Source organism: Lactuca serriola, chromosome 2 (assembly GCF_051521515.1).
Source record: "Lactuca serriola cultivar US96UC23 chromosome 2, Lser_US96UC23_V15, whole genome shotgun sequence".
Lineage (NCBI taxonomy): Eukaryota > Viridiplantae > Streptophyta > Magnoliopsida > Asterales > Asteraceae > Lactuca > Lactuca serriola.
The window spans coordinates 49,478,842-49,550,930 of NC_136409.1; the positions used below are offsets into that span (position 1 = coordinate 49,478,842).

The following is a 72,089-nucleotide window of genomic DNA, read 5'->3' on the forward strand; positions in this document are numbered from 1 at the left end:
CCGTTTGTGGGCGGGATGCATACCATCTTGATGGAGGAGGCGTACAGATCGAAGTTCTCGATCCACCCTGGGGCCACTAAGATGTATTTGGACCTGAAGAAGGAGTATTGGTGCCCTGTATGAAAAAGGATGTTGCATGGTTTGTAGAAAGGTGCTTGACCTGTCGCAAGGTTAAGGCCGAGCACCAGCGCCCGCATGGTAAGTTACAGCCGTTAGAGATTCCCGAGTGGAAGTGGGAACAGATCACCATGGATTTTATCACCAAATTGTCGAGGACTGCCAGGGGTGTCGATGCGATTTGGGTGATACCGGTTGACGAAGAGCGGGCACTTTGTTGCTATCAGTAAGAGCTCTTCTGCTGAGAGGTTGGCAGAGTTGTACGTGAGGGAGGTTGAATCGCGGCATGGAGTTCCGATCTTGATTGTTTCAGACCGAGATGTGCGTTTTACTTCCAAATTTTGGAAGAAATTTCACGAGGAGGTGGGTATGAGGCTGCATTTCAGTACCGCATACCACCCACAGACCGACGGGCAGAGCGAGTGGACGATTCAGACGCTCGAGGACATGCTTCGGGCATGTGTATTGGATTTCGGCGGGAGTTGGGACACGTATTTGCCCTTGGCTGAGTTTTCCTATAACAACAGTCATCACTCGAGCATTGGTATGCCACCTTTTGAGCTGTTGTATGGAAGGAGGTGTCGTACCCCCATTTATTGGGGCGAGGTAGGGCAGCGTGTGATGGGTAGTACAGAGATAGTGCTTCAGACAACAGAGCAGATACGGCAGGTCAGGCAGAGGTTATTAACCGCTCAGAGTCGCTAGAAGAGTTACGCGGATAGGCGACAATCCGAACTCGAATTTCAGGTTGGTGATTTCGTGCTCCTGAAGGTATCTCCTTGGAAATGAGTGATCTGATTCAGGAAGAGAGGCAAGCTGGGACCCCGGTTATTGGGCCGTTTAAGGTGATCGCGAGGGTGGGAAGGGTAGTGTATCGCTTGGAGCTACCTACGGAGTTGGACCAGATTCATGATACCTTCCACGTGTCGCAGCTGAGGAAGTGTATTGTCGATGAGTCGGCAGTGGTACCATTAGAGGATATCCAGGTGGACGCAGGTCTGAATTATGCTGAGAAGCCGATCGCAATCTTGGATCGGAGGATCAAGGTTCTGAGGAACAAGGAAGTGCCCCTGGTTCAGGTCCAGTGGCAACATCGGAGAGGGTCCGAGCTGACCTGGGAGCCAGAGTCGGAGATGCGGGAGCAGCATCCGGAGTTGTTCATAGCATGAGACTTCGAGGGCGAAGTCTGGTTCTAGTGGGGGAGATTTGTAACAGCCCAAAATCCAGGTTAGCTTTATAACCCTTCTATTTTGGAGATTTGGCAAATTAGTCCCTTAAAGTTGAAAAGTGGATTGGTGAGTACGTTGGGCGTACTGGGGTGTACGCCGCGTGTACTCATGTGCTTAATTTATAAGCGAGTCATCCGGGTACGCTGGGCGTACCCAAGGTTACGCCGGGCGTAACCGGCCCAGATGCAAAACCCTAATTTCTGGCATTGGACTATAAAAGGAACATGTAGTCCTTTGCCCTAGCCACCATACACCCTTGAGTGAGTCCTTGAAGAGCTGAGATTCGTGCTTTAGCTTGTGTGTGTGTTTTTGAGCTTGAAGTTATATTTTCAAGGTGAAGAAGGAGAAGAAGGAGCCATTGTTGGAGCTAGAAGTTGAAGAACAAGTGTAGATTCGAGTTCTATAGTGGTTAGAGATCCTTTCTAAGGTAAAAAGCTCAAAGCTTTCCTTTTTCTTCATAAGTTTTGCTTGTTGGACCATTTTTAGGGTTTTTTGGCTCAAAGTTGGAGACTTTATGTGCAAAGAGTCTCCATAAGCTTAGATCTGACCTTTTCTAGTGTAATATGTGTTGAGGAGTCATAAAAATCAAGTCTTGGACATGGATCTTGTGTCATGCATGAGTTATAGTCTCATTATGGAAAGAGAAAAGATGTTTTGAGCACAAAGTGACCTTTACAGCCATGCAAAGGCTTAAAGGTTTCAACTTTATGGATTAAGGCATATTAGAGGAGTCAGATCTAAAGTTTGGATGCAAGTCTTAACCGTTTAAGACCTGAATGTGTTGAGTAAAGAAACTGGGCATTACGCTGGGCGTAATCCCAGTACGCGTCACGTAGGGGGTCGCGTACCCCGTTTTTGGAGTGCAAGAGTACGCCCCGCGTACTGCTTGCTGTTGACTTTTGTTGACTTTTAGGGTTTTAGTGAGCATGTGGACTTTTGGGTCAGGGAGGGGTAAAATGGTCTTTTACCCTTCTGTGGAATTTTAGAAAGGAATATAGTATAGCCTTGAGAGCCATTAATGATTTAGAATGATTATTTGATGTGATTAGGCGAGGCTAGGTTGAGGTTACGAGATTTAGAGATATCGAGCACGTGAGACTTTAGACATCATACGAGGTGAGTGTGACAACCGTCAAATTCTAGTCAAGTCAAAGTCAACTAAAGTCAACAAGTCAAACCGATCGACTCAACTAACCCTTGTATAGTAGGGCTTATGTTAGGTAATTACTATACAACTCGCTATGCTAATAAGAAATCATCAATAAAAAAAGTTCGTACATCTAGATTCCCTTAACCTAAAACTGTGGTAAGTAACGAACCAAACCGATAAAACAATGTTGCATACTCATCGGGAGTGTATAAGGTCCTTGAACATGACTTAACGGGGCTTACGGACCTTGCGTTGCAGAGCCAAACACTCACAAATGTCACACACAAAACCTCTCTCAATCGTTTTCACTCTATCTCTCTTTATCTGAAATCTCTCCCAAATCTCTCTCCATATGAGAAATCTCTCCAAGTATGTGAAATCTCTCCCAAATCTCTCCAAGTATGTGAAATCTCTCCCAAATCTCTCCACGTATGTCAAATCTCTCCCAAATCTCTCTCCATATGAGAAATCTCTCCAAGTATTTGAAATCTCTCCCAAATCTCTCCAAGTATGTGAAATCTCTCCCAAATCTCTCCAAGTATGTCAAATCTCTCCCAAATCTCTCCAAGTATGTGAAATCTCTCCTAAATCTCTCTCCGTATGAGAAATCTCTCCAATTATGTCAAATCTCTCCACGTATGTCAAATCTCTCCCAAATCTCTCTCAAAAGTTCCTTAAACTTTTTGTAGTCTTTCGGGCCATCCCGACCCTTAACCAGGTCAAAACCACTTAAAACGGGGCCAAAACGGATAAAAAAGACTTAAGGATCCGAAACCCCTCTTAAGGAGCCGAACCCTCTTAAAGACCCGAAACCCCTCTTAGGAACCGAACTTGTTAGAAGCGAACTTGTCAGAAGCGAAGGCACATCTCGGACCGAACCCTAAAGGAACCGAAGATACCTTCGGTCCATTTCGCCTCCTACCCCTTTCGCTCCATTTCACCTTCGGCCTAGCAGCAGAAGGGACCGAACCTCGGCCTAGGACCGAGAGGCCTCGCAGGGAGCTCTTTTTCACCCGGTTTTCGACTAGTTTTGCGTTTTAGTCCCGTTTTTAATTGTTTTAACGCGGGATTTTCACCCAAAACTTTATTTTAACATATAAGGCCCCATATCTCTTAATTAATCACGTTTTAGGGATAAGCCTTATCCAAGAAGAGTGGGTGAAGTACAAGAGGTGGAGTGTTGACTTTTCCTTAGTGTATTACACAAGCAACCACCATACCCACTCCATGACTAACCCACACTCCTCCCCACCATCCGTAGTCACTTCCTTGTACCTTTCCATCAATCATCAGCCATTTTCCACGTTCTTAGAGATGGAACATTCATCCTCTCTCCTCACACTTCATGCATTCTCTCATTTTCAACCAAAAGATCAAACACTTTTCTCTCAAACTTTTTATCTCTATTTCGAGACTCCAAGGCTTATAATCAAGCTTTATTATACTCTTGGTAAGTATAATTCATCCTCCTTGTGATTATTACACTTCATTCTACTCAAATCATTGATTGCTTACTCAAACTCCATCACTTTGATGTTAGATTCTCGAAAATCTTCAAGGCATCTTCAAGTGTTCTTGAGTTGAACACTTCCTTTCTCCAACATTCGTCTACCGAAATCACATAAGGTGAGTTCATACCCTTGTATTTTCATGTTTTCTTAAGTTTTAAGGGGGGGGGGGGGAATACAAGTTAAAACACCAAGAACATAACTAAACTTTTCTAACAGCCTTCATCAGAAAAGTTGCACTCCATTCACGGACTGTTTTGGACAACCTAAACATTTTAGTTTTCAAAAATGTTTTAGATCCACGTAGCTCCAGTTCTTAGCTTTAAAATTACTACTTGCACATCTCCATACGATTTTTCTACAATTTATTGTGATTTTTACAAAACTGCCTATCATTTCAAACATCAATCCGGACCAGTCTGTGATTATGGACTTTTTCACACAAGTTGGAGGTCATTAAAATTCATAATAAAAATTATGAACAAACTAGACTCATTTCCAAAACTCTCAGAATTTATGGATTCTGATTTGGACCTTTGATGATTTTTCTATAAATTTTCTAAGAACAGTAAATGAAAATATTAACAACAGAAAAATGCTATCAATTTCATTTCACCTTATAACATGTTGATCAAGGTGTATATCTTTATGTGAAAATATGTTCTTACAAATTGATGACATTTTGACTTAGTATATAGTCATACATCAGAAAACAAATGGATTTTTACCTAGAAAAGTGTGGTAATTAATTTGTTGTTATAATGCATGTTGCCTCACTTTAGTAAAAAAAAATACATATACATGTCCGTAAACAAAAGGGTTTTTACCTTCACAAAAACAGTAGTTAACCATGATAAACAAAGTCATAACTATTACATTTAAATGTTTTGATAAACTATAATAGGTATGGTTTATGTTTCCATTAACACATCAAACACATTTCGGAAGGTTTTATTCCCACAGAAAAAGGTTTTACACTCACGCACACCACACGTAAACTTGATCACTTAAATTGTGAGAATTCTCTTCCCGTACGTCCGAGTGCGGGATCCAAATTCCCGGTAGTTATATCCAGAGTCTCTTGTAGGGAGAACGTGATAGTTGTGTATAGATCTATATTGGGTTAGACACCCCACACCTGAGCTGTATGCAACAGCTAGACCGCCAGGTCTGTGGTGACAAATGTCATATCAGTTTCGCGACGCCTGAGAAACGTCGTGGCAGGTTCATTCAGTCATAGTATGGTTATTGCGACTCACATAAGAAGTTAACAACTCATAAAGTTTACGGGAATTTTCATAATCAAAAGGGGTTTTATGTCAATTTAAAATCACTTTCTACCTCAATACGTACGGATATTACTGTACACTTTCGGTCTTGGTGTTTAAGACTACATGTCATTCATTATGGGATTTTCCCTCAAATCAAAAAGGGTTTTATGCCGATTTAAAACCATGGTTAGATCATTAAGTATGGAAAATACTTGCACTACAAGAAAAATACCCTTTTACGACGTGCAAACCACGACACTCATTGATTGATGTTACGCAAAAGAGAGTGACAATAAAAAGTGTCTCTCTTCAAAAAAAATTTAAAGATTTATGTCACGCATTATTGTGTGCCCTTAAATTAGCGTCTAAAAAAAACACGGAGGGCACCTATAATAAAATATGTGTCGTTTAAGGCCGTCGCTTTATAAAATTTAATGGAACGCGCGTTCCATTCTTTAATAGCAGGGGGAAATGAAATCCTTAAAAAGTTAAAAACCCCACGTTTCATCCATCTTTTAGGGTTTCCATGTAAACCCTAGACCTCATTTGCAGGTTTCGTTCTTTGTCAAGTTGTTGCTGTTCGGGAAGGAATAACGAATTCATCCTCTCCACCAGCCGACAATCTTTACTCTCTCCTTCTCTTTTTCTCTATAAACCCTAATCCGCCTCCACCACTACTGAATCCCTTTTGTTTATCCTAAAGGAATAACGCAACCAAGCTTGTATCTCAGATCAAGTACTCCGATGTGGAGTTGAGAATTGAGGGCCCGCTTCAGCTCACATCCTCGCTGACGTGCATCACGTAATATTCCAGACCACTGAGGTTTCATCGACTTGAGGCTAAGCGGAGTGGAGCTCGCCACCAACCTCGCTAGGCTCACTAGCGAGCTTGAAATACCGTCCCCTAGCACTCGCTAGGGGGGTTGCTAAATCAAAATCGCTAATTGCTTGGCGAGAGGAGAAAAGGAAGTTTGTTGGATTGTGAGTGGCTACATTCTCATTCAATGGATCCAACCCAATTTCATTTGAACAATCAAACCATTCAGAACTGGGTTCCAATCGATATCGCCTTCAAAATCGCCTCATTTCTTTAGGTCTGTTGATTTCTTTCGCTAATCTTCTTCCAATCGATTTTTCAATATTTTGAGAAATTACGAATTAAGAATTGCTTTCCTATTTTGGAAAATTTCTATGAATTCAATTTGGCATTCTGAAGGAATTGGAATCGGTTTTCAACTCCTCCCCCACATTCTCACATTCGATCGTGAATCGATTTTCAGGTTCTTCCAAGATTCAGCCAACCACGATACGAAGGTGGAGGTAGGTTCCGATTTCGTATCAAAAGACTTCACCTTCAGGCGAAACAAAAGCCTAGGGCTCAGTTCGATTAATCAGTAGAAAAAGTCAGACGTAATCTCAAAAGTTGGCATGGAAAGAGTCTCGGAATCCACTTCAGGTAAGTTATTCAACATGGATTGTCTATCTCCTATTTCTTCTCTCAAATTAATAGCAGTCGACACAAGAACTTTGAGAATGTTATCTGGTGCTTTCTTGATTTTCACCCAAATTCTGTTTTCTTCTTATGATATGGCAGGTTTGTTCATTAAGTTGCTACCCCAATCGACACACAATTATATTAGTACCGGCCAAATGTGCTACAAGCCTACTCCATTGTTAAGGATACTGAAGATGACCAATCTGACCTTGAAGACTGTGGTAGCGTTGATGATAATCCCAATGATTCATCCTGGAGAAATGTGGTTATCTGGACTGATGGAAGGTGAATATTCAGATTTAAATATTAAAGAGAAATTGAATGCTCTTTTGGCTCTGATTGATCTATAAAAAGCAGGTTCCAGTATAAGAACAGAGGTAAATTAAATAATATAATTTCTTTCATAGTATTTTGCAAATTTACTGCATCATAATTCACATAATTTTTTAGGAACCTGTATGATCATCATCATCATTGGGTGCTCAGTGTGTTCCTCCCAATGTTTATCATATTGGTTATGGAGCAAAAATAAAGAGATCAAAATCAAAGCAACTTGAGAACGAGTTCAACCAGCCGATTCATAGTGAGAAAGATGAAATGCAAGATATGCAAGTTGATTCATCAACAATTATCTCATTGATCGTAGGTATAATCGATACTGGCTTTTCGTGGGCCCGTGTACCACATGTGATCCATGCCACAAATGGATTTACTTTGAATCATCTGAAGATTGAGGGATTAAGGTTTAAAAATTTAAAGTCTTTTTTCCATTTTTACCTGCTACAAGAAACTGTTTTACCCTTGCTCTAAGCAAGGTTGATTATCACTTCACTTGTATATATTCTTATAAATTCTTACTTGTATTCACTTAATAAACATCCAATATTTTTCATTTCAATGGTAATACAGGGTCCAAACAAAAGGATACTTAGCTAATTATCAATGCTTGAAAGACGAATGGCTCAAGGCAAGAAACAGTTCTTGTTTTTTCCTGTGTGGTTGTTGTTTATGATATATATATATATATATATATATATATATATATATATATATATATATATATATATATAGTATTTTTTGAATCTAAACATTTTTTTTATAAATCTTTAGGTGCTAATAATCAAGAGGAAATTGTCGTTGAAAGCATAAAACACGCAAAGGAAGCTATTGCTTTAGATGTCAAGGATGGGAATTCATGGTGTAAGTTTATTGCATAATTTATCATCAATACATAAGAATTTATGTGTATTGATGATTTTACCCTTTCTGTTCTTCCAACAGACAACTTGGGGAATGCTTGTTTGACATGTTTCTTTGTCACGGGGGCATGGGATCACAGCAAATTACATCAGTCTTTAAAAGCATACCAAAATGTTGTATGTTGGAAATCTACTTTGTAGATTTGACTTGAAAAAGTCAACTTTTATCTGATATTGTTTCTTTCATGATGTAACAGGAGAAAGATGAAAGCATGAAGTCAAACCCAAACTTATATTTCAATTCTGCTACTGTGAATACATATCTGGAAAATTACGAAAGGGCCCTCAGTGGATTTGAAGCAGCTGCATCAAAAAATCCTTGTCTTAATGCCACCAAGGAAGTTCAAAAAATGGTCAATCTTTTTAACAAGCTAGACACTTTGTTGAAGGCAAGTTTCTGTCTTTGTTATTACCTTTTTCTTTTTAAATTTCAAGAAAGTTGTATCTTAAATATTAAGATAAATAAAAGTCGAAATCAAGATTGGTTTTCTTGGATGAGAGCTCGAGTCTTTGATGTGAACTAACTATTTGTTTTACAGGGACAAATCAAGGCCAAAAGGCTAGCTTCTTAATTAATTCTCATAAAAGGTGGTTAACTCTCTTATCAACATGTATCCTAGCTTCTACTAATTATCAATGTTTATGTGTTCAGGTTTGTCCAATCTGCTGTTGCTTTTACTATCTTTTGAGAAGGCAACAAGGAAAAAACCACTGGGGATCATATTCTACAGGTATATATAAATATAATTTCAAGTGGTACAATTAAAGAAAAAAAACTAAATCTTCACGTTGTTTTTTATTTTCAGGGATGATGTAAGTGATGGGCAACTAATGAGCCGAAAGCAACTTCTTTAATACAAGAGTGGGGACACTGCTGTCTGTTGGTGCATGTTGTCTTTATATGATTGCTTGCTTTCTCATATGGTCCGGGTCTCTTCTTGCCTTAGGAGGAAACTATATTTTTTTTGTTGTTTTAAAGGGAAGACCCAATCTATTTTCCACCTACCTTTATATCTCATCGGCATATATGATGTTAAAAGTGCTACAATCATAACCCCCTCATTAATGTATGTCACTCATTTTCATTCTTTGCATAATGCATAATAATTAATAAATAACTTATCATATCCTATCAATATAACATATACCTCATCCTGATCATTGAAAGAGCTTTTTTTTTGAATTTATTGATGCAGTGGGTTCATCAGAGGGCCTGGAGAGGACCTGAAGCCTTTCATTCCATGAAAAGTACAAACAGAGCCCCTGTTATCGGTTGTAATTTGCACTTTCAAGAGTGGGCCACCTACTCATAGAGTTTTGCAGTCGTTGGGCTGCATTATATGACAATGTTTCGATCAATTGTCCAAGTAGGCGTCTGAATTCCAATGTCTATAGTCTAGAATATCAACAGTATAAAAAAATTTAATTTAATGAATTTAGGTTTGATGAATACTTATTAATGCAGGAATGGGGCTTTGAACTTCCAATAGGGAATATTTTAGATCGTGCAATGATCAAATATATAGATTTCTTGCTGGCAACAACATCTGGAAAAGCAATAGCAGAGAGATTCCATGGTAAGCTCGCAGCTCCATTTGAGAAAACTAAGCTTTCTGCTTATGCCCTTGCTGCCATGGTCGAGAGTGCTGTCCTTTCAGAGGTAAAAAATAGTAAAACCCTTTTCTTTATTTGGGAAAAATACTTAATTACCCTTTTCTTTAACAGGAATTAATGTAAGGTTTTGATCAAGAGACTACTGCTATAGTAGTAGCTAGATTAACTTCTTATAAAATGGAAATGGAGGTGAATTTGCACTTTCCTTTCTAGTACTTTTTGCACAAATCAAATATATAAATTTTATTTACAGAATCACCCTTTTCAGGAATCATTTGATGCAACAAGGTGGATAGATAGAAACCTAATTCGTCTATGTTCCAAATTTGGGGACTATAGAAAAGATGACCCTTCTTCATTTTCTTTAAACCCTAGTTTCTCATTGTTCCCTCAATTCATGTTCAATCTTCGAAGATCACAGTTTGTTCAAGTAAAAAGTTGTTAATTTACCGAATTGCCCTTTTGTTATATGTTCTTAATTTTATGAAATGTTGGCAGGTGTTTAATGATAGTCCAGATGAAACTGCTTATTTTCGAATGATGTTAAACAGAGAAAGCATAACAAATGCAACTATGATGATTCAGCCTTCATTAATTTCATATTCATTTAACTCTCTTCCTTCTCCAACATTGCTTGATGTGGCATCAATTTTAGCTGATAGAATCTTGTTGTTAGATTCTTATTTTAGTGTAGGTTTTTTTCATGGCATGACAATTGCTCAATGGAGAAACAATGGCTACCAACATTAGCCTGAACATCAAGTACTTTTTCCTCATTTCACTTTTCCTTTTTATAATTAAAAAAAACATCCGATTAATATTTTTTTTTATTTTGTAGGCATTTGCTCAGTTGTTACAAGCTCCACATGATGATGCATAACTGATAGTACGTGAGAGGCTTCCTGTCCCACGATTGGTGGTGTGTGATCAACATGGTTCTCAGGTAAATGACCATTTTACCCTCGCATTCGAAATAACAAATTTCACAATATTGATTAGTAGTGGGAGATACACCAAATGACTTAAATTTCTGCTCTAAATGGTGGTTACTATAATTTTATTGCTTAATATTTAGGTTTTTGTTTAGTTATTTCCAACAAAAATGTTTCCATGATGAGTCTTTTGGTAGAGACAATGTATAAGAATTAGTTCATTGAGCTAATTATGATGCGATCCTTTGTTTATTTGTTTTTAGAGGTCAAGTAATGCTATCAAGCAATTAAAATTTCGTTCACCAATGACGTAATTAAGGTATCAATATCATCACTCTTACTTATTTGTCTATATCATTTTCATGAAAATGTTTATGTTGCGTATTATATATTCATGTCCAGTTGTGCTTTCTATATAGCAAATGTTAACCTTGGTCTTTGCGGTTTTTGTTCATAGATTACAAACTGTTGGGTTGAAGATTCGCTTAAGGATTGCGTCATTGGGCTCGGCTGTTAGTCCAATTGTTTTGTGCTCCGGTTTGGGCCTGTCCAACCGTGAGCTTGTTAGGTTTACTACATAAGTATATGCTTGCATGCATATTAGGTTAACGCTTCAGAGAATAACGATAGCTTTACGGATTTCTTTATCGTTCTTGTAAACCTCCAACCCTCTACAGTTGATGTTCTTAATCGAGCTCTTCTGAGGGTTATTTTATAATCATTCGAAACGTTTGATTCACTATTGAGTTGTTCTTTATTTTGCGTTCGTTCTTGCTGTTTAATATTTATTTACCTGTTTAAGATCTAATCGATCTTCTAGATTAAGTTTTAATCTCATCAATTGGTATCAGAGCGGGAGGCTGTGTAATCGATACACTTCTTTTATGTGAAAAGGTTTCAATTAGGGTTTTTCCGCAATTACTGATATTTATTGAGCCGTCATCTCATTATTGACGTATCTTGATATTTATTGTTTTGCCCTAATCTGATTTATTACAAGTCTGATCTTTGAACAGGTTATTCGATCATAATGGACGAGTCGCAATCGAATCCCATCAATATTTCCAACAGCATTGGTTCAACCACGAAGATTCCCATCCTATACACCCACGATTATGAAGTTTGAGCGCATCACTTCGAAGACTATGTTATAGGATCTGAGGATAATGGATACCTCATCTGGGAAGCAATTATCAATGGACCGTTTTCTCACTCTGCAACGTCAAGGATTATTAAAACTCAAAAGGAGTATAATGATCAGCTGAAGGATGTTAAAGATATTGCGCAAGATGAAAAGGATAAATTCCAGTGCAATATCAAGGCGTTAAGGTTGATCAAATTCGCCCTTCAGTCCGACACCTTCAGGTTGGTAAGCTCATGCACGACGGTAAAGGAAGTTTGGGATAGACTTCGTGAACTGTACTCTACAGACGAGGATCTTGAACACTCTATCCAAACCTTGCTCTTATCTGAGTTTGGAGAATTCAGGCAAGGAGCCGAAGAAACTGTGACCCAAACGTTCGATCACTTCAATCATCTTCTCAGCAAGATGATCAAACATGACATTGAAAGGAAGCTTATCGAGCAGAAGGTTACGTTTTTAAATGGTCTATGGTCAGAGTGGAGAGCAGTGGTGTCTATAGTTAAAGCCCATGAGCAGTTTAAATCATATTCTTTGGCGAAACTAGTGGGTATTCTCAAGTCTCAGGAGAAGATTGTGCTGCAGGAAAAGAACGTTGTCTCAAGCCTAGGTTCGCTGGCCCTCCTGTCAAAAAGTAAAGCTGTGATGGAGGACGAAGACCTCAACTTGGAGGAGTATGACCTCACGTCTGAGGATTATGCTATGATGGTGTCTAACCCCAAGAGGTTCACTAAGAAGAGATTCCCCAACAACAAAAACCGAAACTAGCAGGGGAGTTATAGTTCAGAAAAGGTTAACAATGAACCGAAGGTTGAAGAGCCCAAGAAGGAACCGAAGGCAGATGGTGATTCTGGAGTAAGCTGTTACTACTGCGGTGGGAAAAACCACTATGCTAAGGATTGTGTCCTCAAAAAGATGGATGAAAAGGATGAGGAAGTTTTGCTGCAGAAAAAGCTTGATGAGATGAGGAAGAAGAAATCTACCGCTAACCCTTCCATGAATGCTCTAATTGTGCAGGGTTCGGTTGCTGATGACGAGTTCGGTGGCGTGGTAGTCTGGTCAACCGACTCTGAAGACGATGAAGTGAGGAAGCCTTCTCATGGAAAGGCTTGTGTGACTAAAGAGGAGAGCAGTGGAGGCAGGTGCTTGATGGTGTCTGAAGTATCTCAGATGAGGGGATACAACACTGATGGTGGAAGCAATGAACCGAAGGAGCAGCAGGACATGTGCTTTACAGCCAAACCGCTCAGCGTGCAGTTTAACGAACTCGATGAACTGATCAAGAAGGTACAATCGGTTTTTGTTTCATTTAAAGTACCACAAAGCTCATATGAAAAAGAACTAAAAAGTGTTAATTCACGAATCTCTCATCTAGATAGTAGTTTAACTCAAACTCGAGTCACAAATTCTAACCTAACTGATCAATTGAGCAGGGTGTCTTCGAAGAGTGAGGAGCGACGCATGTGGATCGAGTTGAAGGAGTCTGAATTAGTTAAAATAAAAGACGAAAACATTTATTTACAGAGAGACAATTTAAAGTTGTTAAAACAACGAAATGTTTTTTGTTTAATTGCAAAACGTCTTTACACTAATATTACTCAGCTTCACTTGGATTGTGAAATAGGACAAAAGATCCATCGCATGATGTTGCCCTTCCTTGAGTTTAAGGAGGATGAAATTGATGCTGAAGCCTATAATTGTGCGAGTGTGATATCATCTGATGACGTCAATCCGACCTATATGTATGGACTGGACAAAATAGAATCTTTCATCAAATCCAAGGACCATAAGGACATGCTTAAAAACCTTTTGGATGAAAATGATAGACTTAAACTGAGAATCGAAACTATACAAAAATTTGACTCTTTAAACGCCAACTTGAGCTCAGAAAACAAAATTGATGTTGAAAATGCATCTGAGCTTAATGAGGATGACAATATGAGTGAAATTTCTGTAGAGGACACGGTTGACTGCTCAGAATTTGTGAAAAGCGAACCTGAAAACCACAAGAATCTAATTTCAGAAAATTCAGTGGAATTCGCTCGATTGTCCCAACAAAAGTCCCCGATCTTAGCAGAGAAAGCCATTGTATATCAAAAGGTCAGGACCACTCCAAATCAAGTGTACAAGGTCACAGGAGTAACCGAACATCAGACTGCTGAACTCACAACTATTGTTAACGAAGACAATGCTGATGGCTGCGATGAGTTCTTCTGGTCAGCTCCAATAGATAATGCAGATGAAACGGTAGGCTTATCAGAAAGGACCTCATGGATAAGTAAAGGTAGATACATACCAGAACCCTTGAACAAGCCAGATAATTTCGATGTGCCTAGTACTACTAGTACGAAAGACATTCCTCAAGAGAATGGAAGTTTGGCAAAAGAAGACGTTCCCTCTAGTTCCTCAGTTCAAAGTGAAACTCCCACAGTTCAAAGTGAACCAGCCAAGGAGAAACCGAAAATGAAAGCCAATATCCATCATCAACCGAAACAGATGAGGGATCAGAAACGTCAAAGGAATCAGAGATACAGGAAGAATCTCTCTGAAAGGAAACAATTCTGGCAATCCCAGAATGCATATTTCTCACATCAAGACAAGAATCTGAAATTTGAGAATAATCCTGTCAAAAAGCACGAGAGCCACAACAACCGAAAGCCAAGGTTCGGTTCGGAAAAGAATACCAACCGAAAGCAAAGGTTCGGTTCTGAGGATGACTCCAACCGAAAGCAAAGGTTCGGTTCTGAAATCAAAAGAGATCAAAACTCTAAGGTCAATCCCACCACTGATAAAAAACAAAAGGGTCACCTAGAGTCTCCAGCCAAGAAGTCATCTCAACCTAAGCCCTCTCCTTCTCACTCATCTAATTCTTCTAATTCTTCCAATTCATCTCCATCTCGTTCTAAAGTTCATTCAACTCATTCTCAAAAATCTCATTCGTCAGCTGAACAAAAGGGCAAACAGAAGGTTTCTGAACCCAAACCAGAGTCTAAACCGAACGCACCTAATCCTAATAAAATCAAAGTCTTTACCATTAAAAAGAAAGATGAAACAACACTAATAAAACGAACATATCTTGTTGACATCTCTCTTACTATTCCTGTTCCTGTGAAAGGCTCACGTGGACCCAAGAAACTTTGGGTTCCTAAATCTGCTTAATTTTTGCAGGTTATAAGTGACGAGCAGTTTGACGAAGAATGGTACATCGATAGTGGCTGCTCGCGTCACATGACAGGGAGGGAAGAAGGGCTCAGGGAATACAGGTCTCTTTCAAATGGTGGCAACGTCAAGTTTGGAAACAACTCTTTCGGCACCATAAAGGGATACGGAATGATTACCAATGGTGATTTCACTATAAGGAAGGTGGCGTACATGGAAGGACTACAACACAACCTCATCAGTGTATCTCAGCTTGTTGGAGGTACAAGTCTCAAAGTCTCATTCGACGATGAAGGTTCTGAAATTATTGAGAAGAAGACGAAGAAAGTAATTCTCAAATCAGAGCGTAAGGGTGAAATGTTTCCTCTAAACCTCAAACCCATCAAAGGAAACCCAGCTATATGCCTGTTATCAAAAGCACAATCTGACGAAAGTTGGTTGTGGCACCGAAGACTCTCTCATCTCAACTTTAAAGATATCAACAAACTTGTCACTGGAGGTCATGTTCGAGGTCTTCCATTGCTAAAGTTCGACAGAGATCATTTGTGTGCTGCATGCGAAATGGGGAAGCAGAGTCGTCAAAGTCATCCATCTATTGTTAACACAAAAGTTGTTGAACCACTCGAATTACTTCATATTGATTTGTGTGGTCCATCATCTATCGAAAGCATCGGTGGTAGCAAGTATATTCTTGTTATTGTTGATGACTTTTCGCGATTTACATGGGTGTTCTTTCTAAAGCTCAAATCTGAAGTGACTCATAAGCTGAAAGTGTTCATCAAGCAGATTGAAGTACAACTCAAGAAGGTCGTTAGCAAAATCAGGAGCGATAACGGTCTGGAATTCAAGAATAGAGAATTTGAAGAATTTCTGGCAGAAAAGGGAATAAGTCACAACTTCTCAGCTCCCTACACACCTCAACATAACGGGATTGTCAAAAGACAAAACCGATCTCTGTGTGAAGCTGCCCGAACAATGCTAAATTTCGCTTCCTTACCTCTTTATTTTTGGGCTGATGCTATTTCTGCTGCTTGTTTTACACACAACAGGTCATATCTCAACAAGCGATTCACGCTCACACCATATGAGAATCTCAACAACAGGAAGCGCAACGTGAAATTTTTCCACGTGTTCGGCTCACGGTGTTTCATCTTTAACTCAAAAGAACACCGCAACAAGTTCGATGTCAAAGCCGATGAGGGAATCTTTCTGGGCTACTCTCTCACTTCCAAAGCATACAGAGTCCTAAACAAGCGTTCGAGGAAAATCGAAGAGACCTATTACGTGACTTTCGATGATAGCTATGTCAAAAAACTACAGGCCAAAGAAGACACAGCTGGGGAAATCTTTCCTCAAACTGGCCAAGTCACAGTCTCGATCGCCAATCTATACAAGAAGTTTATGGAGCTATTTGACGAACCAGAGAAAGCTACTCTCTCAGAAGCAGACGCAGCAGACAACAAGGTAGACCATATGAAGCAAATTGTCGAAGAAGCTGCCAGGAGAATGAACGAAGGAGGATCGAATTCTGATGAACCTCTATCCAACGATGCTTCAGTCGAGGGGGAGCCAAGCTAACATGTTGAGGGGGAGCCAAGCTCTCCAACTCCTACCGAAAGTACTTCTCCAACCGAAGGTACTCCTCAAACCAAAAGTGCTTCACCATCCGAAGGTGCATCAACGCCTGAAAGCCCAGCACCACAAGAAACCTCTGAACCTCAAGTTTCTCAAAGCATTCTAGAAATCTCATCTATCGAGGGGGAGCAAGTTGATATGTCGCTCGACTACGAAAGCCAATCCGAGCCAGAAGAAATGATCAATGCTGAACTGGACCCAACCTTTGATCCAAACTACCCTCCTCTCACCAAATGGACCAGAGATCATCCTGTCTCTCAAGTGGTTGGTGATGTCTCTGAAAAGGTTCTGACCCGATCACAACTGAAGGCAAAACAGACATCCTTATTTTCCCAAGTTGAATTTTGCATGTTTAACTCATTCGTAGAATCTGTAAGAATATTTCTTGCTTATGCTGCCCACAAAAACTTCGAAGTTTTCCAAATGGACGTCAAGTGTGCCTTTCTTAATGGAGAGCTTGCAGAAACAGTGTATGTGGAGCAACCTCCTGGGTTTGTAAACGAAAAATATCCAAATCATTGCTACATTCTGGATAAAGCTGTGTATGGACTCAAACAAGCTCCGAGAGCCTGGTATAAAATGCTAACTAAATTCTTAAAGATGTCCAAATTCAAACAAGGTTCGGTTGACCCAACCTTCTTTCGCAAAAAGGAAGGTAACCACCTTATGATAGTTCAGATTTACGTCGATGATATCATCTTTGGCTCAACGAATCCCAGCCTAACAGCTGAATTCAGAAAGCTGATGGAGACTAAATTTGAAATGAGCTCAATGGGTCCTATTAACTTTTTCCTTGGTTTAAATATTAGACAAGGACCCGAAGGCATCTTTATCAATCAGGAAGCTTACACGAAGACTCTCCTAGCAAAGTTTGGTATGATGGGAGACTCCAAAGTCAAAATCCCAATGGCATTCGGCACCAAGCTAACCCCATCTCTAGACAAACCGGCAGTTGATATCACGCTCTATCGCCAAATGATAGGCTCACTAATGTATCTTACTGCTAGCAGGCCTGACATCATGTTTTCTGTGTGTTACTGTGCTCGATTTCAGGCAAACCCACGCGAACCTCACATGCTTGCAGTGAAGAACATTCTACGCTATCTCAAGCAAACTGCCTCCTTAGGTCTATGGTATCCTTCCAACTCAGGCTTCTTCGTTCAAGCCTACTCAGATGCTGACCTTGGAGGATGTGGACTCGACAGAAAAAGCACCACTGGCGGCTGTCAATTCCTTGACGGGAAGTTGGTTAGCTGGCAATCAAAGAAACAAACGTGCATGTCGTTGTCTACTGCCGAAGCTGAATACATAGCCGCTGCATCCTGCACCTCCCAAGTGATTTGGATCCAGAGTCAACTTCGAGACTATGGACTTAATATGAAGAAGATCCCACTATATTGTGACTCTGAAAGTGCAATTAGGATCTGTCATAACCCAGTGCAACACTCTAAAACCAAACACATAGCACTGAGGTATCACTTCATCAAAGATCATGTGGAAGATGGAAACGTTGAAGTACACTTTGTTCGAACCACTAATCAACTGGCTGACGTCTTTACCAAAGCTCTTCCTGAAGCATCATTCAACAGAATTTTACAAGGGCTAGGTATGATGGAATCAGAGTCAGTACCTCAAACTACCTCTCAACCTCAAACGTAAGAAGCGAAATTGACCGAACGTTCAGGTTCGGTTAAATAATCTGACTCGCTCATCACCACAAAGGTAGTTTTCTTGGTTGTATATTTCTTGTACAAAGTTGTTTATCTTATTGTCAAAAGTATTTTCTGATTGCATGTCTCAATTCATTGGTTTTCTAAAATTTTCCAAAACCGAAACCTACCGAAGGTTCGGGTTCGGTTTTTCAAAATTTTCTTGAACCGAAACCAACCGAACGCTCGGGTTCGATTTTCCAAAATTTTCTTGAACCGAAACCAACCGAACGCTCGGGTTCGGTTTTTCAAAATTTTCTTTAACCGAAACCAACCGAACGCTCGGGTTCGGTTTTTCAAAATTTTCTTTAACCGAAACCAACCGAACACTCGGGTTCGGTTTTTCAAATTTTTCCCAACCGAAACCAACCGAACGTTCGGGTTCGGTTTTTCATATTTTTCCAAAGTTTTTTTTACTTTTTTCCAAGTCTTATTTTTTTCTCTTGCTTATTTTTTTTATTATTATTCTTTTATTTTCTTTTATTTTTTTAATATATATCAAAAACTCCAAAAATATTTTATTATTTAATTTATGTGTTCGTTCGTTTATGGGGATATAATTGTTGGATTACTTAAGTGTCCCTAGAAGCATGCTGTTGTATGTGTCCCAAGCCTCATAAGATTTTGAATAATAGCCTTAATGACTTGATATAAACAAACCTTGTCTTCCCAATTAGGCTATCATATTTATTCTAATCGTGAGCTACCTCACTCTCTTCTCACATGCGATAAGAGTATTCTGCTTGGTCCTTATTTTCGCAGCAGAGGTACTTTAATTTCTTACACCATCTCCATTACAATTCTCCATTACATTCGTTTCATCAACGTAACCCTTGAGACTCTCAGAAATTACCACTGAGGTTTATGGTTACACAACATCTGTGTTTATGATCTTAGTTTCGTGTCACTACGAGCTGAGTGAAACCCAAAATTCAACACCAAATCTGAATTGACGGTGAACAATAAATTTGCTCAAGTTTTCACCAACGAATTGACGGATGTATCTTGATGAAATCTCAAATTTTTATTTTTGTGTGATTCCAATGAAATTGTTAAACACCATAACATTTCTTCCCTTGGGATCCAGTTTTTATTTTTTTTTCTGAGATTTTATATTTTCCAAGCCAATTTAAAATTAATTCCTACCTACTTGTTTAACAGACTACATCGGTCTCACAAGTACTTTGTTCACTTTCTTTCTTATTTCAAGATTAGAATTGTTGAATCAAAGCGAAAGCCACCCTTATGTAGCCTAATTAAAAGAAGCCTTTCAACATTTATTAATAAGTGTTTGATCGTCATTCAACGGGAAACCACATAAACACTTTAAGGTCTCTTGATCTTGAAGGAAGAGATTCGTGCCCGGGATCATTTGTTTCGTGTCATTATTGACATCACAGTCATTCCTAAAAAGAGTTGCTTTATTTCTTTTCTTTTTACACTCTTTGCACGAAAATCTTTGATTTTCCAAAATTCCGTTACTAATAATTACAGGCTGTATTATTGCTTTGGTGGTTAATTATCAAGCTGTCGTCAAAAATCATCCACGTGGGCAATTAATTCAAAAGATGCCATTTCAAAGATAAGACGAAGGGTTGCTGACTCAGTTGGGAGATCAAAGGATTAAATTTCAAAGGGCGGTTAAAAAGGGGACGCGTGCGAATTTGAAACGCCCATTCTTTTACTGACATCATGGACGCGTGTGCGAATTTCAAGCGGTTCCTCTCTGGCACTTAAAGGCGCGTGTGGATTTGAAACGGTATGTTCTGAAACGGCGCTTGTTGGGCGGCGTGTTCCTAGGAATCTGACACTCTCTCTCCTACGTGATCATCGCTTGCCTTAACTGTCACGCATCTGTCATTCCGGAAAACCTTTTCGTATTTCCATAGAAGATTTGAACCGATTTTTCTCTCTCCTTTCACCCCCTATAAAAGGCAGTCTACACTCCCATTTACCTCTTTACTGCATCCGAAATTTCAAGAGAGCAAAAACTCCCAAAAGCTTTCCTGTTCATCATCTTCTTCAACCTTCAACAATGGCAGAATCATCCTCAGTCCATGCTACCTCACACATCCTTCCCATTCGCCCACAACAATGCTTGGTGATCGACCTCACTCCTCTGTCGTACGATTCCTATATGACTCCGATCATCGAGTGCCTGAAGTACTCACATATCGCTCCTGCACTTACTAGGGTTGAGTCTGTGCCCATGGAGATTCTCTCGCAGGTGTATGCGACTGCTCATTACGACAAAGCAGTCGAGCGGGTGTTCTTCGAGGTTGCTGATCACAAGACCTCCATTTCTCGACAACGATTTGATACACTGCTAGGGTTGGCTGCTGACCCATCGAGAATTAATCCGGAGACGATTCCGATTGGGCATCTTTACAACATGTTTTACAACATGGGTTACACGGAGGCGCTCACCTCCGTCGCGAAGTTTAAGAAATCCTGCTTGCCGCCACAGTGGAACGACATGTTTACAGTCCTCTTCAAGGGCTTATCTGAACGGAGCTCAGGATCCGATGGTTCAAGTCGACTGTTCTTGTCGATTATGTATGGCGTCTACAACGGCGTAAATCTTGACTATGGGTTGGTTCTCTGGCAGCAACTCATCCAGAGCCTTTCTTCCTCCTCACGACACTCTGAGGTGTCGTATGCCCGATTCTGGACAATCATCACAAAATGGGCGATGGACAAATTCGATATTCCCACTGCTGCTGGTGCATCGATGTCTTCGATCGGTACTTTTCATACCACGAAGATCATCGTTTCTGATGCATCAAAATTTTCTTTCATTGGCTCTATTCCGGAGACAATGTACGGCGATGTCCCATCCGACAGCAGGATCATCCGGACGATTAAAGAGTTCAAGGCGTCTGGTCCTAGGGTACTCACACAGGAAATGCTGAAGTCCATCCATGATGCTGACAAACCTGTGAATAGGGGCAAAAAGGCGGAAAAAGGGAAGCAAGTGACCAAAGCTCCTAAAGGTCCTTCTCCCAGGAAGAGGAAACAAACAAAACCAGCACAGTCCCCGCAGCCGAAGAGAAGGAAGACTCAACCGAAGCGAAAGCTTGTCATCGCTTCCTCTTCGAGTGACTCAGCAGGCGAGAGTTCGGGTTCGGACGGCTCTCAAAGAGGCGAAACCCCTCCCAGAGGCGACACCCCACCCCGATCACCTACCCCAGACATGGAAATTCATGTCTCACCCATTCCCTCTCCTCCACAAACAATCCCTACTTCCATTCCCACCATAAACCCCAACACCACCATCCCTAAAACCTCTTTCCCTATACCACCACCCATTTTCACAGATACAACCACAACAACTGCAAAGGTTACAACCAACGTATCTGATACGGGGGTTCATACCGACGCAACCGAAACCCCACCTGTAACCGAACCACCTCAAACCGAAACCCAGCATACAACAGAACCTACCCACACTCAACAACCACCCGAAACTACCCCAACCAACACTCAACCTGAACCTACCCACACCACAACACCCCCAGCTTCACCACCCCCACCATCTCCAGATCATGCCTCTGATGGAGATAACCCGTTCCTTGGTGGTGAAAACATGACCTTCGATTCGGTCTACTTTAGTCCGTTTCAGGTTCAAAGTGACGATGAGGACGATGCTCCAGTAACAAAGAAGCATCTAAAGGAGCTACACGAGAAGGTTGATTTACTTCTTGCGCCATCCACCAACACTCAGTCCTCTCTCTGAAGCCGCTCTTCTGAAGATTGTTGATGCCTTCTCCAGGGCTCAGCATGATTCTGTCGCTTCAGCCACAGCCGCCATTGACGCCTCTACAAAAGCATGTGAGGCTGCGACCGCAAAAGTCGATAAACTATTCTTAGACGCCTCTTCCCTGTTGAAGTCCTTACAGGAGAGTGTTGATTCTACCAAGACAACGTTGGAACCAATCGTTCAACAATTGGCCACGTTCGTCTCAACGGAGTTACAGTCGTTCGCTACTCTTCGCCAATCCATAAGCGACGACAACTCGGCCCTTCGTGCCTCCATTGATGAGCGCCTCGCTAAACTGCAAGAGGATCTCGCTGCCGAAAACTCATTAATGGACGTTCTTGCTAGCAAAACCACCGCCCTTAAGGTCAAGAGCACTCAGATTTCAAACTATCAGTAACAGCTTGAAGCTCTTCGATCCAAACGGGAGGTTATCAAAACCTGTGTTTCGGATGTACACGCTGCCCTATCAACCATCTTGGAAGCACACGATCCGATTCTTAATCATTCGGTAAGGCGAACCCTTGCTGAAAAACTTACTCCTGCCATGGACCTTCTCAGCAAAATCGAAGGCTTACCTAGTTTCGTGTCCAATCCGAAACAAGGGGGAGAAGGGAAGTCCGGATCGAAACCACCTCCTTCCTCAAAAGCTGCTCACACAACCGAACCACCTCCGACTGGTCAAACTTCGGGTTCGGGTGTGAAGGATAAAGGGAAGAACATAGTTGAGGAAGAAGATGCAGATGACAAGGAAACCATTGCTGACTTGCTTAAACGCAAAAACAGTCGCAATGTGGAAAACGATAATGTTCGTGTGGCGCGCGAAGCTGAAGAAGCCGAACGTAAAAAGAAAGAAGCCCACGATCTCCTTGAGAGCAGGAAGACTCTTTTCCCTGCTTGGACTCGGGAGAGAATGATTAAGGAGGCCATAGATACTCCTAGCATCTTATGGCTCGAACCGGTGATATCCTTCGACTACAATAATTCTGTTGATTCGCAGTTCGATATGCCGTTGACTCGAAAGGCGTTTATCTTCCACGCCTTCTCCAACATTTATGAAGTCCCTCATCCGAATCCTAAGGTCGATAGGGAGCTTATCGAGCTCTATCTGAAGGCCGCTCAACCACAATACCAAACATGGAGCGCTCAGAAGATCGTGAATGTTCGGGTCTTAAAGCCTTATACCGAAGGGAGATTCATCAACGTTCGGTTCAGGGTGATAAGAGGGTCTGCTAGAACCGAACATCTTATATCATTGGCAGATCTACTGAACCTAAACCCTCATGATTGGATCGTTTTGCACAACATCCTTTTGACGAACGAAGCAGAATATGGTCCAATTATAGACCATCTTAAGAGGATGATTGTTTGTTACATCATGGAGGTAGCCTTAATGGATCAGGAGATAGCCACCGTCTTCAAGAAGAAACCAAAGATAGCTCCTGTGGGATCGGACAGTGATCTCAATCAAATGAAGATGGGCAAGATCGACCCGAGACGTAATTCGGTCATGTTCACTAGAGCAGAAGGACAGAAATGCCTCTTTGCTTTGGCGGATAAACATCTTTACACCAATGCTTGTCTTGAGCATGTTCTGTCAATCATCCGAAGGTGTAAGCAGAATGCAGCAGACGATGTCAAGTACTTCAATGACATGATCCAATGGTACATCAGATTCAGGCAGACGATACTTGCTCTGATCTCTCGTCTGTTTCAGACCGTGAAGAAGAAGGTACCTGGTGCTGCTGCTGGCCCAAGTAACAAGTGAAGATCTCGCTCCAATTGACGCAAAGGGGGAGATTGTTGGGTTGAAGATTCGCTTAAGGATTGCGTCATTGGGCTCGGCTGTTAGTCCAATTGTTTTGTGCTCCGGTTTGGGCCTGTCCAACCGTGAGCTTGTTAGGTTTACTATATAAGTATATGCTTGCATGCATATTAGGTTAACGCTTCAGAGAATAACGATAACTTTACGGATTTCTTTATCGTTCTTGTAAACCAACAACCCTCTATAGTTGATGTTCTTAATCGAGCTCTTCTGAGGGTTATTTTATAATCATTCGACACGTTTGATTCACTCTTGAGTTGTTCTTTATTTTGCGTTCGTTCTTGCTGTTTAATATTTATTTACCTGTTTAAGATCTAATCGATCTTCTAGATTAAGCTTTAATCTCATCACAAACACCAATTTCTTTCATACAACAGAAGATCTAGAGTTTAATTGGGTGATTGAAGGTGATGGATGTAAAATTGATTCTGGAACTCTCAGTCTACCAACATTAGAGTTTAATTGGGTGATTGAAGGTGATTTTAGTTCTTGAAACGAGACTCAAGATATCATATTTTGACATGGCTAGAAGCTTTGGAGGAAATGAGACTCAAGCAAAAGTAAACACACACAGACTTGTTGGCACATAGTAAGCAAGATGATGCAATTGTATATAAATGAGTTCATTTTTTTTATAACATTTACTCACTTTTGGAATAATTATTTGTATTTGACATATAAGTGAAATGAATTATCTTTGTTATTTATGGTATTTTATTTTGTATTATGAGATTTTTAATGTATTATTTAATTTGAAAATTAGTAAATCTATAAATAATATTTTTTTTAAACATTTAAAATTATGATACGAAAAAATGTGTGTCTTCTTCATTTATGACATGGCTTTTCTTGACAGGGGCTTTCTTGATACGCATCGCGTGTCATTAACACGCGCGTCGTAAGGTTACGACACACAAATGCGTGCCGTTTCCTTTATGACAGGGCTTTCCTTGATACACATTGCGTTTCGTAAACGTGCATCGTAAATGCGCGTCGTAAATGAGCGTCGTAAATGCGTGTCGTATATAGACGGCGTGCAAAAGCGCGTCGTCTCTCTTTATGACAGGGCCTTCCTTGACGCACATTTGCGCGTCGTCTGAGCCTTTTACGACGCGCAATGAGCGTCATAAAAGGCTGTTTTTCTAGTAGTGTTGTTTACTCTTGGTCCTGGGATTTAGGACCACATAACTTTTAAAAGGAAAATATTGGATTTTTCTTGGTCACACACAACACCTTACAAAAAACGGTCTCCAAACTCTTTATCTCAAAAACTTATGAACTCACCAACCCTTGTGTTAACGTTTTTTCAAACAATTTGTATTCTCAAGAAATCAGTGAAACAGGAAAACCAACAGCATTTTGAGGATGGGACGTTGAATCGTCAATCAGTTCATTTTGTCATCTTAATGTAATTGATTTGAAACATGTAAACATATACATTGGTGTAACTTTTTCAATTATATTTATGATGGTTGTATTTACTTTGAGCACTATTATACTCGTTGTTGTGATACTATACATGAAGTCCGCCACCCCCGGACGTTTCCACCATCCTTGGTTTGGGGGTGTGACAGATTGGTATCAGAGCATTGTTTATAGTGAACTAAGTATATCGAACCACATAAGATATACAAACTATAAATGCATTGGGACTAAGGTCTCTGATTTAACATTTTCCAAATAACTATACTTTTAGAAATAAATAGTTTCTTGTTAAAAGTATACATGCATGCATACATACTAAGGTCAGCATCATGCTAGAACGAAACAAAAGTAATGATTGTTGAATGGCACAAGTAGGCTTGGGGATGTATAGTCAGGTCTGCGAAGGACATAGCCTGATCAACTATGTCTAACCCAGAAGTGATTAGCATATGTCAGAGAATGGTTGTGGCGTTGCAACAAGTCTAAAAACTTAGCAATTCTATCTACAAACAAACATTGAAAAGCACACATCAAACATTAAAATACTATAGGAGTATTTTGTAATACTATAACCAACTTATGTGAAAGCTAAAGACCCCTATAAGTAATTAATTATAGAGCTAAGGTCGCTTATTCGAAGGTCTATCCTGTCCCAAATACGTATAACTAGTATGCACTAAACAATGTATTGAAGTACCTGATAAAGATCATCTTATAATTATCTAATTAGTACATCTACTTAGTTATTTCTTATATTCCCTTTTCTCGCGTGAATATCATGGCTGGATCTCCATCCCCACGACGACCCGTACTACCCTAACCACGACAATCCTGAATGGCTCGGAGAGGAGTCAGAGAATGATCACCCAATCCTTGTGGATGGTCACCAAGATGAAGGCCTTGCTGAAGGTTCTGACTCCGAACCCAAAGTGGAACCTACCCCCGATGGCTCTTGTTCCGACTCCTAACCCTCGTCCGGCTTTTCAAGGTCCGACGCCTCCTTGGGTAGAGTGCTTGGAAATCTGGAGCAAAGAGCAAGACCAACCTATGTCGTTTAATGGAGATGAAGCTTCTACAACATAAGCAAAGGAAGCTCAGCAGACAAAATTCTTCCAATTCTGGTTCGTAGAGTTGCCCGAAAGAGATTCAGGGTAGAACAGCTCTCCATCATATCGCAGAGGTTGATGCAAATGCAAGAATGCGTACAACCGGCGCCAATCGCCTTGAGCACACTTGTGAAAGATCTGAGAGAGACCATGAAACCCTGCTGCAAGCACTGGCTGAAACACGAGCCAAAGTCATAGAATTCCGAGTATGCCAGAGGGTGTAAAAAAGGCACATGCTTGATATGCAGCAGCAACTGGCTGAACTGTGGGTACACCAGAGGGATGACCGCCACCAGTAGTAGATGCCTTACTTTCTTTCCCTGCTAAAAAGGAATCGTTTTCCTATCTATGTCCTATGTGGTATTTTCTGTGAAACTATCTTTGACTGTAGGTACTTTTGGTTAGGCCTTTAGGCGGCCAAAACTCTCCTACTCCAGATGTGATGTAAGACCCTCTACAAGATCAATTTTCCCTAATTTGTTAGATCTTAAACATCAATGACATTGTCAATCGGCTAAATTCTGTGTCACTCCTTGTTCAAATACTTCCATCATGCTATCATAGGAGTCTATCTGAAACCCACCCTAGTCAAGTTGTTGGACTAGGGTAATTTAGCTCCGGGATCGTTCCCAATTCTCTTTCCAAGGTTGGATCATGTTATTCACCAACCAATGGAACCCGGTTTGAACGACAAACATCATGAGACCATTCTACGAACTCACTTCTACTCCGTAATAGGACTGCATCATAGGGATGTAGGTCAAACCTTCGAGAACATACTTCGACTCTATAGGTGAACGGCCGAAATACATCTAGGTTCAATGATGGCCTTTACTAGGAATTCTAGTTCATTAAGAGGGATCAATAAGAATGTTATTATTATGATTTCCTCACTCATACATTCCACAGTTATATATAACAAAGACCTGGTAGACAATAGAATGTGAGATTTCTAACTTAGTTTCTTTTCCTCGTTAGGATGTGAAACTAAAGTAGAATCACACATTTCACTATCCGCCCAGTCTTGGTTATTTCATAATGTGTATATGTTAAGTTTTCATGTATAATAACTCATCTCTTAGTCAGACTCGAAATAATATAGAGTCAACCTTGGTCACTCACGAACTCCTTGTCTTTCGTGTTGCAGAATCATGTCATCATTCGGAAATAGTTAGCCGATCAAAAAAGCCCCTATCCTTCATATCGACGCCACTACATTCCAAGCCGCAATAACAGCTGCCGTGACAACTGTCCTTGTAAACCTCAATACTGGCAACACAATCATGATTAACGAAGGAATTGAAAATTATGATCGATATATCAATCCAGGAAGCCAACAAAGTGCAACAGTCACGGACGTACAAAGTTGTAAAACCGAGAGGACGAAACGAAATCGCCGAGCTCGAAAGGAGCGCCAACGATCCCAAAGACTTCCCATGCAACAGCGGTGAGTGGCAACTCCTGTGTGACAACCCGATATTTCAAGACGATATGATGGAACGCAAGTCAAATTTAGGTCAAAATTTAACTTTCCTAAACTCTTATTTGGGTTAAATAAAGTAGAAGGAATCGTATCAAGGTTTCCAAGCATATAAAGAACACTAAAATCCGAGTTATAACGAAGAAGTTATGACCATTCTAAGTTTTTCCAACAGAAAAACGGCAATACGAAGTTACGTAAAAACTCGAATCGGAGATCGAGCGACTTTTGACCGGAATGACCTAAACGAGAATTGAAAGTCTCGTCAATGGTATTTCAGCGGTAAAAAGTCTGGCAAAAACCGACGTCAGATAAAGATGTTAAGAATTTTTAAAGAAATTCCTTAATCACGTCATTTTAATAAATAAATAATAAAAATTATTTCAAAATTTGCCAACGGAATCTAAACGAAAGTTGTAGATCTTAGTCTCACCTTCACGTGGATATAAAGAACGTCGAAAACGGAGTTCGTATAAAGGGGATATGAATTTTTGAAGTTTATTTAAAATAAATATAAATTCAATTATAAACTCCCGGTATTATCCGAAGGGGAGTCATCGGATAGGACCGGAGTACGCCCTGCGTACCCTCGTACGCCCCGCGTACTCAGATCGAAGGCCTCGGATCGTCCACGTCGCCTCTATGCGAAGCTATCCGACCCGTCCGACCCGCCGTCCCATCCGACCCGCTCCATCCGAAATACGTAAGCGATGACGTCTCGTACGCGCTGCGTACCCTCGTACGCCCAGCGTACCGAGGCGGTTCAGCACCCCTATAAAATGGATGCGAGGCTTTCCGAAAAACTTGCTCATTTCTCTCCTTTCTCTCGCGGTCTTGCCTCGTTTTCCGTGCCCGTTCAAACCCGAAGCTCTGGCCTTTTTGCTCAAGTCCCGAGGGTCGATTTTACTCCCGAGATTCCCGAGAATCCCGAAAAAAATCCGTTTCCCGAGACGAAACTCTGCCCGGTTTTCCATCTCGCTATCTTCAAACTTTCAGGTGAATTCATACCCCTATAATCCACACTTTTAAATGTTTTATAAATGTTTTTATATGCTTTTAAGGGGGGGAATACAAGTAAAACACGCGATGATTATCGTATGTTATATAAAGTATCGTTATACACTTTTTATCAACGGAATCACATGTGATTTATAACTATTATAAAGAAACTTTCGTATGCAAAACGTATCACGATAACATCATATCTTTTGAAATGAAAAGTGTTGCTATTTATATACAAATCAAACACTCTGCTTATACTATAGGTATATGTGTCCACCTTCGATACTATAAGCATACGATTATTTTGGCACGAAAAACATCAATATTTTGGGATACTTGTTGTTAATAAATCAATCATATGGGATTTATAACTAGTATACAAATGGATTTACTACAAGTTTAACAGTTTTACTAAACATATTACTTCAAATGACTTTCTTAAACGTTTTTACATGATTAAAGCTCGTTATCAAACTGTCTTACATACTGTAAGCTTCCTTTCAAACTCGGTTACAAAGGTGTTTTCAAACAATGGTTTTCCGTGTACTTAAACTGTCTTATCAAACAAAATACTTTCAATCATTTTATAAACTGACATCAAGTCACAAATGCTTTATTAGACTTTTCAACGGATTTACAAAACTTCCTTATGCTTTTATATTATAAATTGCATGCCTCTATATGTATAGTTATATAAGAAATGTTTAAAAGACTTAGAAAGGCTATCCACCCTATTTCCTTTTCGCGCCTGGAGATGTGGTCTGGTGGGATATTGGGTATTCGTCCGAAAGTCGTTTAAATATTAGTTATATATCATGTATACATATATGGTCATAAATGTTCCATCAGTTAATTTAGTTCTGATACTCTTAGGTAACAATAGTGTATAAACCTATTTGGACACTCATCAATTACATTCTAGTAAACTATTATAGGAATAGTTTAGAGTAAACAAAATATTTTTCCTCCTACAAGAAATTACACCGGAGTCAGTTCATTCATGAGTCTAGACTACATGTTATATGAAGGAATACTCTTACATGAATACTTATACGTGAATACTTTTACATAGACATTACATGGCAGATTACTACTACAAGTTATATGAAGGAATACTCTTACATGAATACTTATACGTGAATACTTTTACATAGACATTATATGGCAAATTACTATTACATGTTATATGTTTAGATACGGTTATATCGTTCGCCTTTCTATCTTTACCTTGTGATTCAATCACATCATCGACGAGATAGATTGGGACTTTATCTCCTAGTACCACATGATACTTTGAGGGACTAACCATTCCGACAACCACTGTCAGCTACAGAGGTAAATGAACAATCTATGGATGTTTTAGGTTGATGCCATCGCGGGTATACATAAGGCACTAACTATTCCTAAACCCGGCTGTTAGCAACAGAGGTAAATGAACAATCTACGGATGTTTTAGGTTGATACCATTTCAGGTATACTTAAGGGACAAACTAATAAGAGTTAAACAGGGAAAAACCGTCACATTTTCAAGAGATGCGTACTTTCAAAACAGTCAGGTTTAGGTAAAAGACTACTTTCAAAACATTCGGGTCTTGGTAGAAGACTAGTTTTATACTAGTAGGAAATATGGGATTTTCTAGAGTTTTCATACTTATACTAAATGTTTCATCAATCATTCACCAGTCTTTCATATCAACTAATCAAAGCAATGACATTAAATACTTATGAACTCACCAGCTTAAATGTTGATCTACTCTTTCAAAATAACTTGTATTCTCAGGTTACAAATAGACAGGTGTCGATGCAAGGTTTAGAGAAGACGGAGCAGTCAAGACTCGTCTTTTATTTTGATCAGTTATCATGCTGTCCTGTACTATGAAAGAAAACACTTGTAACCAAAATTATACTATTAATGCAATGGATGATGTTGTTGCTTGTTTACTACTTTACATTTGTTGTGATGCATACATGACGTCCTCCGCCCCAGAACGTTTCCGCCGTTCTCGGTTTTGGGGTGTGACAGATTGGTATCAGAGCATTGTTTATAGTGAATTAAGTATATCAACCCATAAAAGGTATACTAACTATAAATACAATGGGATTAAAAATACTCTGATTTAGAGTTTATTCTTTAAATAATAAAATATTTAAGTATACGTGCCTGCATTCATACTAAAATCAGTGTCACTAGGACAGTACAAAAGAATTACGATTGTTGGGCAACACAAGTGGGCTTAGAGACATATGGTCAAAACTAGGAAGATATAGCCTGATCGCCTATATTATCCGAGGGTTGACTAGCATGTGCTTAAGTTTAAGTGTGTAGTCGCAACAATGCTAAAATCTTACCAACCCTACCACAATGAGAACAATAGAACATAACATTAAAATTAAAATACTATAGGAGTATTTGGTGTTACTATAAGTACTTTATACTTGAGAATTAAAACGGGATCCTCATTACTAAGTTGATAGTTGCTAAGTGGATACACTAAGGCTACATGTAATTAGGGACCATCGTTGTAACAGACTCATAAACTGCTTAAAACTAGTGCAACTAGAGTCTTATCTTTTGCGAGACCCCGTCAGTAAAGGGACCATCGCGCTGCGTATACTTGTCTTTTGTAGTATACCTAGTTCGCAATGATAGTCTTGTAGTAAATCTATAGTACTGTAACTCTGTTAAAAGTTGCATAGTTGTGTTTTGTCGGTAACGCCTTTATGATCAAATCTAGTGCCTTTATTTCAAGTGACTTCGATTCTTATCATACGATTTGAGTCCATCCGATCCTCACAATACCAGTTTCGTACGTAAATCTCTTCCTTCGAAATCATCTTTCTAGCGAAGCCGTCATTCCAGAACTCCAAAGTACTCATGCGTAGAGTACCTCAAGTTTCTTATTCTTTTCCGAAGAAACCTCAACAAACTCCCCTAAGTACCACTCGGGCAGTACGTCAAGTTCAATCCAAAGACCCGTACGGTTAATCTATCTTTGAAGAATGTATACACAAGGGCGGTATATAACCAAGGTTCTACAGGGTTTAGAATTACTGGTTCCCCTTTTTACTTCTTTTCCTCGTTGGGATGTGAGCTTAAAGAAGAATCATTTATTCAATTACCTTTTCAATCATAATTACATACGACGTTCATATACCGCTCGATCACAAAATGACCTGTCAGGGATCATGATATCAAGTATCATTACTAGCTATCAAAACACACCTACTACCAGTGCTAGACATTGTGGTATGAATCATCTACAGTAAGAATAATATCGAACAAAATGGAACACACGGAAAAGAAACACAAGATACTCTATCACTTTAATGAGCACTTCTTACGAATACAACTTAACCTACGTTTTACCTGAAAGAGATATTGTTGTCACCATTCAATTTTGATTGGTATAGTCCTCATCTTCCCGATTTAACGGCTACGAAAGGACCCTTCACCTAACCCACCAAATATCGAAACCTTTGTCTCCCATAAACACATTCCGCACGGACCTCCGGGTCATTTCTCGCTGTGAAACCCCAAAACACGCACCAGAGGAGTGTTATACTTCCCAAAACCTTATCACAAGTATTTCCAGGAGACCTTTCAGGAATGTCACGTATACAGCAGACAAGGTTCAAGCATAGAAGCTTGGGACAGATACGGTTAGTCTATCACTACTACGTGTATACGCGAGGATAATGTATAATTAAGATTCTACGGACATTGGATGTGTGCTTCCGCCCTATTTCCTGTTCCATGTCTGGTTGTGGACTTGGGACAGAGTCACCCATCCAACTGTCTTGCCAACATTAAGTACATACGACCTATATGCGCAAGTTAATGATAGATAGACTAGGTACGAGTCCTGCCATGAACTTCAGACCAGGTTACCCAGGAGTGCAAGTGAACGCCCTATCATCCGAATAAGTCTATTCGTGTAATCCGAACCCATAAGTTCCTAACCAATCTAATCAAATGGTAGACGCTACAGCAGGCGCTATGTAGTGCTCCGAGGAGAAGTCATTACTTATGAGTTAATGATAACTAAAGACGTACGAGGTCGGCTAGGTCACGCATGACCTTGAAACTATGAGCGGTAGTGTACGTCCTAGAGGTCTGGAGGCACTATCTCCACGACACAAAGCATACAATCTTCACCAATCATAAGAACCTAGAAGGCACGGATGGCAGGGCATGTTATCCCATGAACCGGATCTGGACACCGAGGTTGATGGATTTAGAAATAATGTCACGAACGAAGCACACAGAAACTCGCTACTCCCCTTCATCCAGGCTCGGACAAAATGTGTCCGGACCTCAAAAAGTACCCTCAGTGGGTGAATAGGAAAGCAGACATCGTTACACATGTGGGCAAGTATCGGACCTGTGCCAATGACAAGAGAGAATAAAGGAAGCCTTCGCGTCTCCTACAACAACCAGTGATACCTGAAAGGAAGTGGGAGCGGCTAACCATGGGCTTCATAACCAAGCTACCCAAGACAATGGACCATTTGGAGAACCGTCAACAAACTGACCAAAAACGCACACTCCCTACTAATCAGAGAAACCGACAGGATGGAGGAATCGATTAAAACGTACATCAAAGTGATTATGCGACCACAGGGTCTATTAATATCTGTTATCCCTATCAGAGATAGTAGATTCGTTTCGTGACCCTGGCGACCCTTGCAGGGAACTAGGTTAGACGTAAGCATGGCCTACAAACAGCAAACCAACGGGCAGAATAGAAGGGATTGTTCAAAACTTGGGCGACATGTTAATAGCTTGGGTGATTAACTTCGGTAAAACGTGGGTGTGCCCACTTACCACTTGGCGAAAGCGAGATAAACGAAAGTCTTCACTTTGTAGCGGAGAGCATAAAGGCACACATAGAATACACTATCATTTCAAAACAATAACTCCTTTCAATTTACTTAGCTCAAGTAACAATAAGAAATTCCAAGGCGTCATTTAACATCAGGCGGATTGGTCCCCGCCATATCAATTTCCTGTACTACGAGAAGTTTTCCCCATCTTTTTTCCAAATTCATGAAGTCCCGGTCAAAGTGCTAATTTCGGGACGAAATTCCCTATAACGGGGGGATGATGTGACAACCGTCAAATTCCAGTCAAGTCAAAGTCAACTAAAGTCAACAAGTCAAACCGATCAACTCAACTAACCCTTGTGTACCAGGGCTTACGTTTGGTAATTACTATACAACTCGCTATGCTAATGAGAAATCATCAATCGAAAAAGTCCGTACATCTAGATTCGCTTAACCTAAAATTGTGGTAAGTAACAAACCAAACCGATAAAACAATGTTGCATACTCATCGGGAGTGTGTAAGGTCCTTGAACATGGCTTAACGGGGCTTACGGACCTTGCGTTGCGGAGCCAAACACTCACAAATGTCACACACAAAACTTCTCTCAATCGTTTTCACTCTATCTCTCTTTATCTGAAATCTCTCCCAAATCTCTCTCCATATGAGAAATCTCTCCAAGTATGTGAAATCTCTCCCAAATCTCTCCAAGTATGTGAAATCTCTCCCAAATCTCTCCACGTATGTCAAATCTCTCCCAAATCTCTCTCTGTATGAGAAATCTCTCCAAGTATGTCAAATCTCTCCTAAATCTCTCCACGTATGTCAAATCTCTCCCAAATCCCTCTTTGTATGAGAAATCTCTCCAAGAATGTGAAATCTCTCCCAAATCTCTCTCAAAAGTTCCTTATACTTCTTGTAGTCTTTCGGGCCATCCCGACCCTTAACTAGGTGAAAAACCGCTTAAAACGGGGTAAAAACGGATAAAAAAGACTTAAGGACCAGAAACCCCTCTTAAGGAGCCGAACCCTCTTAAGGACCCGAAACCCCTCTTAGGAACCGAACTTGTCAGAAGCGAACTTGTCAAAAGCGAACTTGTTAGAAGCGAAGGCACATCTCGGACCGAACCCTCAAGGAACCGAAGATACCTTCGGTCCATTTCGCCTCCTACCCCTTTCGCTCCATTTCGCCTTCGGCCCAGCAGCAGAAGGGACCGAACCTCGGCCTAGGACCGAGAGGCCTTGCAGGGAGCTCTTTTTCACCCAGTTCTCGACTAGTTTTGCGTTTTAGGCCCGTTTTTAATTGTTTTAACGCGAGATTTTCACCCAAAACTTTATTTTAACATATAAGGCCCCATATCTATTAATTAATCATGTTTTTGGGGATAAGCCGTATCCAAGAAGAGTGGGTGAAGTACAAGAGGTGGAGTGTTGACTTTTCCTTAATTTATGACACAAGCAACCACCATACCCACTCCATGACTAACCCACACTCCTCCCCACCATCCCTAGTCACTTCCTTGTACCTTTCCATCAATCATCAACCATTTCCCACGTTCTTAGAGATGGAACATCCATCCTCTCTCCTCACACTTCATGCATTCTCTCATTTTCCACCAAAAGATCAAACACTTTTCTCTCAAACTTTTTCTCTCTATTTCGAGACTCCAAGGCTTATAATCAAGCTTTATTATACTCTTGGTAAGTATAATTCATCCTCCTTGTGATTATTACACTTCATTCTACTCAAATCATTAATTGCTTACTGTAACATACACGTTTTGAAATCTTGTTTTAAGTAAATAATATTATAAAATATTATGTGAATTTGAATGTTGAGTTCTAACATATAGTTTTTACTAGAAATGAAGTAAAACTATGTTAAGAATCACCCATAAAATATTGGAAGTCATATGAGATTCCAATTAAAAGCCAAATAGTGAAATATAGCGAAAATATAAAATTTGGAATAAGTAAAATTTTATTATTGAAAGTTGTAGATAATCTCGTTAGAAACATTTAGGCGAAAACCTCATCGAAATCCGAGTTATAACGAAGAAGTTATGACCAATCGAAGATCCGCGATAAAACCGGCACGACGTCGATAAAACTCACCCTCGCCCGGATCCGACGCGTGTCGCGATGAGTCGTCCGAAGCTGCTTAGTCACCCGGTGACTCCTCGCATCCGAAGACACCTGTTGCGTCCGAAGCAAGCCACCTGGAGCCCTCGCATGCGCGCCATCTGGTCCTCTCGCGAGCCACCAGCTGCCCCTCCTCCCTTTGGCCGAAGACCTTCGCCTCCTATAAATAGGAGGGTGCAAACCCTCTCGACTAACTTTGGAAATTTCCCACTTTTTCACCATTTTCAATACTTTTACTATCCCGACATCCCCCGAAGCCCCAGTACTGATTCCAAAGCCCGAAACACGCCCCGAGACTCCCGAGAAGCCCGAAAAATTTATCTTTTCTGTTTCGAAGCTCTACCTTCGCAGAGCCCGGTTTTCAACGACGAAAGTCATATTTAGAGCCGAAGTACTGCCCAAATTAATATTTTAGCCCCCAGTTATTTCACGGTGAGTTTAATATATAGGAACAACTGTATATTATGTGTTATATGTGCTACGTGCTTTTCAGTGTTATTATTCCGGGTTATTTTTATTTGCTATTTTTAATAGCAAAGAAATACCTTTGACCATGTGATCAGTGAAAGGACTTAGATTCACGTTGGTACTGGTATGTAGCCTCTGGTCATGTAGAACATGTCTCCGTAAGAGAATGAATTTATTCTATGGTATTGGCAGAAGGTTAGACAGGGCTATAAGCCTGAAATCTACCAAAATGTTAATCCGAAGTTGTATATCTTCTGTGCTGTTTGGGCCAAAGCTTTATTGATGTATATCAAACATGGAAATTGTTATGTCTCATTGATTGTATATCTTTAAATCAAGTCAATGATTGATATGGAATGTTGGTGACATGATTCACATATGCCCTTGTTGTTCCCTGTTTCTCTTTGCTTCAGCCATATTGAAGTATATATATGGCATAACGTTATATTGTATCTATTGTTGAATTCACTAAGCGTCATCGCTTACCCTCTCAATGTTTAACAAATTGCAGGAGATAAGCATTCAATATAGTTATATACTGGTAGAAGATTTTTGAATAGTTTGAAACTATTGTATCGATAGAAGTTTATGGATAGTTTGAAACTATTATATTTGCACTCCCATATGTATAAAACAATAGAATCCTGGGAAGTTATGTAATATATAACACTTTAAAATAGTCGGTTTGTATCCAGTAGTTTGTAACCTCTTTATCAATGTAAAATATTGTTTTTATGAATATGCAAGTAGCATGTTTTGGAGTAATAATATTGTGAAGCATGAAAGTTTGAGTCTTTCAAAATTACGAAAGTTGGGGTCTTTCACTTACTCAAACTCCATCACTTTGATGTTAGATTCTCGAAAATCTTCAAGGCATCTTCAAGTGTTCTTGAGTTGAACACTTCCTTTCTCCAACATTCATCTACCGAAATCACATAAGGTGAGTTCATACCCCTGTATTTTCATGTTTTCTTAAGTTTTAAGGGGGGAATACAAGTTAAAACACCAAGAACATAACTGAACTTTTCTAATAGCCTTCATCAGAAAAGTTGCACTCCATTCACGAACTGTTTTGGACAACCTAAACATTTTAGTTTTTAAAACTGTTTTAGATCCAAGTATTTCCAGTTCTTAGCTTTAAAATGACTACTTGCACATCTCTATACGATTTTTCTACAATTTATGGTGATTTTTACAAAACTTCCTATCATTTCAAACATCAATCCGGACCAGTCTGTGCTTATGGACTTTTTCACACAAGTTGGAGCTCATTAAAATTCATAATAAAAATTATGAACAAGCTAGACTCATTTTCCAAATTCTCAGAATTTACAGATTCTGATTTGGACCTTTGATGATTTTTCTATAAATTTTCTAAGAACATTAAATGAAAATATTAACAACACAAAAATGCTATCAATTTCATTTCACCTTATAACATGTTGAGCAAGGTGTATATATTTATGTGAAAATATGTTCTTACAAATTGATGACATTTTGACTTAGTATATAGTCATACATCAGAAAACAAATGGATTTTTACCTAGAAAAGTGTGGTAATTAATTTGTTGTTATAATGCATGTTGCTTCACTTTAGTAAACAAAAAATACATATACATGTCCGTAAACAGAAGGGTTTTTACCTTCACAAAACAGTAGTTAACCATGATAAACAAAGTCATAACTATTACATTTAAATGTTTTGATAAACTATAATAGGTATGGTTTATGTTTCCATTAACACATCAAACACATTTCGGAAGGTTTTATTCCCACAGAAAAAGATTCTACACTCACGCACACCACATATAAACTTGTTAACTTAAATTGTGAGACATTCTCTTCCCGTACGTCCGAGTGCGGGATCCAAATTCCTGGTAGTTATATCCAGAGTCTCTTGTAGGGAGAACGTGATAGTTGTGTATAGATCTATATTGGGTTAGACACCCCACACCTGAGTTGTATGCAACAGCTAGACCGGCAGGTCTGTGGTGACAAATGTCATATCAGTTTCGCGACGCCCGAGAAACATCGTGGCAGGTTCATTCAGTCATAGTATGGTTATAGCGACTCACATAAGAAGTTAACAACTCATAAAGTTTACGGGAATTTTCATAATCAAAAGGGGTTTTATGTCAATTTAAAATCACTTTCTACCTTAATACGTACGGATATTACTGTACACTTTCGGTCTTGGTGTTTAAGACTACATGTCATTGATTACGGGATTTTCCCTCAAATCAAAAAGGGTTTTATGCCGATTTAAAACCACGGTTAGATCATTAAGTATGGAAAATACTTGTTTACTCTTGGTCCTGGGATTTAAGACCACATAACTTTTAAAAGGAAAATATTGGATTTTTCTTGGTGACACACAACACATTACAAAGAACGGTCTCCAAACTCTTTATCTCAAAACCTTTTGAACTCACCAACCTTTGTGTTGACGCTTTTTCAAACAATTTGTATTCTCAGGAAATCAATGAAACAGGAAAACCAACAGCATTTTGAGGATGGGACGTTGAATCGTCAATCAGTTCATTTTGTCATCGTAATGTAATTGATTTGAAACATGTAAACATATACATTGGTGTAACTTTTTCAATTATATTTATGATGGTTGTGTTTACTTTGAGCACTATTATACTCGTTGTTGTGATACTATACATGAAGTCCGCCACCCTCGGACGTTTCTGCCATCCTTGGTTTGGGGGTGTGACAGTGAGTCTTCTCACTATACTGTACCTGGAAGGGTACCTATGTGTGACCGGAAGGTCTAGTATGCTACAAGATATATGCACTGTATGTTAAGTTGCCTGTTTTGTATGCGTTATGTATGCTATGCTTGATATGGGCCAGAAGGCATTATGTTGTGGGCCGGAAGGCATTATGATGTAGACCGGAAGGTCAAGGAGTTATGGACCGGAAGGTTGACATGGGTAGGACCGGAAGGTGTACCGGGTCGGGACGGAAGTCCACTGAGACACATGGACCAGAAGGTCATGGCCTGGAAGGGAGTATGTGTGTAAGTGGTATATTAGGGAACTCACTAAGCATTTATGCTTATAGTTGTTGTGTTATGTGTTTCAGGTACTAGCGAGGACCGTGGGAAGGCGCCGGCATGACTCGTACACACACACGCAGGCGGATTGGGATATATTTGATCTTGGGATTTGACATGTTTTGTATTATGACTACGTTACATTGGATTTTTATGGTTTGTTTTTAATGAAATTATGTTTTAAAGAAATGAATTTTTTTTTGAAAAATTACGTTGTTACACTTTTATTTTGAACAAGAAACATTCTTTGCATGTCCTTGATTTGGTTCATTTTGACTTATGGGGTCTAGCTCCGATCATTTCCACTGATGGTTATTGATCTTATGCAGTATTTAAAGATGATTTTTCATGTTTTATGTGGTTCTATCAATTGAAGCTCAATTCTGAATTTTTTGGTTTGTTAAAACTTTTCTTTGCTTTTGTTCATACACAATTCTCTTGCAGGCTAAAATTTTTCCAAAGTGATGGTGGTAAGGAATCTATTAATCATCAAGTGCAAGAACTTTCTTATACTAACCATCAAATTTCATGTCCTTTCATGCCATAGCAGAATGGTCGAGCTGAAAGAAACACTAACATATCACCGGAATTGGTTTGGCGATGTTATTCAGTGCAAATGCACCCGATACCTTATGGGTCGATGCTTTCTCATCTGCAGTTCACGTCAGCAACGTCTTATCATGTTGTAGGGTTCAAAGTACTCCATTGATTATGGCAATGGGCCCCCTTGATGAAGTGTAGGTTAAAAGCCCAAGACTTGTTGTTTCCCTATAAATAGTCATGTATTATTCATAATTAGGGTTAAGAGTGAGGCAAAATGTAGCCGCCAAACATTGTGATGTTTCTTATGTAGAGTTAGATTCTTTAGTCTATTCTGAAAGTGTAATTCACGTTTTGGATAAATCGAGTGATCATTTGACATATCTTCTTAATTGTGTGTTCTTATTTTCCGCATCTTATTCATCAAATCAAAATTAGGGTTTTAAACTCAACAAGTGGTATCAGAGCGGGTCTTTGAAGATTTCTTGATTTTTGAAGTATCGGTTCTTGGTTTGACGATTTTCTACATATGTTTTTGAAGATGATTGATGTTTTGGCAGTTTGGAATCAAAATTCTTTTTTGTTTTACTGTTCATGAAGTTTTATTGTATTTTCTACTGTTAATCTGGGATTTTTTTAAACCATCGTGTTATTTCATTGTTATTCACTGTTGGATCTAATCAATTATTTAATCCAATATTATTCCATTCTTCCAGTTCAAGTTTCATTTGTTTTGGGCCATTGATTCGATCCTTTACGATTCATGATCAAATCTTTTAGCCCTAATGTTATATCATGAGTTCCTGTATGCATCACTTGCATCTGATATCGTTCATTCAGTATTCCGTTCTAAATCTACAATCAATGATTTTTTTTAATCGTCTGAGGGTAACGGTTTTCAATGTGTGTATATCAATTCTCATGAATCGATTTTTGTTAGTTTTAATCCAAGATTATATTTTTCATCAATTTTCTCGTTCTTGTTCTTATAGTCAATTTGATTTCCTGAATATTAATTTGATTCATGTCGAACTTGAAAATTTCTGATGATCTGTGAGTACAATTGGATGTGAAGACTGAATCGATTTGTTGTGATTGTCGGATTCTCGGTTGTTTATCATGAATCTGAGTTTTTGATCGGAATTGATTTGAAGACAGGTTCACAATCGCTAAATGGCTTTTACATTTGGGGCTTAAAACATCGGTTCAAATGAAATTGAATACGTTATCTATGATAAAACTGAGTCGGAATGGTTTTGTTTAGTCAAAATTGAAAAGTCAAAATTCACTGTGATACGGGATGGACTATAAATGAACCTCTTATCTGCGAATGTTTGTTGACTGTGATTCACAGCGAACCAGTGCTTGGAGTCGGATTTACCAGTGATTCGCATCGGGACATTGATTCAGAGCGAGAGGTCAAGGATTCGGGGTTGCCTTGATTCGCAATATTTGACTCGAAGCGAACTATCTCGCAGTCGATGTTTCTAATGAACTCGGAACGAACCTGGTTTTGTTGTTTTAGTCGGCTCGCATCGGATATTAGACTGGATTTGTGTGCTTGGAATGAATGGTTTGCAGTTTGAATTTGGAGTTTTCGTATACGACTTTGAGCCCGTGTTCGTTTATCAGGGGTAATTGGGAAGAAGGTTTTAAAGATTCACTATTGGTCCCTGCAACTTCATCGGTTTGATAGTTTTCGTCCCTGATCCAGAAATTGTTACAAATGAAGGGGAGTATGATGCAGAATTATTAATTTAGTCCCCTAACTTTCAGCAATGTGACAGTTTCAGCGCATTTTACGAAAAGCTTACAAATTGAAGGGCTGGCGAATAGTTTTGGATTTTTTAATTTGTATATTATTTCATGAACAGAAAATTAAGGGTTCCAACAAGTCTTGGCAGTTCGAAAAGTCGTTTTTCACGATAACGTCAATTTTTTTTGACTCTTTCAGAGTTTAAACTTCATTTTTTATATCATTTTGTCGCGGGGGAGCAGAGTAATTATTTATCCTTTCAAGATCATTCTCATGACCATTTTAGGTTTTATAATCACGTTTTTTATTATAAATCGGGAGAGAATTTGGTATGGCCATTCGAAATTGGATTTGTGACTTTTCAAATTTAAAGATTTTTTATGAAGCTTGTGGTAGAATTATGAAGGTAGCTTTTACAGTAGCAGTTCTTCGTCGAGCTCTTCTAAGGCCTTGATATATCTCCGACTTCTAGTATTTTCTCGATCAAGTGATGTTACAAATCTTAAAATAACACCCAATTAATAATTGGGTTCCAATACATAACCATAAGTCCACGCTTGGGGTAAAAGACTTCTTTACCCTAATCTTAGCTTGATCCAAGCCTAATGCCCAATCCAAAGGCCCAATAGTCAACTATGAGTCAAAGCCCAACATATGGCCCGATTTTCCAAATTGGGCCCAAACCTTTTTCATGGTCTCACACTAAGGTCCAACCATTTATTCCAGTCCAACAATTGACATTCTAATGGGACAATATCATATAATCATTAAGGCCTAAATTATGGCCCATTTATGGCCCAATTTTCCAAATTGGGCCCAAGCCGTCATCTAGGCCTTACCCTAAGCACATCAACATATTCCAGTCCATATGATTATTCTTGGAAGGCCCACCAATAACCCAATCATCAAGGCCCAAAAGAAAGGCCCAACAATAAACCCAAGTGAAATTTTGGTTCCACATAAAATGACAATTAGGGTTAAGTGTTTCTCACTTAACCCATTAAGGACTTAATCCATTAAGTCCATCACTCTTCTAAATAAATCATATGGTGTGATTTTGTTTATTACACAATTCCATTCCAATGGCCCAAAAGTGGGTCCTGATAAGTCCAAGCCCATAAATCCAATGTTAGGGTTTTCTAAACCCTAATTAAGGTTTCCAACCCCATCTTAGCCCAATAGGCCCAATAGCTAGGTCTTTTGATCAATTAGGGTTCATTAAGCCCATTAGTCACATGTTTGGGCTTTTAAGTCATTTAGGGCTTTATTGGGCCCATTAGGCTTTCATTAGGCCCACTAGGATTTTAGTTCCTTTGTATAAATATCCCAATGAGTCACAATGCAAATGAGGCACACCGCCACCCGAAACGGCGGCTGGTGGCGGCAGGAGGCGGCAGCCACCACCTCATGGTGGTGGTTTTGAGTTTCTTTCCATTATTCCATTTTTTTTGTTACAGCTTACAATGAAAATACCAAAAGTAACACACACACACACACTAACTAACATAAACACACACACATGGTGGCAGCCACCACCTCATAGTGGTGGTGGTGGTTGTTCTTGATTTTCCAGCCAAATGAAACTACATACAACACTCACCCCTAAACACACGGCAACACACACACACACAACCACCTTCCACAGTGGTTGGTAGTGTCAGGAAGGCGACAACAAACGGTAGAAGGAGGCGGCAATGGTTCATCGTCTTCAATAGCCCCCAACAGTGGGGGTAGCGGCTAGGGTTGTGATCTCAATAGCTGAATCACATCGAAGCAACAACCTTTGTCTTCGTCGACCGTTAGGCAGCAACGGCGGTGTCACGATGGCTAGAAGGTGGCATTCGGGGGAGCCCACGACTGCAAACAGTGAGAAACAGCGATGGTAGCTCCGTTGTCAACTTCCGACTTCTCTAACGGACGCGACACCTACACAACACACACATCGCCGGCTGAATAAATACGGCAGTGGTGGTGGCACTCCGGTTGCGAAGTGGCGGCAACAGCAGCGGCATGCCGACAACAGTGGCTCTAACGGTCGGGGATGGTGGTTACGATCTGTTTCCCCTTCATTACCGGTTGAACGACGACATCACACGATGGTCTCCGTCTTCAGCAACGACGGAAGGCACCATGGTAGCTTGGTGGTCGGAGAAGCAAGGGAGAATAGGGTGGCGGCCAGTGAGGGAGGTATAAGGTTGGAGGGTGACGGATGTAACATGGATTGGAGTTAGGGTTCCTTAGATCTTTATACCTGACTCCACTTAAAAGTTTGTCATAATAGCAACAACAGTCCCTCAATGCCCCTTTTTTTCAAATATAATTCAATATTTATCCTTTCAACCCAATCCATGGAAATCCCTTACATTAAGTCCCATAAATTACCAAACAACCCCCATCTTCTAAAATCTTTACAATTCAGCTCCTTATGTTACCCCTTTAGCCCACAATATCTTAATTATGACATATTCAGCCCTTCCACCTCTTTGCCTTTCAATTAAATCCAAATAATTACCACGGGGCCCCTGTCTTCATAAATATTTACAAATGAGTCCAGAACTCACACTTTTAACCCTCGACTTCTAAAATTGTGACAATTAGCCCTTCGAGACCATCCTTTGATATATAATTAGTTATTTTAGGGCTACTATTCGCTCATTAATTTATTTATTTATCTAATAAATAAACAGGGTGTTACAGGAAACCATTCTCTTTTTTTCCGGATAAAACGGTAACCTATATGCGCTGGTACTCAACCTCGGTGGTTGAGATTCCAACATTGTCTTAGACAGGCAACATCGGGTTGTCTGTGATCATTCTCTTTTTATTTTCGCAAACATTATAACATATGTATTAATATAAGATCAGACACAAACACTTCAAACCATTTCTTTTTAGAAAATATCGTATTTTCTGGAAACGTTCGCTTTTTACAAACAAAAGATAACAAAGGAAATGAATGCATATATTCACAGTCTTAGAACAAGACTTACAAACTATTTTATAGAATATATCGGATTTTCTGAAAACACTATGAGAACTACTCTAAACAAGTACAAAACCATTTTATACAAAAATGCTTGTGAACTCACCAACTTTTTAGTTGAAATTTTTCAAAACAACTTATATTCTCAGGGATCCAGTAACATGTAATAAGCTCGACTATGAGATTAAATGGTGCAACTTCAAGAACTTTTACTTTTCTTACTTTTGTGTAACTGATGAACAAGTTCAATATGTAAACTATGTAAGTGTGTATTTCCAATGTATGATGTTTGGTTGCTATGTTTCATTCATATTCAGTTGTTATGATATTGTACATGAAGTCATCCGCCCCCCAACGTTTCCGCCGTCGCGGTTTGGGGGTGTGACAGTTTTTGGTGGATGGGACGTCGTCGCATCACGTTATTTATTTTGTCATATGCATCTGATGTCATGTAAACAATGTTTTGAGCATAATGTAAACTTATTAAATATTCAATACTATGGTTGTAATGCTTTGATCGCTACTATTAAATTGTTATGATACTGTACAATAACGTCATCCGCCCCCGAAAGTTTCTGCCGTTCCAGTTCGGGGGTGTGATAGTTTTGTTATAATCCGGTGCATGTGCATCCATTGTAAAAGTCTACAACCCTTCCTTTTGCCATTGATCGCTTTAAATTTCGACGTTTTGGATTGGTTCCTTGGTTCCTTGATTAATAATGGTTCTCTATTGAACTTTTCTTTTATATATATATATATATATATATATATATATATATATATATATATATATATATATATATATATATATAGAGAGAGAGAGAGAGAGAGAGAGGAATGATCATTTAAGAACTCATAGTTTCCTAAGAACCCGAGAACTAAAAGTGGAACGTTTGATCAAAAAAAGGAATGATCAAGATGCATTGTGGCATTTATGTAAATAAGTAGAAAAATAAAGGGACGAGGTCATCGAAATTAAATGGAATTAGAGGCTTTTTAGATTTATAGAAATTGACTCATATACATACCTTTCCTTATTAGATTGATCTCTCTCTCTCTCTCTCTCTCTCTCTCTCTCTCTCTTTCTCTCTCTCTCTTTCTCCTACGTCTCCATCGTATCCCTTCCCCTCATATCCATCCTCCCTCAATCAGTCCACCTTTATGTCCATTGACTAGGAGTGTTCGTTTGGATGGATCGGTTTGATCCGATCCATTCAAGTGAATCCAAATTAATTTCGGTTTTCAAAACATGTATCCGAATAGTCCAAACTAAATTTAAATCCAATCCGATCCGATCCAATTACAATTCGGTTGGATCGGTTTTTATAATTCGGTTTTCAAAAACAAAAACATTTTAAAATGACACATAATTATAATATTACCCAACTTTACACAAGAAATGAAAACAAATTATTTAGTTGTGATTTGAAATTTATAAACAACTACTAAGAATATATATTGTAGTTAAGTATTTTATAGATAGAAAACTTTTGAAAGAAAATGCATATTAATGTTTTTTATCGGGTGAAATGTTTTTTAACCTATTTGAAAAAATAAATTACATAACTAATAAATAACTATATATATATATATATATATATATATATATATATATATATATATATATATATATATATATATTATAAATAATATATGTTTATTCGGTTTTTTGGACCATTCAGTTCTTATTTTATAAACCAAAACCAATCCGAAATCCAAATTAATAATTCGGTTTTGTTGAAAACCAATCCAAAAATCCGAATATTCGAACCAAATAGTCCAATCCAAATTATCCAATTGGACCATTCGGTTTTATCCAAATAGTGAACAACCCTACCATTGACAATGAATGTTGGCTACCAATCAACAAACTTTCATATCCAGATCATTGGTGAAGAATTTACGAACCTATAGATCAACAACGTTCGGGTTCACCTTCGATTGCGATATTTGAAGCCCTAAATTTCCCGATTCATGATCATCGATTCATCGAGATCGATCAACAATGATCTATCAAATTTTTGTACACATCGATTTGTCATCATTGATCAGCTCCTAGGATCAAAAAGTTGTGACAACCGTCAATTTCCGGTCAAGTCAAACCAGTCAACTCAATTAACCCTTGTGTACTAGGGTTTACGCTGTGTTATTTCCGTACAAATCATTATTCTAATGAGAAATCATAAATTGAAAAGTTTGAATATCTAGATTTCATTAACCTAAAGATGTGGTAAATATCGAACCAAACTGATAAAACAGTATTGCATACTCATTGGGAGTGTGTAAGATCCTTAAACATGGCTTAGTGGGGCTTACGGACCTTGCGTTGCGAAGCCGGACACTCACAAATGTCACACATGAAACCTCTCTCAATTGTTTTCACTCTATCTCTCTTTATCGAGAATTTCTCCTAAATCTCTCCAAGAATGAGGAATCTCTCCCAAATCTCTCTCCATATGAGAAATCTCTCCAAGTATGTGAAATCTCTCCTAAATCTCTCCATGTATGGCAAATCTCTCCCAAATCTCTCCAAGAATGCGGAATCTCTCCCAAATCTCTCTCCATAGGAGAAATCTCTCCATGTATGTGAAATCTCTCCTAAATCTCTCCACATATGGCAAATCTCTCCCAAATATCTCCAAGAATGAGGAATCTCTCCCAAATCTCTCTCCATAGGAGAAATCTCTCCAAGTATGTGAGATCTCTCCCAAATCTCTCCACGTATGTCAAATCTCTCCCAAATCTCTCTCAAAAGTTTCTTAAACTTTTTATAGTCTTTCGGGCCATCCCGACCCTTAACCAGGTCAAAACCGCTTAAAACGGGGCAAAAACGGATAAAAAGGACTTAAGGACCTGAAATCCCTCTTAAGCAGCCGAACTTGTCATAAGCGAACTTATTAGAAGCGAACTTGTCAGAAACGAACTTGTCGGAAGCGAAGGTGTTAGAAGCGAAGGCATCAGAAGCGAACCCTTCGGACCGAAGCTCAGCAGACCGAACCCGAACCTTCCCTTTCGGACCAAGCCTCGCATGATGAACCGAACCTCACACAAGGAACCGAAGGTACCTTCGGTCCATTTCGCCTCCTACCCTTTCGCTCCATTTCGCCTTCAGCCCAACAGCAGAAGGGACCGAACCTCGGCCTAGGACCGAGAGGTCTCGCAGGAAAGCCCCTTTCTTCCCGGTTTTCGATTCCGACTTTGTTTTGGCTTCGTTTTTCATCGTTTTAACGCGGGATTTTCACCCAAAACTTTATTTTAACAATTAAATCCCATAAATCATTAATTCCCACGTTTTTAATATAAATATTATCTAAGAAATGAGTGGGTGAAGTACAAAGGTTGAGTGTTGACTTTGCTTTACCTTATAACACAAGCAACCACCCCCACACTCACTCTATGACCAGCCACACCTCCCCGCCTTACCTAGGTCACTTCAATGTGCTTTCCACTCATTTACCAGCCCTCCCCATGTCCTTAGGGCTGGAACATCCATCCTCTCTCCTAACTTCTCTCATTTTCTCTCATTCTTCCATCAAGATCAAACTTCATTTTCTCTCATTTTCTCTCTCTAAAATTCGAGATTCAAGGCCATTCTACAAGCTTTTTCTTCTACCTTTGGTAAGTATTAACATCCTCCATGAGATTATTACATTTCATTCTACTCCAATCATCGATTGCTTACACAAACTCCATCACTTTAATGTTAGATTCTCGAAAATCTTCAAGGCATCTTCAAGTGTTCTTGAGTTGAACACTTCCATTCTTCAACAATCATCTACTGAAATCACTCAAGGTGAGTTCATACCCCTACATTTTTCATGTTTTCTCAAGTTTTTAGGGGGGGGGGGGGGAATACAAGTTAAAACACCAAGAACATAACTAAACTTTTCTAATAGCCTTCATCAGAAAAGTTAGACTCCATTCACGGACTGTTTTGGACAACTTAAACATTTTAGTTTTCAAAACTGTATTAAGTGAAAATATCTCAAGTTCTTAGCTTTAAAATGACTACTTGCACATCTCCATATGATTTTTCTACAATTTATGGTGATTTTTACAAAACTGCCTATCATTTCAAACATCAATCCGGACCAGTCTGTGATTATGGACTTTTTCACACAAGTTGGAGGTCATTAGAATTCATAATAAAAATTATGAACAAACTAGACTCATTTTCCAAACCCTCAGAATTTACGGATTCTAATTTGGACCTTTAATGATTTTTTATGAATTTTTCTAAGAAGAGAATAGAAATGGTAATTCTTGAAAAATGCTTTAACTTTCATTTACACCTTGTAACTTGTTGAGCAAGGTGTGTAACCTCCATGTGATGATATGTTACTACCATATATGTCGTTTTGTCTTGTCATATAGATATACATCAGTTAACAAATGGATTTTGCTATATTAAGCATAGTAATTGATAAATTGTTATAAACAAATCCACATCCATTAACTGCAAACATTGGTAAACTATGACAAGTATAGTTTATGCTCACTACCCCAACAAATAATTGATAAACTATAATAGGTATAGTTGATGATTCATTTACATAACAAACACATTACTAAAGGTATTACATATACAAAAGGGTTACTACCACTAAGAATAATTATGATAAACTATAATAAGTATAGTTAAGTCTATTATACCCCCCCCCCCCCAAACGAATACGCTAGCTATAATCGGTACAGTTAGGGCGTATATACATTACAAACAATGTGATAAACTATAATAGGTATAGTTTATGTTTCATTTACACTACGAACTTATAACAGGAAGGAATTTACTATCACCACCACTTTTGATAAGCTATAATATGCATAGTTCATGTTCACTACCACAATCGCTATTTGAGGAACTGTGATATGTATAGTTTATGTTCACCATCGCCATCACATTTGATAAACTATAATATGCATAGTTCATGTTCACTAGCCACTATCACTATCCGATTAACTATGATATGTATAGTTTATGTTCACAGCTACTATTACTATTTCGTACACTACACTAGGATTTGGTTTCGGTCTTTGGTTTTAAGACTACATTCTATTTAGAATTGTTAGTTTTCAGCTATAACTTCTAAGTGTATATGCTAGAGTTATATAGAATCTAGTCGTGATTGACTTAGAATTGGTGGGTCTGCCTTATTTTCTGTTCCTTGTTTGGTTGTGGGCCTAGGGCAGACCCATTACATTCGACGTTTTATCTAACTTTAATTTTATATAACTTATATATACTTAGAGATTATAGAAGGAAACTATAAGGAATTCTAGGATGCACTATTTCATAACATAGAAACATTCAATTCACTTTTTAAGAAAAATATCGGATTTTCTGGAACAACTTAGTTGCTTTTGCAAGGAAAACAGTTTATTTCTCAATTAAAACTCTTATGAACTCACCAACCTTTGTGTTGACATTTTTTCAAACAAGTTATATTCTTAGGAAATCGCTAAATAGGTAATCATCTACTTTCAAGGACTGGGCACTAAGGCGTTAAATTCAAAACTTATTTTGTCATCATGATGTAATTGATTTTGAAACATGTAAACTTACTCTATGATGTAACTCTTTCAATTATATTGATGATGGTTGTGTTTGCTTTGTTCATTATTATACTCGTTGTTATGATACTATACATGAAGTCATCCACCCCCGAACGTTTCCGCCGTTCTGGTTTGGGGGTGTGACAAAAGTCAAGCATATGACCATTGAAATTCATTTAGGTATGAATTTATCATAAATTGGAAGTATTCATCTAGCTCCATTCTGATCCGTACCATTCTCTTCTCTGGCGAGGGTACCGGTCCCGGGATCGCTGAATCCGTGAAACACGTCCAAAAAGTTCTATGTTATGCTCAGATTATTGAATACACCTGTAAATTATTGTGAGGTTTTGGCTTTTTTTGTTTAGTTTTCCATCATATCATTTGTTGATTCTGAATATGCAATTGATGACCAAAGTGTATCATAAGAGCCTTGATCGTGAATTCCTAAACTGATTTGAATAGTTGATGACTTTAGAATTTGTTAAGTTGTGGACGAGATCATATTTCAAATTTAATGACGTTTTTTCTGCTAAAGAGGATCTCGACTCCCTTGCCCTAAGGTTTTAATTTCTAAATTCAATTTTTTTGTTCTTTGGTAAACTTACATTGAACTTTTTACAGTTCACCGTATTGTATGAAACACAAAATTATGAGTTATATGAAATATAACAATTCGTTGACTCTATATGAATATCAATTCATTATGGACTTAATATAAATAGTAACTTTTCATTTGATTGGTGCATTTTGTTTGTTGGGAAATGCTGCAGTTTGTTGAGGCTACAGACTAACTATATTGATCTTTATCAACTCCACCGGCCTGATAGGTTTGTTGCCCCTTTAATATAACTCCATTAACATGAAGCTGTGTAATGTGTATACAATACATATATGGTTTGGTTCCTAATGTTTTGTTTTCTTTGAAATCGTTTGATGCATATATGTTGCAATGTTTGGAGAAACTGATTATGATCCAATAGGACAATATAGTCCAGTTAGTTTTGATGAACAACTTAATGCTCTAGGGACAACAATTGATGCTGGTAAGGTTGGTACTATATATTCACCCTCACTAATCATGTGTAATTGTACTCGAAATCAGGCTTACTTAGAAGAACAGATGAACTGTAGATCCATTTACAAGAAAAAATTTAGTTTAGCAATTATGATAATAGCTATGGACTTATGATAATACCTGTAATTAAGCTATAACTCTCTCTTGAAATGTTAATTGTGCATTGAAGATAAATAAACTAGTATTATTGTGATTTTTTTTCTGTTTTGTTGGTTTCCTGTCATGACAGGGTACCAATTACTAGATGAGCATGTTTAAAGGTGGATCAATATTATCTACATGTTTCATGACACTACAAGAAAAAGACCCTTTTACGACGCGCAAACCACGACACTCGTTGATTTATGTTACGCAAAAGAGAGTGACATTAAAAAGGTGTCATCTCTTAAAAAAAATTAAGAATTTACGTCACGCATTATTGCGTGCCCCTAAATTAGTGTCTAACAAAAAAAAACACGGAGGGCACCTCTATCAAGATGCGTGTCATCTAAGGATGTCGCTTTATAAATTTTAATGGAACGCGCGTTCCATCTTTTAACAGCCAGGGGGAAAATGAAATCCTAAAATATTAAAAACCCCGCCTTCCTTTTTTTCTCCTTTCCCGCCCTAATTATCGACGCCGCCTACTTCTTCCCTCTCACTTCGACCATCGTTAATTGCTATTCCTGGTCGTCCATTGATCAAGGCAACAATAGACTTGCCTTTCTATGTAAACCCCAGACCTCATTTGCAGGTTTCGTTCTATGATACGGTTTCGTTCATCTGGAATCAACTACCATCGTCGATCTGGTATGGTTTTGTTCAATTTTTTTTGCAGAAGGTTTTGGAGATGGTGGTTTGTGGCGGTGGTTGCTCTGTCCGATAATACCAGATAAGAACCCTAATTCTATTTCTTAATGAGCTATATATATATATATATATATATATATATATATATATATATATATATATATATGCGGGGCGACATCTTTTAACGTATACTGTGGTGAAGCTTGGCTGCCAAGCTGTGACCTCACACTGAGGTAGAAGACTTCACGGTGCGTTTTCCTCTGGCGTTTCCCCCAAAGCTACTTGCTAGTCTTTCATCCCCTTTTACTCCACCGGTCCTTCATTGTAGCTGAGTCGCCCCTCCGACTTCTTACACCTAGGTAAAATAATAAGGTATTTTTGTTTTTTTTTGGTTCGATTGGCAATGATTCTTGATGCTTACGACCCTCTGAACCTCTTCTTCCTCACATCGTATTCTATCCTATCGTTCTTGCTTTTCATCTCCTTCTCACTATAAATAGTTGCAAGTTCTATCTAAGAAATCAATTTTAGGGGGTATTAGGGTTGGAAATTTCTAATTTAATGGTTTGTTGTTTTCAAAATTAGGATTAATCGATGCTGGTGGTTTGGTCGCACACCTTCTTCACTGTGGGATAAAGATCCTGGCCATCTAACCTCTCTCTCTCTCTCTCTCATGCCAAATAACACGATTTGATGGATTACCAATCAAGAATGATTGGTTATGGTTATGATTTAAAAGGCAAAGAAAATGGCAGTTGAGGTAGCTAGATCTTTTTTTATCACGGGAATTGCAATTGGAGGGTTTTAGGCCTACATGAACTGTCAAAGTATACTCTTGCTTCTTTTTGTCGGATGTTTCCACTTGTGTTGGTGTTTGGTTGGGTAGCCGTGTAAATGAGCTTCAAATACAGAATCCTTGTAGTCTTGTTCATCATTATCAATTTTATTCATGCATTGGTAATTAATTAGATCACATGAAAGCAGGGGTTCTTCATCACCTGATATCAGAGACAAAGGATCCCCTCATTCTCGATTTAAACTCATCACAGTACCATATTATTACTAATGTAGGACAACTGAGTTGCCTCCGTCATGCCTTGCATCATGCTTTTGGGAGCTGCAGGTAAAACCTTCATTTGATTTTAGTTATTTGTTCAGTTTTGTCATATAGGATCAGATCGGCTATTGGTTGGTTTGTGTTATTAGTAATGGTAAATTTAGTTTAATTACCATGTTAGAAATAGTATTTTAGTCATTTACAACCAAAATTCAAAACTCATATTAGTGTTATCTTTTTCTGCACACAATATAGCGAATTGAAATAATTAAAATTTTTTTTCTCACTATAAATTTCATATAATTATGTGGCAGTTTTCTTTTTTAGTTATGTGAGCTCTATGGAGTGTAATCAGTTTTTGTTATTTCTTTTAAATGGCTTTGCAATTTCCAATTCTGTTATTATTGTTATATTCAATTAGTAACTCATTATAATCAAATGTTTTTTTTTTTGTAATTTAAATAGAGTGTAATCAATTTTTCTTTTTAGGAACTAAAGCTTAAAGTTAAATTTATGTAAAAACATCCTTTATAATCAATCAATTTCTTAGAGTCGGATTCTCAATGTTCATGAAAGTTTTTTTTGGGTTTTTGACAATTTTTCCCATTGGCTCTTTCAAGTCTCTACAACTATTTTGAATGTCCACATGGTTTTTTTGGCATGATGCATTGGCTTTGTTTTACTGTTGTGTTGCTGTTACTGAGATTTTGACGCTTTTATCCCTGCATTTGAAATCATTTATTTTTAGTGTTCTGTTGCTTCTGTGTAGCTTCCTTGGGTTGTAGTCTTGTTGGTAGTAGCCTTGTGTTTGTTCTGTTTTCCATCTTCCTGCAGGTGATTTTTATTCTAATGATTTGCTTGTTATTCAATTAGAATCCAACATAGTTAAATCTCTTTGTTTTGTTTTGTTATTTTGATTGTATGATTGTGTCATTCTAGGGGAATTATGTTAGTACCCTCCAAATCATTGATTACTATTGATTTTTACCAAATATATCAATGAGATAGTTGAGATGTTGACTTTTGTTTCTTTGAGTACCATTTATTTTTACTCGATATATGGCTAGAAAGAGAACACCATACCTTATTTTTTGTTTATTCAGTTGTTTTAATGCATTTCTTTTGTAATTGGCAGATTGTGTAAGAGAATATGAGAGAAATCATATGGGGTATTAAGAAGTTCATACATATACTTTAGAGATTTTACTATTTTGTTCCATATCAGGATGCCATAAGTAGTTCCTATTGATTTATTCTGTAAACTATGCATATTTCTAGTCACATTGTTTATGATACATGCCTAAAACCAATGAGCTTTTATGATAAGTAAAAACAGTCAAGTGTGTGTGTATATATATATATATATATATATATATATATATATATATATATATATATATTGATTTTTCGTACTTCTTGCATACAATGGAGTTTTTGTTATTGTTAATTGATTTTTTGCTACAAAGACTATATATAGATATTGTTTAGATAATGTTTGGAAGTTATAGTGCGTGTATATACGTGATTTTTTTAATAAAAAATTGGTTTCATATTTCTTTTATAAGGATAGATGTATATGAGTTAAGTCTATTGTGCATTTTAAGGTATACAAGAGGGGCATTATTAATCTTTTTGCCCAGGGCATGGAAAACCTATCGACCGGCCCTGATTGTGGATCTTGATTTCCCTAACACAACTAAAAGCTATAGATTTATTGCCAAAGCTATAGATTTATTGCCAGGTTTGTTATTATATGGATTGGAAATTCCTTTTCAAAATTGTTATAATTATTATTATTATTATTATTGTTGTTGTTGTTATGATGATAATTATTAATGTTACAGAGGTTTATTGCCAGTGATATAAAGGAATGTGTGTGTCGTGCCCCTGATACTCCATATGATGGTTGGTGTTCCTTTTTTCATATATCAGTTTATTATTTCCTTGTTTGCAAATTGCAATCACAAGTCATAAAGTGATGTACTTTTTGGTCTCTACATCGTCGTTTGAAATAGATAATTGGGGTATTTTATTGTTTTAAAAAATAGGGAAGAAATGGATATGAATTCCTTCCAAACATTGGCGGAATTAGATTTTATGCGTTTGGAAACCAATTATGCCATAGAATGGAATTTGGAATTCCGGTTCTGTAGGAATCTGTGAACGTAACGTGGTTGTGGAACATGAATGGGATCCTTCCGCCAATGAAGAATTAGATTTTTATTGCTTTTAATTTATCTCGATTAACAGGAGCGTAGAGATCGGTTCTGACAGATTTAAGACTCCTGATGTTCTGTTTAATCCGTCTCTGATCAAAGTATTGTTTTATTGTTTCTATTATATTATATTATATAATAATAATTATTATTATTATTTTGATTATGCATCTTTTTTTTTATCTCACAGACTATACCTGGCATGGAAGGTTCTATAGATATTGCTTCTTCTGCTCGTGGCTTGCCACTAGCAACGGTATGGGGATTATTTCAGTTTTGGCATTTGACGGGTTAAACAGTAATTTCAGATGCGAACCATTGAAGAAATACATTCCTAATTTTACCCAAAAACAGCACTGATTTCTACTAAAATACCAACTTCAAACTTCTAAATCATATTCCCAAATCATCCATTTCTCTTAATATCCACAAAAACCAAACACAAATCTTTATCCAAAACCCAAAAAAAAATGAATCATTCATTACAAAGCCTTAAGTACCCTACACAACCCCGCAACCTCCTTAACCCTCGAAAACTCCTTACAAAACGCCCAAACCTCAATCAACAAATCCTCATCATTAATAATCTTGTTCCGAATCAAACTCATCAACAACACACACATCAATCTCACCATTCGATTCTGCACGTTCTTATCCTTAATATCCCTACAACTCGACATACACGTACTTATGTACATGTGTACAAACTCAGTCGGCAGTTCCACCGCCAAAGTCAACCGGGTCACCACCTCCATTGAGCGCACACTCATATCCATATTCAATAAAGCCGTCAAATACTCCGATATTTTAGGACCCTCGATTAGTTTTATCAAAACCTCAGCCGCTAACAGAGGATTACTCTCCACAAGTCCCAGAAGCTTCCTAGGGGTTAAACCGGAATACCACGATCGTGGTGGGGCCGCAGTTAACTCCACCAACTCTTCTTCTTCTAACGGACCTTTTACGCATTTTGAAATTCCGTCACCAACCGCTGCACCGTGGATTGTGTCCGCACACATCACGGTGTCCCAAAGCGGTTCGTGGGTCGCGTCTGCGTCCGCGTCTGGGTCAATGGGGTTGACCCAAACGAGCTCACTGGATAGCACCGGGAGGCATGGTGGGTCCTGGCGGGTGATGATCTTTAACAGTCCGATCACCACCTCATCGCGGTAACGGAAGTCAAACTCCGAGTTGACCGAGGTGTCGGGATCGGGAATCACGTTTTTTATCGCGGTGTTTTTGAAGAGGGAAGTCAACGGGTAGGGGTGGGTCGGGGAAGGAGTGGGTGGAGGGTTCGAATTTTTCGATGAAATCCGTCAGAGAGAGTTTTATGGACTCGGGAGAGGAGAGGAGGTGGAGGAGGAATGCACGTTCTAACGGAAGGGTATTTTGGTCATTTGCGTGGTTTAGGAGGAAAGAAAGGTAGGGGTTATTGGGTGAATTTGGGGTGGAATATGAGTGGTGAAGTAAAGCGAATGCAACAAAACGTTCGGGGTATTTTAGGAATTTTGTGGTGTCTTCTAGAAGAATGACAAGTGCTGAACAGATTTCTTTGTGAAATGATTTAGGGATTTTTAGGGAGAAATCGGTAATTATGTCTTCAAGGGGTCGTTTTTCGCCATCTTTAAGTAGGGAATATAGAAGTGTTGCTGTACGTTTCTCCATTATTTTCTGTTAAAAAAAATAATTGGAAATTATGTCAGTTTAATTGCGAAAAAACAACACACCAAAAAAAAAGAGTCAGTGTTTCTACATGACATATGCATTCAGGGTTAAAAAATATAAAATATATGATCCTAAAGTAGCTTAATGCATATCATATAACTATACAATCTAAACTAAATTTAGGAGATAATATGTTTGTTGAAGATCTCCATAATATATTTTGACAAATTTGCCATATACCCACACAAATATGGAGTTTGTGATTACTCTAAAAAGATAAAAATTCAGCATAAAATGATGAAATCAAGAATTTCTAACCCAAGAAAACAAAAATTATAATCAGTTTGAAAGTTCCAGTGACTTGAAGCAATGGTCATTATTCATCAATATTATGGCAGCAGTTCGCATTGCTTCAGCCCAAAATCTTCCTGGGACATTCTTCGCGTGTAGCATGCTTCGTCAAATTTCTGCAAGGTGCCGATTCTTTCTCTCAGCTACACCATTTTGTTGATGTGTGTTGGCACATGTGAATTGATGACGTATACCACATTCTTGCAGATAGCGATTGAATTCTTCCGAGGTGTATTCTCCTCCATTGTCTGAGCATAGACACTGAATCTATTTTCTCACTTCTCCTTCGACCGTTGTCTTGAATTCTAGAAACTTTGAGAATGTTTCGGATTTTTCTTTCATGAAGAAAACCCACACATATCTCGAATAATCATCAATGAACGTCACCATGTACCGCATCCCGCTAACTGATGTCTGTTTGACTGGACCGAACACATCTGAGAGAATTAACTCTAGTGGCTTCTTTGCTCTAAAATTTGACTCCTTGTATGGTAATTGATGAGCTTTACAATACTTCATCCAGCACAAACAACATCTGTTTTAACTTCAACTTGAGGTAAGCCATTGAGCATGGATTCTCCATTATTACCTTCAACTTGTGATAACCAACATGTCCCAGCCGTGCATGCCATAGATCTGTTTTCTCGTTCTTACGAGTCTTGTCTACATAGGCAGACTCTGCGGAGAGCACATAGACGGACTCCACTCTCCGTCCTTCCATCATTGGCTTTTCTGATATTTTAAGATCTTCATAGACCTTCACATCTTGTGGGCCAAACAAGACGTAGTTCCCTAACGATGTTAGTTGCGATACCGACAACAAGTTCTTCTTCATACCTGGCACGTGATAGACATTATGTAGTGACACCATGTCAGATTTATTACCAGGCATGATCATTGTTTTTCCAATCTGAGCAATTGGAAGTCGTGCATTGTTGGCAATAAGTACCATGCGGCTCCCTTTATACTACTTCACGTCTTGTAGTTTGTTCTGATCGCCAGTCATGTGATTGGAGCATCCTGAATCAATGATCCAGTCATTTTCATAGTTGATACGCTCTCCCATCATTGTCATGAGTGCCAACTCGTTTTCTTCTATGGCACATAATGCCTCAGCATCCCATTCATCCTTTATTTCTCTTTTGGAAGTTACGACATTACTTTCCACAGACTTTTTCTTTGACCAACAATCCTTGGACATATAGCCCCACTTTCCACAGTTGTTGCAGTTGCCTTCGAACCTCCTCCCCCGAGAACTCTTATTGTCGGTCTTTTGAGATCTCCATGGTTGTGAGGTTCCTGGCTGACTCTTCCCTTTGTCAGCTTTTTTGTATCCTTCTTTAGAAGGTGGCTTGAAATTCCTTCGATTTTTACTTGTGTAGAGTGCTTCTTCTTCACTCTTCAGCGTGATGCCTCCCATTTGCTTAGCCATAGCTTCTTGGCTGGCCAGCAAATTCTCAAACTCTACAAGTGATGGTTGAATGGGCCATCCTTGTACAACAGTAATGAAGCTTCTATATTCTAGCCTCAGTCCATGGATGATGATCCTTTTCATTCAAGCTTCTGCAATGACTGATGGCGGATCTAGTTCAGTAATCTCCCGACATATCGACTTGACCTTGTGGAAATATTGAGCAATCGTCATGTCACGTTGTGAGATTGATTGTCACACCCCCAAACCAAGGATGGCGGAAACGTCCGGGGGTGGAGGACTTCATGTAGAGTATCACAACAACGAGTATAATAGTGCTCAAAGTAAATACAACCATCATAAATATAATTGAAAAAGTTACACCAAAGTATATGTTTACATGATTCAAATCAATTACATTATGATACAAAATGAACTGTTCGACGATTTATCGTCCCATCCTCAAAACGTGGTTGATTTCCTGTTTCACTGAATTCCTGAGAATACAAGTAGTTTTGAAAAGTGTCAACACAAAGGTTGGTGAGTTATAAGCTTTTGACAGTAAGAGTTTGAAAATCGATCTTTGTAAAGAGATGTATGTTACCAAGAAAAATCCAATATTTTCCTTACAAAAGTTATGTAGTCCTAAATACCAGGACCGAAAACGAACAACTATTTGTCATACTTAAAGATATAAAAGTGGTTTTAAATCGGCATAAAACCCTTTCTGATGTGAGAAAAATCCCGTAATGAATGATGTGTAGTCTTAAATACCAAGACCGAAAGTATACAATAAAGTATGTAATTGTTGATGTAAAAAGTGATTTTAAATCGACATAAAACCCTTTTTGATATGAAGACGTATAAGTATTTTTCCCATACATAAAGTAATTTCAGTGAGCTAAATAGACATAACTCGCTAATTTAAAGTTAGAACCCGTAAATCTTATGATTGTTAATACCACATGTGAGCTATCATAACCATACTTGACATAGACGGCCTCGTAATACGACGTTCTTCAGGCGTCGCCGTTAAATGACACTTGTCACCACAGACCTGCCGGTCTAGCTGTTGCAAGCAGCTCTGGTGTGGGTTTGTCAAACCCAATATAGATCTATACACAACTATCATGTTCTCCCTACAAGAGACTCTGGTTACAATTTACAGGACTTGTCGACTTTGTTACTTTGGAAGTAACCCGAAGGGAATGACTCACAAATTTATTCATTAATAGATTTACGTGAACTAAACTGAAAACCTTTGGTAAATAAGTTTGAGAAGTAAATGATACATAAACTATACCTATTATAGTTTATCCAAAACGTTTGTGATGTATAAGAATTCTTTTATGAATGCTTTAATGCTATGAATCCATAAACTATGCTCATTATAGCTTAATATACGTGTTCTAAATGAATGAATAATCTTATCATGAATGACTATGTTTCAGTTTATGATGATAAACTAACAAGGAAACACATTCAATATTTAAAACTTATCATTATACACTTTGCTCAACATAATACAAACTGTTATGAAAGTTATAAGCTGTTAACAAATTTTCAACCTTTCTACACTGTTTTTGAAAAGTCATAGAAAAATCATACAAAGTCGAAAACTAGATCCGTAAATTCTGAGAGTTCCTAAAATAAGTCTAGTTTACTCATAATTTTTATCATGATTTTTGGAAGCCTTTAACTTATATTAAAATACTCATTTCACAGACTGGTCCGGATTTGTGTTTGAAAAGACAGGCTGTTTTGTAAAAATCACCATAAATTGTAGAAAAATCGTGTGGAGATTTGCAAGTAGTCATTTTAAAGATAAGAAGTGGAACTACATGCACCTAAAACAGTTTTGAAAAATAAAATGTTTAAGTTGTCCAAAACAGTCCGTGAATGGAGTTGAACTTTTCTGATGAAGGCTGTTAGAAAAATGTAGTTATGTTCTTGGTGTTTTAACTTGTATTCCCCCCCCCCTAAAAACTTGAGAAAACCTGAAAATATAGGGGTATGAACTCACCTTGAGTGATTTCAGTAGGTAAGTGTTGAAGAAGAGAAGTGTTCAACCCAAGAACACTTGAAGATTCACTTGAAGATTCGAAGATCTAACAAGAATGTGATGATGTTTGTGTAAGCAATCTTTGATTTTGAGTAGGAGGATGTGTAATAATCATAAGAAAGATGATGATACTTACTAATTGTAGGAGAAGAGTCTTGGAGTATGCCTTGAAATTCTCGAATTAGAGATAAAAAGATGAGAGAGTTTGGAGTGTGATTCTTGGTAAAAAATGAGAGAATGATTAAAGTGCGAGGAGAGAGGATGGATGTTCCAGCCCTAAGAACGTGGGAATAGTTGAAAATAGTGAGAAAGGACCTATGAAGTGACTAGGGATGGGCTGGTGGTGAATAGTGACATGGAGTGGGTATGGGAGTGGTTGCTTGTGTCATAGAAATAAGTAAAGTCAACACTCTATCTTTGTACTTCACCCACTCTCTTTTGGATAAGGTTTTATCCTTAAAAATGTGATTAATTAATAGTTAAGGGTCCTTATATGTTAAAATAAAGTTTTGGGTGAAAATCCCATGTTAAAACAATTAAAAACGGGCCTAAAATGCGAATTTAGTCGAAAACCGGGAGAAAAAGCGTTCCCAGCGAGACCTCTCGGTCCTAGGCCGAGGTTCGGTCCCTAGGCCGAGGTTCGGTCCTTGCTGGTGCTGAGCCGGAAGCGAAATGCGAACCAGAAGAAGAAGGCAAAGGCGAGGGGCTCAGTCCGAAGGCTCGGTCCGAAGGGTCAAAAGCGAAGGTTCGGTTCGGTTCTTTGAGTGAGGTTCGGTTCGGTTCTTTGAGTGAGGTTCGGTTCGGTTCAGCAGCCTTCTTCATCAGGAGGGTTCGGTTCCTAAGGGGACTTTCGGTTCCTAAGAGGGGTTTCGGTTCCTAAGAGGGGTTTCGGTTCCTAAGAGGACTTTCGGGTCCTAAGAGGGGTTTCGGTTCCTCAAGCCCGTTTTTCGCGTAGACTTCCGCTTTTGGGCTGTTTTCGCCAAATTCGAGGGTCGGAATGCCCCGAGTGATTATAGAAAGTTCAGAGAGATTTTGAGAGAGATTTGAGAGAGATTCCACATACTTAGAGAGATTTGGGAGAGATTTGACATACTTGGAGAGATTTCACATACAAAGAGAGATTTGGGAGAGATTTCACATACTTAGAGAGATTTGGGAGAGATTTGACATTCTTGGAGAGGTTTCTCATACAAAGAGAGATTTGGGAGAGACTTCACATACTTAGAGGGATTTGGGAGAGATTTGACATTATTGGAGAGGTTTCTCATACAAAGAGAGATTTGGGAGAGATTTCACATACTTAGAGGGATTTGGGAGAGATTTGACATTCTTGGAGAGGTTTCTCATACAAAGAGAGATTTGGGAGAGATTTCACATACTTAGAGAGATTTGGGAGAGATTTGACGTTCTTGGAGAGGTTTCTCATACAAAGAGATGGAGTGAAAACGATTGAGAGAGGTTTCATTGGTGACCTTTTTGAGTGTCCGGCTTCGCAATGCAAGGTCCGTGAACCCCGTTAAGCCTTGTTTAAGGATCTTGCATACTCCCGATGAGTATGTAACATTGTTTTATCGGTTTGGCTCGCCACGTACCACCGTTTTAGGTTAAGGAGATCTAGATGTACGCACTTTTCGATTTATGATCTCTCATTAGAATAGAGAGTTGTTTAGAAATTACATAACGTAAAATCTACTACCTACGGGCAAATTGAGTTGATCGGTTTGACTTGTTGACTTTAGTTGACTTTGACTTGACCGAAAATTGACGGTTGTCACATCATCCCCCCGTTAGAGGGAATTTCGTCCCGAAATTTTAATTTAGGCAAGGAGTAGGCACGAATAATCGAACCATGAAGTGGGGATACTTCCTAATCGACTGATTCTCGCACTCCCAAGTGACTCCAGGTCCTTGGTTAGTATTCCAGCGAACTTCCACTAATGGGAAGCGGCGTTGCTGCGTTCGCTTAACCTCTCGGTCCATGGTCACTATGGTTCTTTCACGAAGGTGAGGCTCTTGTGGAACTCGATCTCGTCGAGGGGGATTACAAGAGTCTCGTCGGATAAATACTTCTGCAAGTTCGGGATGTGTCGGGTAGAATGTACTTTACTAAGCTCGCGGGAGTAGATTGAAGTTGCGATTACAAGGCTGATTCTTACAAGAATCCCAAAAGGCATAAATTATCTGGGGTTTTGGCTTTCCACGCTTTCCAAAGCGTACTAAGCCTGCCCAGAGTGAGGTTTCCAGAGGAATTTGGTCTCTTATTCTGGAGTTCTAAAGGTTTCTTCCTTTTGCTTCTCTTCCCAATCAAGGGTTGCTCCCTTCATGGTCAAAGTCGTAAGGGAGTTCTGTAATTTACGAGAAGTTCCAAAGGAACTAAGACGGTAGGTCAGCGAGACCCAGAATCTTGGGCGTATTCTTGCTGACGCCTTTTGTGCTGACTGTTTCTCAATGGTTTTGATCAATTCAAAGAGTCCTTAAGGATTTCCACATTGATAATGATGTATCTTAGGAAATTGACTCCTCAATTCCAAAACTCGTATCTAGAGAACTTCAGGTAAAGCTTCTCTGATCGTATTGATTTCGCGGTTTGTTGTAGCTGCTCTCCTTGGTTTCCTTCTTACTATAAGGGTAGATAAGCAAGTCAGTTACAATGACAATGACTAACGTATCCTAGTAAGAATGACATATCCTATGAATACTGCGAGCGGGTTGGTCCTATCCGAGGGGTATCACTACGGACTTGCAGCGTCCGCGTCGAATTTGGAGGATTGTCCTCGGACATCCTTCTCCAATACTCGCGACTGGTGATATTCAGATCTCAGGTCCGATTTCTGAAGGGTACCTCGTTCCTTGTAGTTGGTCGGCCTATTCGTTTATGCGAGGTAGATAGTAAAGGTTTCTACTGGAGATATTGTCGGGGCCTCTAAAGTCGGTGGAACCATGAGCAATTTGCCTTTCTATTTGAAGAATTAGACCGGAGCCTTCCATGGTGAGAAGCTCGGTTCTTCAATTTCATTGTTGAGTAGTTCGACAGGTTTGACCTGAGAGTTCTTGTAGCTCGGTAGGAAGCATGTGGGTTTGGTTTATGCGACTAGGCTCCTTTTCGGAGGGTAGGACATTTACTCGTTCCTCTGGACAACCTTGGCCCGAAGTTCAAGGTAGGACTCGCACCATATCCGTCCCAAGCTTCTGTGCTTGAACCTTGTCTGCTAAATGCGACATTCCCAAAGGTCTCCTGTAAATACTTGTGATAAGGTTTCGGGAAGTATAACCCTCCTCTGGTGCGTGTTTTGGGGTTCCACAGTGAGAGACGATCCGGAGGTCCGTGCTTGATGCGTTTATGGTAGACAAGGATTCCGATATTTGGTGAGTTACGTGAAGGGTCCTTTTGTAGACATTAAATCGGGAAAATGAGGGCTAGATCAATGAAAATTGGATGATGACAACAATATCTTTTTAGATGACATGTGTTAAGCTGTATTCGCAAGAAGAGATCACTAGAGTGATAGAGTATCTTGTGTTTCCTTTTTAGGGTGATCCATTTTGTTTGATGTTATCATTACTGTAGATGATTCATACCATAGTGTCTAGCACTGGTAGTGGGTGTGTTTCGATAGCCAGTAATGATACTTGATATCATGATCCCTGACAGGTCTTCCTACGATCGAGCGGTATATGAACGTCGTATGTAAGTTGATGTTGGCGAGATTGTCGAGTGGGTGGCCCCACTTAGTTCTTACTGCTCGACACGGAATAGGAGTCAGGATGGAATTATTTGTTTCATGACTTCGGTATTTTGATTATAATTAACCTCGATGTATGTACAAAGTCATCACATCTTACAGGTAATGATCCTAAGATCATATATGAATGTCTTTTGTTTGATTTGAACGAGGGAGTATTTTAACTACTTTTAGAAAGACAGTGACATTAGCAAGCATACCAAATTCATTACAAACATATGATACTTAAACGTTTTTGTCGTTGGGAAACATTACAAAAGTCCTAATATGGTTCCTTATTACCCTTGCTGGTTCGTTTGTTATGCTCCTCCGCTTTCCCCGTCATTCCTCTTAGTTGGACAGTTTCTCTTGAAGTGTCCCGTTTCACCACATAGGAAGCACACTGGAATTACTTTGGTAATGGGGGTTGGTGTGATGTACTGAGTCGAGGTCCTACAGAAACGGGCGGTGTGCCCTTTCTTGTTGCAGTTTTTACAATGCATTTCCCGGCAAGCCCCATGGTGATGGAACCCACACTTGACACACTTTGGGAGTGATCCCTCATATGGTCTAGCCGACGTATGGGTGGCAGACCCTGTGGCTAGTGTCGGGGCATGTGTCGTGACTGCTGTTGTAATGGTGGGGGTGGCCATAGGTTGTTGACTTTTAGTGGATCTTTGGGATTGGTGGCGCTCTTTCATGTTCCAAAACTTTCTCTTCTTGCTCGTAGGTTTGTGGCCCGAGGTATTTTTGCTGGCAGGCACCTATTGGTGTTCCTGATTGTTACCACAATCTGTATTGTCAGTACCGCTTCCATTTCTGCTGGCGTTGTTAGCATTGAACTGTGCCATGACGGCTGCCACGGCTGCCGTGACTGCAGCCTGAAAAGTAGCAGCGTCTATCTGCAGAGTTGGCGCCTTGCTAGTTGGTTGATTTCCCTTTGGTGAAGACATAGCTTTGTTCCATGATGAAAAACAACTTCGTTAGCGGGGATAATTATCTCAAGTGTGTTCTTACGATTTATATTTACGCATATAAATTTTTGCTCATTACTGTACTATTCCTAGTGTTTCCGCTAACATTCTTGAAATGGAGTTACAGCAGTGGGTAGGAGTAGGTTTCATACGGGCGCTAAGCTTTACTCATCTTAGAATCATGTGTGTCCAAACACGCTTGGCTGAGGAGTTTTGATGGGACCCGGTGTATTAGTGTTGGTATGATCGCACCTATAAGTCTATGAAGAAGGAACTTCTCAACAAAATGATTAAGGGTGAGATGATAATGAGTTTTTAGAATGGATATACGTCGCGAGTTTCTAACTAAGTTTTATCTTATATCGATTTGTAACGTCATTCGGTCGTTAAGGGCGTTCTGAAAACAATTCATAACGGGGGTCTTTATATTGTAAACCCATGAATTTTTAGTAGTTTTGTATCCAAGTGAACCCTTATACTTGACCCAGGCTAGGTCCTTATTATGACCAATTGATGCATGCTTAGTTATATAATTAAGGCTAAGTAGTCCTTCGAGTCTGTTAGGTGTGTCCTAAGCCCATCTTGTTAATATGACTGTAGTAATTTGGGTTTTGGTGAAAATTTTTGACCTAGATGTAGGTTTACCTCACATCTATGCATGGAAAAGTTTTGATATCAACTAGATCCATCGTTTAGTATGACCGCTTAAATCCCAGTGTCGTGCTTACGCCTAGAATAGAGTAGCACCAACGCATACTCGCAAATCTAATTTACAAGGTCTTGTGAGAGGTATGAACTCTACTTACGACGATCTGTCCCTTGCGATGCATGAGGCAAAGTCGGTGCACCTTGCAAATCGATGCTTGGCTGCAATCCTCCTCTCTTTGAACGTTATGTGTCTACCCCGTTACTCTCTTGCCTCTGCCTGAGTGGTGATAAGGTCCTAAATAGAGAGTTGGTTTCCGAAATAGTAGTCTCCTTCCGAGTCTCGGGTACGTGAGACAGTGGGGCCTGTAGTAGCGTGTAGTTTCCGAACTCGGGTTATAGTCTACCTGCTCTAATCCCCGATGTTTGCGATCTGCCGGGTCTTCGCCGGGAGGGCTCTGTCAGTCGGTCCCCCGTGGTTGAGGTCATAGCACCCTCGTTGGTCTCCACGTGGTGGTTGTTGCCATTTCTATCGACATTCAACCCTCGATCACGATTGCCCAACGGGGCACAGGTTCGATGTAGTCGAAACGGTTCGCGGAAACCCTTGCTATGCATGGAGGATTGATTACCTCTGGTTCCGCTTCTGATTCTCCTCATAATCATTCACCACTTCTTGGGTTCGGATTGGGAAAGTAGGGGTCGTCCGGTAAGTAGGATCTTGCTATGTTGTACTTGCGAGAATAAGAGTGGAAGAGATAATTACTAGGCGTCTAACTCTATAATTAATTACTTATAGGGGTGATCCTTATTGGTTACTTCTATAATGACATAGTTCATACTAATTACATATAACAAGATATGATAGACCTTCGAATAAGTGATCCTACCCTAGATCCACATCCAAACAAGGAGAAGGAAGTAAGGCAATGACCACAAATTCTAAGTCTATGATTTCTAAGTTATATAATATCATAGGGTATCCACTTAGGGGCTATAGATCTATTATTAAGGATCTATTTAGTTTTCATATAAGTTATGATATTACAAAATACTCCTATAGTATTTTAAACTCGTGTTCTGTTCTAATGATCTAATTGTGGTAGTGTTGGTAAGTATTTAGACATGTTGCCATATCACAACCATTCTTGGGCATGTGCTAATCACTCCTCGGACTAGCATAGTTGATCAGGCTATGCCATTCCCAAGACTGATCATACACCCCCGAGTTTACCTGTGATATTCAACAATCGTTACTTTTGTTTTGTTCTAGAATGATGCTGACCTTAGTATGTATGCATGCCTGTATACTTTCTATTAAGAAACTACTTATTTCTAAAAGTGTAGTTGTTTTGAAAACTTTAAATCAGAGACTCTAGTCCCAATGCATTTATAGTTTGTATATCTTATGTGGTTCGATATACTGAGTTCACTATAAACAATGCTCTGATACCAATCTGTCACACCCCCAAACCAAGGATGGCGGAAACGTCCGGGGGTGGAGGACTTCATGTAGAGTATCACAACAACGAGTATAATAGTGCTCAAAGTAAATACAACCATCATAAATATAATTGAAAAAGTTACACCAAAGTATATGTTTACATGATTCAAATCAATTACATTATGATACAAAATGAACTGTTCGACGATTTATCGTCCCATCCTCAAAACGTGGTTGATTTCCTGTTTCACTGAATTCCTGAGAATACAAGTAGTTTTGAAAAGTGTCAACACAAAGGTTGGTGAGTTATAAGCTTTTGACAGTAAGAGTTTGAAAATCGATCTTTGTAAAGAGATGTATGTTACCAAGAAAAATCCAATATTTTCCTTACAAAAGTTATGTAGTCCTAAATACCAGGACCGAAAACGAACAACTATTTGTCATACTTAAAGATATAAAAGTGGTTTTAAATCGGCATAAAACCCTTTCTGATGTGAGAAAAATCCCGTAATGAATGATGTGTAGTCTTAAATACCAAGACCGAAAGTATACAATAAAGTATGTAATTGTTGATGTAAAAAGTGATTTTAAATCGACATAAAACCCTTTTTGATATGAAGACGTATAAGTATTTTTCCCATACATAAAGTAATTTCAGTGAGCTAAATAGACATAACTCGCTAATTTAAAGTTAGAACCCGTAAATCTTATGATTGTTAATACCACATGTGAGCTATCATAACCATACTTGACATAGACGGCCTCGTAATACGACGTTCTTCAGGCGTCGCCGTTAAATGACACTTGTCACCACAGACCTGCCGGTCTAGCTGTTGCAAGCAGCTCTGGTGTGGGTTTGTCAAACCCAATATAGATCTATACACAACTATCATGTTCTCCCTACAAGAGACTCTGGTTACAATTTACAGGACTTGTCGACTTTGTTACTTTGGAAGTAACCCGAAGGGAATGACTCACAAATTTATTCATTAATAGATTTACGTGAACTAAACTGAAAACCTTTGGTAAATAAGTTTGAGAAGTAAATGATACATAAACTATACCTATTATAGTTTATCCAAAACGTTTGTGATGTATAAGAATTCTTTTATGAATGCTTTAATGCTATGAATCCATAAACTATGCTCATTATAGCTTAATATACGTGTTCTAAATGAATGAATAATCTTATCATGAATGACTATGTTTCAGTTTATGATGATAAACTAACAAGGAAACACATTCAATATTTAAAACTTATCATTATACACTTTGCTCAACATAATACAAACTGTTATGAAAGTTATAAGCTGTTAACAAATTTTCAACCTTTCTACATTGTATTTGAAAAGTCATAGAAAAATCATACGAAGTCGAAAACTAGATCCGTAAATTCTGAGAGTTCCTAAAATGAGTCTAGTTTACTCATAATTTTTATCATGATTTTTGGAAGCCTTTAACTTATATTAAAATACTCATTTCACAGACTGGTCCGGATTTGTGTTTGAAAAGACAGGCTGTTTTGTAAAAATCACCATAAATTGTAGAAAAATTGTGTGGAGATTTGAAAGTATTCATTTTAAAGATAAGAAGTCGAACTACATGCACCTAAAACAGTTTTGAAAAATAAAATGTTTAAGTTGTCCAAAACAGTCCGTGAATGGAGTTGAACTTTTCTGATGAAGGCTGTTAGAAAAGTGTAGTTATGTTCTTAGTGTTTTAACTTGTATTCCCCCCCCCCCCCCCCCCTAAAAACTTGAGAAAACCTGAAAATATAGGGGTATGAACTCACCTTGAGTGATTTCAGTAGGTAAGTGTTGAAGAAGAGAAGTGTTCAACCCAAGAACACTTGAAGATTCACTTGAAGATTCGAAGATCTAACAAGAATGTGATGATGTTTGTGTAAGCAATCTTTGATTTTGAGTAGGAGGATGTGTAATAATCATAAGAAAGATGATGATACTTACTAATTGTAGGAGAAGAGTCTTGGAGTATGCCTTGAAATTCTCGAATTAGAGATAAAAAGATGAGAGAGTTTGGAGTGTGATTCTTGGTAAAAAATGAGAGAATGATTAAAGTGAGAGGAGAGAGGATGGATGTTCCAGCCCTAAGAACGTGGGAATAGTTGAAAATAGTGAGAAAGGACCTATGAAGTGACTAGGGATGGGCTGGTGGTGAATAGTGACATGGAGTTGGTATGGGAGTGGTTGCTTGTGTCATAGAAATAAGTAAAGTCAACACTCTACCTTTATACTTCACCCACTCTCTTTTGGATAAGGTTTTATCCTTAAAAATGTGATTAATTAATAGTTAAGGGTCCTTATATGTTAAAATAAAGTTTTGGGTGAAAATCCCATGTTAAAACAATTAAAAACGGGCCTAAAATCCGAATTTAGTCGAAAACCGGGAGAAAAAGCGTTCCCAGTGAGACCTCTCGGTCCTAGGCTGAGGTTCGGTCCTTGCTGGTGCTGAGCCGGAAGCGAAATGCGAACCAGAAGAAGAAGGCGAAGGCGAGTGGCTCAGTCCGAAGGCTCGGTCCAAAGGGTCAGAAGCGAAGGTTCGGTTCGGTTCTTTGAGTGAGGTTCGGTTCGGTTCTTTGAGTGAGGTTCGGTTCGGTTCAGCAGCCTTCTTCATCAGGAGGGTTCGGTTCCTAAGGGGACTTTCGGTTCCTAAGAGGGGTTTTGGTTCCTAAGAGGGGTTTCGGTTCCTAAGAGGACTTTCGGGTCCTAAGAGGGGTTTCGGTTCCTCAAGCCCGTTTTTCGCGTAGACTTCCGCTTTTGGGCTGTTTTCGCCAAATTCGAGGGTCGAAATGCCCCGAGTGATTATAGAAAGTTGAGAGAGATTTGAGAGAGATTCCACATACTTAGAGAGATTTGGGAGATATTTGACATACTTGGAGAGATTTCACATACAAAGAGAGATTTGGGAGAGATTTCACATACTCAGAGAGATTTGGGAGAGATTTGACATTCTTGGAGAGGTTTCTCATACAAAGAGAGATTTGGGAGAGATTTCACATACTTAGAGGGATTTGGGAGAGATTTGACATTCTTGGAGAGGTTTCTCATACAAAGAGAGATTTGGGAGAGATTTCACATACTTAGAGGGATTTGGGAGAGATTTGACATTCTTGGAGAGGTTTCTCATACAAAGAGAGATTTGGGAGAGATTTCACATACTTAGAGAGATTTGGGAGAGATTTGACATTCTTGGAGAGGTTTCTCATACAAAGAGAGATTTGGGAGAGATTTCACATACTTAGAAAGATTTGGGAGAGATTTGACATTCTTGGAGAGGTTTCTCATACAAAGAGAGATTTGGGAGAGATTTCACATACTTAGAGGGATTTGGGAGAGATTTGACATTCTTGGAGAGGTTTCTCATACAAAGAAAGGTTTGGGAGAGATTTCACATACTTAGAGGGATTTGGGAGAGATTTGACATTCTTGGAGAGGTTTCTCATACAAAGAGAGATTTGGGAGAGATTTCACATACTTAGAGAGATTTGGGAGAGATTTGACATTCTTGGAGAGGTTTCTCATACAAAGAGATGGAGTGAAAACGATTGAGAGAGGTTTCATTGGTGACCTTTTTGAGTGTCCGGCTTCGCAATGCAAGGTCCGTGAACCCCGTTAAGTCTTGTTTAAGGATCTTGCATACTCCCGATGAGTATGTAACACTGTTTTATCGGTTTGGCTCTCCACGTACCACCGTTTTAGGTTAAGGAGATCTAGATGTACGCACTTTTCGATTTATGATCTCTCATTAGAATAGAGAGTTGTTTAGAAATTACATAACGTAAACTCTAGTACCTACGGGCAAATTGAGTTGACCGGTTTGACTTGTTGACTTTAGTTGACTTTGACTTGACCGAAAATTGACGGTTATCACATTGATAATAGCTCGTTCTCCAAAAGTTGTAGTCTTGTATCATTCTTCTTTGAGAAAAGCATCACAAACGTGTCCCAAGCTTCTTTCGGGGTGTTCTCATCCCGAATATGCTCCAACATCTCTTCTTCGATTGTGGTCTTCAAGGTAAACATTGTTTTGCCTGCTTTGATTTTCCATTTGCGCAATCACCATTAACGTCTTCCTCTGGTGGCGTAGTTTCGCTTCCACCAACGACCTCCCATAGATCTTGTCCTTGTAAGTAGGACTTCATACATGTTTCCCACGTTTTGTAGTTGTTGTTGTTGAGTTTCTTGATTCCTCCGACGACTTGGAGATCACCCATCGTGTTGGTAGTACCTCGGTAATACCAAACAAGCTAGTTTCGACACTAAACTTGCAGAGTCACAAACTACTCACGATACAACGAGAATCACTCGTTCTCGCTATCAAGAAACCTTGCTCTGATACCAGATTGTTGAACACGACTCTTTTATATGGGAAACAACAAGACTTTTATTAAGACACTCAAGGAGAACTTACACTTTGTGAGACTACTACACACTTTGCTTTCTTTTATGCTTTCTTGGATGGTTTGGAGCAAATGAGCTCCATACCTATTTATAGGCCTCTTAGGAAGGTTCTGGAT

At 38.9% G+C, this 72,089-nt stretch overlaps 1 protein-coding gene and 2 pseudogenes across 1 annotated transcript; 2 read left to right on the top strand and 1 right to left on the bottom strand.

Moving 5' to 3' along the window:
- Nucleotides 1–6,703: 6,703 nt before the first annotated feature.
- Nucleotides 6,704–8,601, top strand: LOC145089215 (uncharacterized; annotated as a pseudogene).
- A 64-nt stretch (nt 8,602–8,665) lies between these two features.
- LOC145089216 (protein transport protein SEC23 E-like) lies at nt 8,666–55,573 on the top strand (annotated as a pseudogene).
- A 187-nt stretch (nt 55,574–55,760) lies between these two features.
- LOC145089217 (uncharacterized) lies at nt 55,761–56,297 on the bottom strand. Its single transcript, XM_079027683.1, has one exon. It carries the CDS (start codon nt 56,295–56,297, stop codon nt 55,761–55,763), a length of 537 nt encoding a protein of 178 aa, XP_078883809.1.
- Nucleotides 56,298–72,089: the final 15,792 nt, after the last annotated feature.

What these genes read in the sequence shown, in the direction of transcription:
- LOC145089217 (XM_079027683.1), bottom strand. Translation starts at nt 56,297, where the DNA reads ATGTGTGCGGACACAATCCACGGTGCAGCGGTTGGTGACGGAATTTCA.